Genomic DNA, 61,249 nt, shown 5'->3' on the forward strand with positions numbered 1-61,249 from the left:
GGCAGAGGTGGGATCCACGCAACCAAAAGGTATCAAAATGAATCCATCCATAAAGTGGATGTCTATATTGTTTAAGCTGCAAAGTAAGTAGGTTATAAAACTACATGAGTTGTATTTGGATTTGTGGATTTGTGTGCAGCTTTGAAGTCAGTGAGTGGTCAAGAGAATACCATTCCAAAGGTAAATAACAATGGTAACCGTAGAGTCTGTTCCAGACTTTAAGAGAAAGAAAAACCTAACCTTTATGAGCTTGTTTTTTTTTTTTTAGCTTTGGCTATTAAATCGCATGATTAGGAGGTAATTTATTAAAAATTAGACGAAAACCTTTTTCTTTAAAAAATAACAGTAAACTTTGATTGGATTAGGTCCTTACAAGCAAACCGAGTAATGTCACATGAAATTCCATACAAAAAAACATCAACGATTAAAAAGGTGCTCTGTTCTTTTCCCCATCAAAGTAACTGTCGAGTTCAACAGGTCGGTAGATTTTTCCGAGAACTTGAAGTCGAAGAATGTATTGTCTCTCTGTGCAGGGATTGTCAATAGTCAGCCTCCAAAGTGCGAGTAGGGTCAGTAAAGTGGAGTCTCCTTGTGTCTGAAGAGAACAAAGCCGTAGATTCTTGTCCAGTTGGCCAAAAGGTGCCCAGGAAAACTCTTAAGACCTAAATGGAATTTATAAGCTGCTGCATCTACAGCTCAACATTTTCTTGGTCATGGAAAAGTTTTGGCTGTGAACAACGCAGGCCAGCAGGATCAAACACTTTACCCCAATAGTAGACAAGACTCAAACGTTTGCCAAGAAGAACTATTTCTTGGGTGCAGCTCCTCCGGTGGCGCTGGTAGGTTTGCTCCCAGAACGTCGAACTGGCACCTTTGACACAGGGATTCTAGTGCGGGCTGGTTGAGGAGCTTGGGTCTTTGGCGGAGGGGTTTCTGCCTCCAGCACAGAGGACAGAGCAGACTGGCTTACAGAGTGGGGAGGTGAGGTTTGTCTGGTGCTTACTGGGATCTTGGATTCTCGAGGAAGGCTGGTGCTGCCTTTCAATGATTGGAAGGAGGAGGAAGAGGAGGTCGAAAGGGGACTTTTTTGGGAGGTGGGACTCATTTTGAATTCTGCAGATGGAGAGGGGGTACTGTTTAGATCATCGTCTCCCCTCTGATTATCTCCGTCCTCCTCGGGATCATTGTACAAGTCATAAAGGTGGTCCCCGGAGCAGCTGTCGCGTGATAGAGCAATCTTCTGGTTACGCTGCAAGCCACTCTCATCGGGTGTTGCCGTGGGTGTTGCTGAGGGAGTTTCCCAATATCCTTCATCGCTGAGTAGTTCCTTTTCACCGGGCGACACAGGATGACGGCCATGTGCATGAGGAAGAGGGGGCTTGGCTGCCCGGCTTCCTGCACCCCCAACAACAGGGATCTTACTGAGGCCAAGCGCCTTTACCTGGGGGGATTTTCTGTCCGCACTTCTTTGAGCTGAGGGACGATGTGCGCTGGGAGAGCTGGAGCGAGGAGGGTAAGTGGAATTAAGGGTACTGGAAGACGGCTGGTACTGCCGGGATAGCGCAGGGGAGCTCTCCCCTGCAGACGGCAACATGTGCCAGAGCCCCTGCATGTCTGCATCATCCACTCCTTCCGGGCTCGCCATTTCCTCCCCTCCTCCCATGTAGGCCACCACGCCGCTACCAGCAGGGTGCTGCTGTGGTGGGGGAGGCACTCGGGTCCGAGCAGGGAGGCAGACAGGTGCTGAACTTTGGGCAACCGAGAACATGGGCTGGGCGACCTGGGAAGGCAGTGAAGGTTTGGTTGGGGAGGAATGAGTTGTTGCACTGGATATACCAACAGCTCTGCCAATACTTGCACCCAGACTCCCACCTCCACCTCCGCTACTACTACTACTGGTACCACTGCCACCGTTACCCCCCGGCCCTTCCTCATCTGCATCAGCAATTATATCGCCACAGCCAGTCAGCGAGTCAAAGCTCTTCAGAGATGTGACATCCGTGAAAAGGATGGAGCACAGCCGGTCTACGGAGGGCTCTGAGGGCTGGTCGCCCATGCTGCAACGATCCAAGGGGGGCGTCGTAAGGGAGGGGTTGAGGCTAGATATTGAAGCTTTGGCTTTTTGGATGGATGGGCGCACTGGCGATTCGGTGGGTGTGTAAGGAAAAGGGGAGTCTGGCTCACCAGATGGTCCTGGCATGGCAACACAGTGTGTGGGTGTCATGGTAACACTAGTGGTGGGAGTGTCTGATGCTTGGAGGTTAGATCCTGTCTCTGCATTTTCACAGTCCTCCTGGTGATGATGGGGTGGCGGTTCAAGGGTGAGAGTAATGTCCTTCGCATGTTCGGGTTCTGCGGCATCTGTGTCCCTTCTTTTCTTCCCTTCCGCCTCTTCCCCCTCAGCCTCGTTTGTTTTCTCTTTACGCCTCCATCGCATGCTGCTGAAAAAGCCCTTCAGGCCCCTCCCTCTTCTCACAATTCCTGCCCCACCATTTTCACTTGTCCTAAAACTCCCACGTCGGAGAAAGGAAAAGAAACTCAACGATTTGCTGAGCGACCTCACCGGCCCTGCCTCCAGGCTAGCAAGGCCCTCCCCTCTCGGTGCCACAGCATCGGTGTTGGAGCCTGTTAGCCCGTCATGTGTTTTGCTCCTCACAAGCTCCGCTGATGCAGCTGAGCCGTTTCCATTCAAAGAATTCCCGTTGTCAGAATTCCCATTGCTTCCGCTGTTGGCAGCACCTTTGTTCCTGAAGGAGAAGAAGCTGGCCATGCCAGAGCCAGTGCGTCGCTTTCCAAAGAGTTTAAAGGCAGCTTTGTTGATCTTGCCTGCAGGCTGGGTGTCACACTGTGGAGCCACAGGAGGCTCCACACAGTCCGACTGCACCTCCATTATCCAACACTCTGTTGCTCCCAAAGGGTTCTTTCCCTCTAGTTTCTCTGTCTGCCTTTATGTCCTTTCCCCTTCTGACACACACACTCTCTCTTCTACCCTCCACTCTGCTTTCTGGTGGTCCTTCACTCCCACTCTGGCTTGCCTTAACGCCTGCCTGCTGGTTTTCTCAGCCTCCCTCCCTCCCTCCCTCCCTTCCTCACATCTCTCTCTCTCTCTCTCTCTCTCTCTCTCTCTCTCCTAGGCAAGCACACACATGCATGGAGGGTGCTGCTCCTCGATGTAGCCATGGCAACAGGGTGGGCTAAGCAGCTTTCGTCAGCGTTGGTAGGGCGCCAGCGTCTGTCCTCCACTCCCTCCCCCATTCCTTTCCTACCCTCCTCCTCCTCCACCTTGCTTGTTACCAATCAACTGTTTGAACATTTATTTTTTTTAAAAACAGATCGCTGGTTCAAATTCCTGCAGTTGTGCTGTTCGTGTTTCATTTACATGGATGTTTTAATTGGATAATACTGTTGTCGTTTTTTTCCTTGTTCCTACTGATTCACGGATACGGCTGAATAATGCTCATACATTCAGTAGGTTTTATTAGTTGAAGTGTACAATAAGTGTCACTGAGGAAAGAAAACATGAGTGGAAACACAGAGCAATCTTGGTATATTACCATTTTTGAAAAATGTTTTCGTCTAATGAATTTCAAAATTCACAAATTAGCAAAATGTAAATTTCTGACCATACATGCTGCTAATTTACCATCCAAACAATTTATTATAAATATTTATTCATAAAAAAAATGATGCCTGTCACAAATCTTCAATTGTGATGTTCTAAGCAACAATGTAAGTGTATTTGAGCTATGATTTGGCCTTTAAAAAGCTAAAAATAAAAAAACGTGCAGACGTGCGTTGTTGATATTCCAGTGTACTTTCAATTTAATTGATTAACAGTGTCTTGCAAAGGTATTCTTAAAACTTAAACCTTTTCGCATTGTGCAATGCAACAGTGACAATCATCCTTTTCATTGAGATTTTATATGTTAAACAAGGGCAAAACTGAAAGGAAACAGATGACTTTATTTTTTTTTTCTCCAATTGAAATTTAAAAGTACAGCAAGCAATGGCATTTATCCCGTTTTATTCTGACAGTGCAAAGTAAAATACTGCTCAGCCAACCCGTCTTCAGAATTTACCTAATTATTTAAACTCATAAACTATAAATAGAGCTGTTATTTGAATAAAAGCCACAGGAAAACAACATCACACAAAGGAACAAAAAACACAGATGTTTAGAAGAAAGTAAAAAGGGGTTTCATTACAACATCCCAATCTCTGGAAACTTCATTGAGAACTGTTTCCACTGTTAGATGGTCGTCTTCCAAAAGTGGGAAAAGTATGAAACAAGTGTAAAACGACTAATGAAATGAACCGATTAACAAGAGAAAGAGCGAGGAGGTTGGTGGTAACTTGAGGAGCTACAGAGATCCACAGCTTAGGTGGGAGAATCTGTTGACAGAACAACTCTCACTTATGGACGCCACTCTACAACAACAACAAAAAATGTCACCTGTAAACAAAAACAACAAAAACATGTACAATTTTACTAATGCACATTACGTTGGTTAATAACTTTAAAGGTTCAAGCTGTGTAGAAAGGCTTGCACAATACAGTAAACTAGTCTTTAGAGGAAAACCTTGGTTGCTCTACTGGCACAAGTATCACTGGTGGTCCTTGAGCTGTCCTTTGTGGAAATGTTTCTATCAATGATTACTTCAAATAAAAACTACTCAAAAGAGAAGGGCTATTTGAAGAGGTCCACATCAGAACAGAAGGTGAAAGCAGTGGAGAAGGAATGAATTATGTCTACTTCTGTTCAGCTTCATTTACCTATGAATTCACAACTAGTGTCTGGTAAAAAGAAAAAAGAAAAAAAGACTGAACTTAACTATATCCCAGTCAACAGTTTAAAAATCAGTAGGATTTACTATTAAATATGTTCAATAACCAGACAAACTACTATTAGCAATACAAGCTAATAATGAATCAGCACTGGGATAACAAGTTCACTCTGTGAAAGGTTTAACGAGATACAAATGGTCAGAAGAACCAAATAATCTGGATATATTGTGACTATAACTGTATCATATGAGGGACAGCCATTTTTGGATTTTAGATATTTGGGTTGGTGAGAAACCTCCACTTCTTCCAACTTTAAATTTGGACATTTCCACATTTTAATTAAAAGATTAAACAAAATTACTAATGGACAACATTCAACTAATCGTGCAGCGCCACGAAATATTGCTGTTATTGTTTTGGAATAACAAAACGAGTAAAGCAAAGTCTGCATCCTGCTACAATACTGCTTTAAAATAGCTCTCAAATTTGTGTCATTTACTGAGGTGGCACTTGCTCCTCAGAGTTTGAGAAACACTGGTTTTCTAAAATGTAACAAGTCACATTGTGATGGCTCGGGTTTCCACATTTTAACTACATAAACACATTTTAGACCCCCCCCCTACTCACCACACACACACACACACACAAGAACAGTTTGGGCACGCCATGTAAGCCATATGGCCTCTGGTCCTCCATATGGACACACAGGGCCAGGTGTCTGAAGCTATGGCAACGCATTTAACTGCCCCCCTGTCATCCTAAATCAAGGTTTGTGTTACTAGCCACGCCGCCATATTGATTGTATTGTTAGCACGTAGCCTGACAACCAGCGGAGTTTCAGTGGGCATGCACAACAATCAGCTGCTCAGGGGAACATAACTTTCAAGCTCAACTCCTTGACTTTTGATCCTGCCTTCCTGGTCACCCAGCTGACACTACAGAAATATCCTCCGTTGAATGAGGCGTGTTAATGACGTGTTAATTTTATGAGTTTTATTTTATATTATCTTTATTGTCCAAAGGAAACGTGTCTTGCATACAAGCGCTGGTTATTCCTTGAAAGGAAGCCCTTAAAATCACAAAGCCTTCACACTTACATCCACGTCTCACCACATACTTTACGTTGCCCAAATTAAGTTATAAAATCAATAAACTTGATCAAATCAAAGAATCTATAGCATTTAAATATTATTGAATGAATTCACCTTAACACTAATATAGATTTTTTTTAAACCTTATTGAAAAATTACAGACAAAAAAAAAAAAAAAAAAGCTCAGTTTACATACAGTAGTGACTCTTTGTGGTTTCTCTTTTAACTCCCGGTTTCATTCTCCCAACCCCCCATGAATCTCCCCGATATCCCGACCTACTTATATACCTTCTCTCCCATCCCATCCCTCCCTCCACTCTTCCTCCTCCTCCTCCTCCTCTCCCTCCTGCTCTCAGGCGTCTGCAGGCCCAGGCTCTCGTCTTCCAGCCCACCGCTACCAAACAATGTCTGCATTCATGAGCCCAAGACAACACACACACCTACACAGGCACGTTTTGAGGGCTTCCCCGGAGCGAAGCGCTGAAGCGCGCCTCGCCTTCGCTTTCATCCTCAAAAAAGGCAGACAACCTGTCTGCTCACCCTGGTTTGCAGCAGGTACAGCAGACACTCTGACAGAATGTGTTGTGCGGACTTGTCTGTAAGTCCGCCGGCTAATGGATGGACCTGGAAGCGAGTCCGAGGAGCAGCAGATGGCCGGTGGGCTGACGAGCAGAGACTGACAAGTGGTTTTTAGCTTTTACGCCGTGAGACGGAGGATTCCGATCAGCTTTTAGGACGGAAATTGTGCGCCACTTATACTGCCTAAATGCAAGTAAATTATTAAAGAAAACAGTGATACAAGTGCACCACCAAGCTCAAGACCATTATCATAAAGATATGATCCGGAAATGCAACTGCTGTGAAACGAACTGGGTTTAATGAGCAGCTATTAGATCGTGAGGAAGGTGCATCTCTGTGCAGCGTCCGCCGAGAAACACAGCTCTGGGCCCAGAACAGGGTTTGGCAGTTTGGTGCTGGGGGGAAAATACAACATGTGTCCTCTTCTGATGTGCAGTTCACTGCTTATCTGGTGTAAAAAAAAAAAAAAAACTGAGAGAAGGCCAGATGCATGCAGCACAAAAAGCACACACACCCTGTTGCCCCCACCCACACTGTCTAACCAGGGTTCCCATTTCAGCCCCTTGAGTGAAGCCTAGCACTAAGTGGGACAGTTAGAGGACGTTTTTCTGTCCTTCTCTCTCTCTCTCTGCTTTTCTTTGTCTGTAGAGCTTGCTTTCAACGCTCTTTGGATGCACGTTTATTTACACTAAAAAGTATACATTTGTAACTGTGCGCGCAATATGTGCAAGATATGCGTGCCTATGACAAAGGACGACAGTTAAAGGAAAAGGAAACCGATGGCTTCAAGCGTTTGGATGAGAAAACAAAGCACTAAAACACTCATTCTCGCCAAAGGAAAAGACTGCAAGTGATTTATTTGCTCAGCCCTCTTATTCACAATGAAAATGATAGGAGCGAACGCTCAGACGATTTCCTTTTGTCCTCACCCTCACAAAGCCAAGGTTTGCTCCGTTTGAAAGGTATTCCACGTTCTTGCCATCACGATGTAATCTTCATGATTTATTTAGAGGCTTTGTCCTTATCGTCCAGCTTTAATGAACTGATTTCCATGATAGTGCCAGTTACTATAGCCACTGGTAGCAATAGTAAACAACATTATGCCTCAGCTGTCCGATCTTTTGTCCGTTCAATCCACTTTAGTCCTCTCATGTTGGTTAAAAAGATTAAAGTTGGACAAACGGCCTCTCTAAACGCGCCCTGCCTTTCTCAGGGATGACCTTTGACCTGATATTATTGTTTTTTTCCCTGTTTTTTTGTGCCATATTGTTTAATCTCATAGATTTTCAAGAAAAACCAGAGCAACGGTGCGTTTATATGTGTCGGACGTTAAACGCCTGTGGAGAGATTCACCTGAACTAAAACTGAGAGAAAGTCTTAATGTGAGGTGTGTGCCGTGCCCTCGCCTTGTCTCTGCGTGACACGTTTACTTCAAAGCGGTGTTGATTTTCCCCCTTGGGAAAACGTATCTTTGAGAAAATGAATTTATTTCTTTTTTTTTTTAAGTGAATACATTATTGATGTCAGGTTAACTTTTTCGCAGCTTTTACGCATCAGTAGGACTAATGTGACAGACCTGACAAAGACGGAGAGGCGAACAAAGCACGGGTGTGGCTGGGTACTCCTGAGTGAGCCAACACCGTATATAAACAAGTTGGCTTTGGCGTCGTTCCACGAGGCACAGATTAAAACAGGCATGCAAAAATCACCTCACACATTTTTCATCATCATCATCATCACCAACGTCCTGTAGGGCAGGTTTCCGGACAGAGGGTCTTCCAGCTCTGGATTAAACTAAGCTAGAGCGTGTGTGTGTGTGAGTGTGTGTGTGTGTGTGCGCGCGTTTCCTCTCACATTCACATACGTGTGCAATATTAACCCCCCGGATTACTGCCTGAGGTCTTTTGTTACTTAAGGAAACAACAGGGGGGTGGTGCAAACTGTTATTAAGCTGTCTAAGACCGGGCTTCTCACACACGTCTGAGTCCCAAAGACTCCGGGGCTTCTGTTAGTGCCGTTTAATAATTCATTTCAACCTTTCTTTCATTAGGTCACATTAGGAACTCTATCCAACGCAATCATTTGGCAAACTAGTTTGAAACGCCAATGGGAACTCAAACCTTTCTAGGGTTGTATGAGTGCCACCTGTAGGAGGGAGCGCAATGCGCCGTATTCACACCACTTCAACTGTGTCACACGTGGTGACATTACGACCACAAACTTCAATGTCATTTATAGGAGCTTTGTGGGAATGGCCAGATCCATAATATTGTGTAATTGTGATGTGAAAGGGAATGGATACTTGGGTTTCAAAATCTTTTTTTAGAACTAAAAATCGGTGAAGTTCAGTGGGCATTCGTACCCAGCCTACTTGTACTGATACTGCCCTGTGCAACTAATTGCCTTCAGAGGCAACCTCCATCTATTCAACCATCCATTGTCTTCCGCTTAGACAAGATCAGGCTGCTGCTGCAACAGGTCCAGGAAACATAGCTCCTCACCCTACCTTCTATTCAATTCAATTCAATTCAATTTTATTTATATAGCGCCAAATCATGAAACATGTCATCTCAAGGCACTTTACAAAGTCAAGTTCAATCATATTATACAGATTGGGTCAGATTATACAGATTGGTCAAAAATTTCCTATATAAGGGAACCAGTTGATTGCATCAAAGTCCAGACAAGCAGCATTCACTCCTGGGGAACCGTAGAGCCACAGGAAGAGTCGTCTGCATTGTCCATGGCTTTGCTGCAATCCCTCATACTGAGCAAGCATGAAGCGACAGTGGGAAGAAAAACTCCCCATTAACGGGAAGGAAAAACTTCCAGCAGAAACGGGCTCAGTATGAACGGTCATCTGCCTCGACCGACTGGGGGGTACAGAAGACAGAGCAGAGACACAACAAGAGAGCCAAAAAAGCACAGAAGCACACATTAACCTTCTAAAGCTGAGCCTGACTACACTCCGCCAACAGAGCCGCAACTTCTGCACAAAAACAAAGAGGAGATCCTGAGGTTCCCGAACCAAACACCCTCCTAGCGACGGCTGCACCTTTAGACCCTGTCCATGAACACCACAGACACAGGATCGGTGACGATGAGCAGCCCTGGCGGAGAAGTAGAACGCGGGCGCAGCTCAAAAACAACTAAAAGCTTACAGAACAAAACAAGAGCAGTGCTTGGTGGTCAGTTCAGATAATCACAAAAGTTTAAAACCATCCAAACGCCCGCCTGGTTCAAATCGCCACACACCGCCGCAGCTCCATGGCAATCAGACGAAATTAAGCCTAATCACATTAGTTCTGGACGCCCCTGATTATTCCTGTTCAAAATTAAATCAGAACAGGGAGGGTGGAAATGAGCTTGAAGGAGGTTTTAATGAGACGCCAAGGACAGGAGCCGGCATAAAATCCCGCAGTGTTTTGTGTACGGGGTAAAGAAATGTTTTTCCAAGCACGTTGGGTCCGCTTTGTGTTCACGGCGAGGACAACGCTCTGGCCTTGTAGTAAGGAGTGCATGGCGTGCAGCATTCGTCTGAATGATTCAGGACCTTGGAGAAGCCCTCAACAGCTTGTCGCTGGAAGAGGCTTCTCAATATTTCATGTACAGTAATACGCACAAGAAGACTGCAGGAAAGGAGCACATGATGCTAGAGGTATTACAGACATTTCCGTGGCAAACTATTGTTCTAGTATTGGCAAAGTATTGTAAATGTAATATATAGTTAAGTAAGGCTGTACTAAGTAACTATTAACCAAGGCATAACTGGTGATTATTCTCAAAGACTTAATATTTTTATATAGAGTTCAGAAACTATATCTTAGAGCAGGAAAATGGCAGCTATATATGTATAGCTATGTTTGTATATATATGTGTTTTCAGCAAATCTTATTTTTTTCCCTAATTTGTCATTCTATGTGTGAATATCACACTTGCTGGTGTTTCCTTTCTCAGTTGTTGATTGCATGAAGCATTTATAGAGCTGAAACAACATCTCCACACATCATAACACGGTGCACTGCCAGCCTATCTTTATTCCAAGATCTTATTCATGAACAACGACGGCCTTATTTGCCAATAGGCAGTGAATTGTCTCATGCTAAATGTCACTCTGTGCGGTGGCTGTGCGATAGCACAGATCTCTGTTCATTCGAACGGCGTGCGGAGGCGGAATTAAGCAAGAGGTGAGGAGCGAGCGAGGGCCGCTGCCAATGCTGCTTTGCACAAATTCCATAAAGTATTTAAAGGCACAGCGACCAAAAGTAGCACAGCCGAGGCTTATATCGCCCGGCACCTCTGTGCAACTGGCATTTTTCAAGTTTTAAGTTGTTTTGGCAAAAAACAAAATATCAAAAGGAGTCGTCTTTTTTTTTTTTTTTTTTTTTTTTGAACGGCAGATCTAATCCAGAGATTTAATCCTTTCTGAGCTCCAACATGTAGCAAAGTTACATTGGTCTGGAATTAACACAGAACTCCTTTCAAATGAGGCCATTTTGAGTCGAGCCAAAGCACACAATTTACTGGGGCTTCCTGGGTAAAAACATCACTAATAGTAAATGACTGCTCCAAAATTTGGCCTTTTGTCATTTAGATCAAGTGAATACCTAAATCTAGGATGCGTAAATGTTAGGTTCTTCTTGCTTATCTGACGTAATGTAAGTTTAAAGTATTTTAGGACACAGTTTGTCCCGTTTTTATATTCCAATTAGTGAATATGAATAAAGTTGCGGTTCCTTACGGTTTTCAAACATTTTTCCTGCCTATTCCAAGCTTTTCCAAACTGAAATCTCCAGTTTTTAAGTCTTTTTCTTCTAAAAAAAATATAAATACCAAGTTTTGCCCTGATTGATGGCAGATATTTCTGTAAGGTTCCGATTTTAAATCTGGAACCTACAAATATATGAATGAAAAAAAACAGATGGAAAAAAGAGATGAACAGATTGATAGATATTTGACAGTGAAGGGCTGTAGGGATGGATGGGTGAACAGAATGAGGGAGGATGAATGGATGGATGATGATGAGGTGGATTGATGTTTGTTAATGAATTCATGGATGGATGCGACTTCGAGACAATACGATACGGATGAAAAGTCTGTTTTCTTCTTAAATACTAAACCAGACTTGGAAAACTTTAAAAAGTTGGCTAAAAACAAATGAAAGAGCTATTTAAAAAGGGGGGTGGGACACACACACACATGCTCAAATTACGTAATTTAACTTAAAACGTTTTTAATGCATCATAGAAATTATCTAAAAGCAAACAGCATCTGACAAACAGTTGAGCAAAGCATGGGGTAATAAAGCCAGAGGAAGTGCGTATCTGGTGCCTGATATGTTGTGACATCTTTCATCTTCTGCCATGTTCTCATTTTTATATCTCCCTGTCAGATCAGAGCAAATTCGGATCAACAGCAGCAGATTAATTTGGCCCCTTGCCTTCAAATGAAATTAAATATTGCCAGAGCCAAAAACTTGGATCTTTTTTTTTTTTTTTAAACCAGGATAAACAGCTGTTTAAAACATCTAGGCCATGTCTTTAAAAAAATGTGTCTTACATAACTGAACAAATTACAAGTGTTGGTTTTGAATGAATTTATTTTCTCTTTTTTTAATACCATGGGGCTTTACAACATTCTTAAAAAAAGAACAAGCTTTTCAATGGTAGGTGCAGTATGTGACATATTTATGACGCCTTCCACTGAGATTTAAACTGTACAGATAGATAACACCGGCCGCTCGGCCCTTTCAGGACCACTGCGTAATCACTATAGAATGACAGCTTCCTGTCCGCACACACACACACACACACACGCACACACACACACACACACAACCCCCTGTCACTCATCCACACCAGTGTCCCCCGTCCAGAAACGCTCCTGCTTTGGATTCAGCAGGTCATTCGTGCCACGCCGAGCTCCAGGCTGACGACGGCCGGCTCCTCTTTGGAAAGTTCCCCGTTGCATGTCCCCTCCAGCTCGCCGTAGCTCTGCTTCCTGCTCTCGGTGCCGCTGCTGCCCTCTACTGTCCGCTCGGTGTCCGTGCTCTCCGTGGCCTCCTCGGCCACTTCGTCCTGCTCGTCCTCCTCTTCCTCGCGGCGCTGCACCTCTTTGTGGTCGACGGGGGCGCCTAGAATGAGCGAGTCGGGCCGCGGCGGCAGGGGGTGGGCGCGCTGATCTCTGGTTGGAGGAGGTGCAGGGGGGTCAGAGGTCGCAATGGGGGTCACGCCAAGCTGCTGGAGCCTCTGAATGCATAGGGTGGGACATAGATACAATTTATTCACCCTAGATGGATGCAAGATGTATTTTTAACCCTTATGTCTGATTTTAGCAGTGAACAGATACAAAGTCATATTGCCCTAAATACATGCATAAAAGTATATATTTTTATCTGCTCTAAAGTTTATATATCTACATTGAAATGTGTGTATATGGACTGAATCTATGTAGCGCTTCTCTAGTCACCCAAACCACTTGGAGTGCTTTACATTATCGGATCCAATCGCTCTCACTAATCCCCCAATATGTAGGCAACTTGGTGTTAAGTGCCTTGCCCAGAGGGACATCGACGCATTACGGGGGGGGAGATGGAATCAAACCGACAACCTTCCGATTGCAAGACGACTTCTCCACCGACTGAGCCCCAGTTTCCCCAGCGAGTAAGCTAATATTTCACTGCAGTAACAGAATGCAACACAAAATAACAGGACTAGCTGACTAATTTGAGGACATTAATTCAAATACCAATATGTCACTACCGGCAAACAATTCATTTGAAATAAATGTGAATAAAGCATTGTTTCTTATCTTTACAAGACTTTTTTTTTTTTTTAGGTTCATCAGAACTTCAAGGAAATTCGATTAGTCATTCACGGCTTCCTGTTTCGCTTGGGTAGAAAAATGACACGGAGGCCTGTTCCTTTCAGCCTCCGGCCACAGCGCTGGATGGGGTCCGTACGCATGCTGCCTCCATGAACGGAGCGGAGGATGGAAATGAAGGTAAATAAAGCTCCAACCCTTACTGATTAAAAGGACGCAGCGATGAGTGCCGCCATAAGCCCTTCTGTCAATTACGGTGGAAGATCAGGGATGCTTTTGGCCCGTTTCTTTTCCGAACACCCGAAGAACCTTGTTCAGGTACATGGCATCATCCATTTTTTTTTTAAAACACCAACAGATTATGAATAAAAAATGCTTTGGATTAGATAAAGATCTAAAACATTTGGCCAAATGGGCATAGAAGTGGTTCGCCAGACACAAAACCCAGCTTGAGCCGTGCCCGTGTCTGTCTTCAGACCTAAATCCTGCAGAAAGCGTCTGGCTGAGCTAAACAGAAGTGCATCAGAGATCTGGAGACATTTTTCAAAGGAGATGGCTCCAATATTCCTCTCTCTGTATGCTCCAACCTTGGAAATGTTATAGGAGAAAACTAAGCTGTCAAGTTGGCAAAAATTGTTGAAAGCAGAGACCCCAACCAGAGGCGCTTTTGTTAAATATAAACTTTTTTTTTTCTCCCCAAGGCTGGATTTTCCCAACCCATCAATAAACGGTAGTCAAACTAAACATGGATTTCCCCTGTGGAGAAATAAGAACCTATTTATCCATCTGTTACACAACTGTAAACAAAAACTACTAGATTTAGGGCTGTTTATTCATCTTTGACCAGGAGATCCAACAAGAGTGCCAATGTCTGCACGTACGGCAACACAATACACAACGCGGCACTGCAAATAGTCACTTTGCATGTAAAAATGAACCGATCCCTAAAGAGACTAAAGTTAAAGGATCTACGTCACCTTTTTTAGAATCTGAGCGTTGCTTTTCAGAACTTTAAAACGGAACAGCAGACGTATGTGTAAAGCTTAGGAGATTAGAGCTGTGAAAAGCTCAGAACGACACGTTAAAAGCTCAAAGTAATGTGGTTCACGTTTACCTATGATGCAAAGTGATGCAAAACAGAGGCCAGAACAACGTTGGCTTCCTCCCAGCCATGTTCTGGGTGGGCAAAACTTGCCAAGGGCTTACTGTTTTATTCCCTACAGAAAGCAGCCCTTAAAAAAGGGTTTTAAATGATTATCTAAAGCAACATAAATTGGAGTTAAACTTTAAACATAATCCAAACTAGAGTTAATTAGTTAACTTACACATTGTGACATTTGTTTCACTTGCAGAAGAAAAGAAGATAATCTAAACCTTTTCTCAGATTTTTTTGTTACAAACAGATACAAAATTATATATTAGTTGGTGATGTTTGTTTTGTCATCACAGGCGTTTATCAGACTTCTTAGTCATGGCTGTAAACCCAAATAATAATTGTGGGAGGTCACTAGTGTCTTACAGTGTTATTTTAGGGTTTGTTATAGAAAAACTGGGGAAAGCAGCGCTTTGAACCACACCTATCACCTCTCCGTGTGTGAGCTAATGCACATAAGGGGAGTTCCACTCACAGCCTCTAGCGCCTGCAGCGTGCCCTCCGCTTTGCTGCTGCTCTCCTTGAGAGTCAGAATGGTTTTGAGGATCGACTGCCGCGGATGCATGGAGCGATCGAACTGGTGGTACATGTTCCTCCAGAACCTGGGGAGCACGGGCAGGTTTACAAAAAGAATGCGGGCGACATATACAAACGCAGCTCGCCTGATACTGTTGGTGTGCGGCAGCAGGCGTTCCTGTACTTACTTGAAATGGTACGGCAAGGTGGAGGGCTCCAGCACAGGGTGCGCTTCAGAGTAGGAAGGCTTGTAGAACGGGTTCAAGTAGTTCTGCTTTTCACTCATCAGGAAGGCCCAGAGGGAGTGGGTGCGCTCTCTGAGCCTAAAATCACAGAGCGACGATTGACAAACGCATTAACATCCAATCAACACGGCTTAAGGCAGTTCTGCTTAAACGGCTCAGGTGGTTTCCCCCCGTAAGGTATGTAGGGCAAACGATGGGAGTCAGGACGTGAAAGTCCTATTTTAAAGCAATTCTCGTTCAGTTTACGCAAACATAAGTAAATAAATCATACACTGACAATAATCACATCTTTTAAACAACGAGTAATCTAATTATTACACTGTTACGAGAATGTTATCGTACAGTTCGGACCATAACCCCTTAAATTTTACCGACCAGTTAACCCAAAAACATCCGATCTCATGTGCCATCGCACCTCCAGTAGGAGTAAAAAACGAGCTGCATCCCCGTTACCTGGTCGTTAAGGTTATTTTAATACGTGTATCGAGTTGAAACAAAAGTAATGGAGCGGAAAACGTTTGTGAAGCTTTTTATTTATCATCTTTGAACTTCTTTCCAACACATTTGCATTAATGAATCTGGCTTGAAAGGTTCTAGGTCCATGTCACGAGGAACCACCCAGAAAACATGGCTGCGTCAGTTTGTTTGCTACCGTGTGTCTTTTTAAAAGCAGAAAAACTATTTCATGCATCTCTCCTGGGGGGGGGGGGATAACATGAACCACAAAGATTAGACAACAGAGCTGATTTAATATCCTGAGCACGTGGCAAACTTACTGCATCTCCTCTCTCTGCCTCTGATTGTTCCCTAGGAAGTTTCCATACTGGCAGGAGTGCACGTGTTCGTGGATCTGCAGCAGGAACCACTCGCTGTACTCAAAAGCCTATAGAGAGCGGCGGCGTTAGCAGGAAGACGTGCAAGCACGGTAAAAAAAATAAATAAATAAATAGGAAGCTTAGTGCGAGTCTGTTATGCTAAACGCCTTGGCGCATACCTGGGGGAACTGCTCAGTCAGCTGCCAAACACACTCCAGAAACTGAGTGAAGATAGGAGACACTTCCTTTGGATCTCCGTCCAGCTGGTCGCACCTTCAAACACAGAATCAGATGTAGAGTCAGATAATGGCACCTGTTTCTGTCCGGTAACCGAAAAATCGATTCAATCGATTAATTCGAATTTACAATTTTTATGGTTACATTTTTGGAAAAATATGGATTTTATTTAGCCAGTGCACTCATTGGGCTTCCATCAAGAGACTTGAAATGCTGAATATATGTAGAAATATATTCCCAAAATATTATAAAGAGCAACCATTTTTTTAAACCATAATACGAGGTACTTGAATTTACTCATTTACTTTTTTAAGCTATTTTGAAGTTACACAAGTGAAGTGAAGGTTGTTCTTAGCTCATTATTGCATTCAAAGGTTGCATTTATTTGCAATTTGAATTCAAGTCAACTGCCAGACAAAGTGCTTGACATGAAAGGAAGTTTTTAAACATAATTTCCTTATATTTTGGTTAAATGAAAAAGGTGAAAAAAATTTAATAATCAGATTTGGTAAAGTCAAATCGGAGGTTTTATTTTTAAGCCATATCGCCCAGCCCTAGTGTCCATGTTAACCTCTCTCATGAAGAAAGGTCAACATGAATGAGTTTTTTTTTGTTTTTTTTTCACCATTTCCCCTTTATTCTGATTTTATATGCGGATTTAAAAGGTTTACTACTGGGTTTGATTTCCAAATAATCACCGGGATGCTTGGAAAGCATTACTGGCGCACACAGACAGCCTGCATGTCACTGCTGCAGACGGGCCGTCTCCTAGATGCCTGAATAGTGTGATATCATGAAAAGTCTTAAAAGGTATTGGATGCATTTTACGGTGAGTGAAAGGCAACAGCACTTAGAAAGCCAAAGGATCCATTACTGTGCACCGTAACGCTGGAGAGCTCACACTGAGAGAGCCAGGAGTGAGTTGGACAGCACCGGCTCAGAGATGAAGCAAGGTGGGACTATTTTTTTATGCTTTTTCTTTTCAACTGTTTGTTAAAAAAAAAGTACAAATTTGTCTAAGTGCAATCAGCGATCTGATGTTTTAGTTAAGAAAACTTAGCTACAGCTCCACCTTCCTAACCGAGGAGTCTGGTAATACACTTAAGGAAACACTGAAATATGAATAAGAAAGTTAGAAAATGCTGCGAGTTTGTTTCGAAAGATAAAACCGATTAGATTAAATGAATCTTCACCTGTCTGCAAACTTGTGACCAAAGGAGATCCAGTCTTTCTCTATCAGTACCTGAAACACACATAAGTAAAAAAATGAAAAAAGAAAAGACAGGTAAGCTTGAAACAAGAGCAGTTCACTGGCAAAGAAGAAATTTAGAGCGATACTCCCAGCGTTACCATAAAGCCCTTGATGGTGCGATAGTAAGGGTCCATGAGCAGTGACCCCAGGGCACAAACTTGGGCTGTTCTGTCCCATCCGTCTGAGCAATGGACCAACACACTGGCCCCTTCTGTTGCAACTGCCTGAGGAGCGGAAACTGCCTTTAACATCACGGCCCGCTAGAAACCGTGCGACGCTCGCGAAAAGACTAATGTTACCTTTGTGAGAAACACGGCTGCGTCTACTACAGCCTTGATATGTCGCAGCCAGCCGCTGCTTTCTAGCCCCTCCAGGTAGTCGCTCATGGTCAGAGAGCGCGTCCCAATAACTGAGAGAGAGAGAGAGAGAGAGAGAGGACGGCGGTGAAATCTTCAGTCGGCACGTTAAAGCAATGCGGTGTCCTGGAGGGTTCGACAACGGTTCTCCGACCTTCCAGTAATTTCTGCAGGCTCGCCCTCATTACGTGGATATTTTCAATCCCGACGAACTTGAAGCGGATGTTGGAGTAGTTGTCCTCGTTCTCGTAGCCTTTGCCTGCGGCGCGGTTGGCCAGCGCGTTCAGCTGCAAGAAGGCACGGACACAACAGCGTGAGTCGATCTGAATTCCCCGCTGTTAATTTACTCTTTAAAAGCCGCATGAGCCCTTCCTGCGTAAAAAAAACGCTAAAAAGGTTAAGATTCAAACACAGCGCCTCACCTTCGGCCTCGTGTCCATGACGTAAACAAAGCGACTGTTGTGGTTGGCCCTGCTGATGGCCTGCAGCAGGCCCTCGTCTTCCAGGCATCGCGCGCTGAACCCGGAGAGCGGCTGACTGCAGCGACACACCGCCGCCTGTCGCACAGTTCACACGTCAGAGGGGTGGAGAAAAAAAACAAAAAACAAACACTGACAGCACCAACTACATTTTTTAAGTAAGTTATTTATTCTCAGTCCTAGCTTGATTTCAGAGAGTTTCTGTCTACGTTCCCTCCTAGATGTCGTGAAAGGTGACCAGATGTATTTCTGTAACATGGATCTACAAAAGACATGCATTTAAAAAAAAAAAAATTTTTTTTTTTTTTTAAAGAATTTACTTATAAAAACAAACATCCCAACCTCCACTGGGATCTGAGAGGATCTGCAGAAAACTTGGCTTGCACAACGATTGGGGATGCACTGATCAATTCTCTTAATTAAATGCGATCGAGGCTCAGCAGCCAAAAACGAGCTACCACCATTTTAGGTCTATAAACTCATTATCCAACAGCATGTACTTGAATTTAAAATTTTTTTTTTAGTATCTTCATTCAATCAATCTTTATAAGAAGATAGAAAACTCCTTTATTTTTCCACAATGGGGAAATTTGGGTGTGAAATTCAGGAGATTGCCGTTGATTTAAAAAAAAAAAAAAATCTCCATTTTTCTATATATAACAAAAAGCAAGTTCACGCGTCAAATTCTCTTTTTTCTCCACCTCTGCAGTTTTAACTCTGCTGTTAAATGTCTGTTAACGTGTTAATCCAGTGGATTACTGTCGGTGGCGTCGCTTGCTTTGAAGTGCTTTTATAAACTGTGATGGAGATCACAAAAAAAAAAATGCACGATTAAACGACTAATTGAAAAAAAATTATCTATAGATATAGTCAACTGTTAAAATAAACGTTAGCCCCAGCCCAAAAGGACAACAAGAAACCAGCTGGTTAAATCAACTGGCCATTCACCAGCAAAGCATAACTGTCATCAGCAGCTTTTATTTCTATATTTAAAATGGACCATATTTGACAGGCAATCCAATCTAAGAAGTCTCTGTAGCTCACACCAGGACGGGGCTGATACTTTAAAGGCATTTCCAACCAAAGCACATACTGTTCATGACATTCCCAGTTTGTCTTTCTGATCGACGGTTAGAGCGCCTGCTGTCTTTAGGAACAAAGAAGAAATATAACCAACTAAGTGAATTGCCAAAAATGACCTTGTAAAGAAATATGAACCAATTTTCTATGTTTTGATACATAAAACGGGAATATTTATATAACTGGGGGAAATGTATGATGCAAAGTTAAGATGATTATCATTATTTCGTCCTTTACAAGAATCCCTGGTCACTTCCCCGATGAAAGAACCTGCAGCACCTGTTTTTCCTGGTATTATGTGCCTAAGTTAAAAGAAATCAGAGCCTGCAGGTCAAGCCTTCGAAGAAACCGGAGATTGGTTTCGGATGATCGGTGTTTCTTAACTCATGTGACCAACGACACTTTTGTCCTTACCAAATCGGTGCTTCTAACGCAGCTTAATAATATTCTGGTAAAAATATTAAATAAAAGCCTCCTTAATTTAAAGGAGGCTTTTCCCTCTTGTTCTCCTGTATAAGCATTTTGGCCAAACTAGGCTTTCTAACATTGACGCAGTTAAACATACAGGTCAGAGCTCTGAAAACAAGAGCCGCGCCCAAACACAAAGTACCTTTTTCTCTTGGTAGAAGTATGTGAGCACAGGAAAGCGTCCTTTGCTTCGGAACTTGGAGCTGCCGACGATGATGGGCTTACTGGCTGTGATGGGAACGTACAGGTCGCGTGGATACGTCTCACACACCTAGAAAACCCAACGGCAAAATGTGCATGTCAAAAAAAACAGAAACTAAACTCTGATTTTCTTTTTTTTTTTCCCCAGATATCCCAGTTAAACTATTTATTTTGTTGCATTAGGAGAAACAGGAGCAAACATGTGGGATGAACGACATTCTGGTCTGTGTCCTTGAAAGTCTTAGGCCGTGGGCCAGAATCTGTACGGTGACTTTTCGTATGAACTGTCAGGGGGCAACTTTCTTGCACCGGGATAAGTTGCTACACATAGCAGTGATCTCAAAACACCAATGTTCCCACGTTTTCACTTGCACATTAAGAAGTTATAGCCGATAAAAAATCTAAACTGTGGCGCTCCGGTCCAAGAGGTCACGTGATTCGATTTTTGCTGCTCAGCCAATCCGATCGCTGTATTGTCAGCTGAGCGAGTTTACCACGTCATCATGGCTGCGCCCGTAAGATGGTTGTTTCTGTTGTGTCTGTTTCCAGACGAAGAAAGCCCAATAATAGCATTTTGTGGCGCCACCTGGCAGAGATCTTGATGGCAAGAAAAAAATAAATAGCCCAGACCATCCATCCATTCATCCATCCATCCATCCATTCATCCATCCATCCATCCATTCATTTTCTAACACGCTTATCCCTGCGTTCGCGAGGTGCCGGTCCCTATCTCCAGCTGTCAATGGGCGAGAGGCGTTGTATAAACTGGACAGGTCACCAGTCCATCGCAGGGCAGAAATAGTCCAGACTTTTGCCCAATTTACTGTGATATCACCAAGACCTGCTGCGCTAGGATAGCACAGGTGTCGTTGTGCCAAACGACTTATCCCCGCCAGAATTTGTATTCCCTGCGCCAAGAGCGCATTCAGCTGGAAGAATGAATCTAGTCAACTCCGCCTCATTTCCAACCTATTAGGCGTGGAAATGAGGATGTTTTACTTTTCTTAACGAAATATAGCAATGGTGTCGTTACATTATCGTTCATCCATCCATCCAGTATAATACGTTATGAGAAAGAAAACGGTCATTTCCAGATGTGTCACGAAAATATTAGCTTTATGTTATTAGATTGTCGAATGTCTGTCTGCTGAAACCAAAATCCACCTTCCTAAGTCCATCACAGCTGTCTGCTGGTTCTCTTTTTTTCTTTTTTGGTAGCTAAACCCGCATGAATAGATTATATAAAGCGGATTTCACGTGTGATCAAATGAACACTGAATAAAGGCACAGCCAAAATTATCAGATTTAATAAGATTTTAATTCAACCAAGAACCTTATCGAGATATTAACCGTATTAAGAAAACGAGATATGTCTCTTTTAAAAATAGAACAACGTATTAGGAGTTTAAAAAAAATAAATTTCATTTTACTAGAATGTGATGTTTAAAATATTTAGACTTCACAAAGCTGGAGGTTAAAACTTTTATTGATTTCAAAAATACAATACAAAATTCTACAAATTCCGAAGGGGATAACTCGTTTGGCACAACGAGTTTATACAACGCGTCTCACCCATTGACAGCTGGAGCTCGGCACCAGCACCTCGCAAACCCAGCGGGGATAAGCCTGTTAGAAAATGGATGGATGGATGGATGGATGGACAGATGGTCTGGGCTATTTATTTTTTTCTTGCCATCAAGATCTCTGCCAGCTGGCGCCAGAAAATGCTATTATTGGGCTTTCTTCATCTGGAAACAAATGCATACAAACATCTTACGAGCGCAGCCATGATGAACTGATGAACGCGCACAGCTGACAATACAGCGATCTGATTGGCTGAGCAGCAAAAATCGAATCACGTGACCTCTTGGACCGGAGCGCCACAGTTTAGATTTTTTATCGGCTATAACTTATTAATGTGCAAGCGAAAACGTGGGAACATTGGTGTTTTGAGATCACTGCTATGTGTAGCAACTTATCCTGGTGGAAGAAAGTTGCCCCCTGACAGTTCATACGAAACTTCTTAAGGAAGCGTCCTACAGATTCTGGCCCACGGCCTATCTGTGCGTTTGCCACATTGCTACAGAAGCTCTAAAAGTGAAGTGTCGGCGCCCTCTAGTGGACAACTAAAGTAATTGCTTCCAAATGTACAATGGGTCGGTGCCAGGTTACAAATCATGACTGTCACACCCAACCTTGTAACAAATGTTCCCAGAAGATTAAAAAAAATAAAAAAAAATATCTGACTCGTACATTGTGTCAAATATAAAGCAACGCTGCCAGCCTTGGCTACAATGTAGAGTTAGTTTTCCTCCATAATAATGAGCCCTGCATAGGCTGGACCGCAGACAAATCACATGGCGTGTTTAGAAGCTGTGTTTCAGGCATAAAGGCTTAAATGATCAAGTCTTAAGCTTGACCTTCCAAAGACTCAGTGTTATCAAGGCAGAAGGCACACAGTGGAAACAATAAAATATGCACTAGTTGCTGCCAAGGCTGCAGTATCAGTAAATATAAGACGCAACAAAAGGCGTGACAGTGTGTCGAGTTAAGCTATCCTAACTGCTGTGAAAGATAAGGAAAGGAGGTTTTATCACGTCGGTCAATGGTTTACCTTGTACTCTCTGTTGACGTCGGTGTGCTGCCATTGGTCGTTGGGGACGCCCATTCTCTCGAACTCCGCCCCCAGGTCGATGAGCTGCCAGCCTTCCTCCCTCTGCTGGTCGTTTTGCTGGGGGTTGTAGGAGAACGCGTAGAGTTCCTCGTAGTGCACTGAGACGAGAAGAGAAGCGAGGAGTGACGTCGTGAAGCTGCAGTCGGCGTGCACAGTTGACGCGCACATCCACTGCAGCAACCTTTTCCAGGGCTAATTCTTTTTACTCCCATCATTTTCCCCAACAAGAGCCGGTGCCATCAGATAACCAGGAAGAATCTACTCCAAAAAAAAAAAAAAAAAAAAAAAAAAAAAAAAGGCCTGGAAGGGAGGTAGTAACTTAAGTACCTCCCTTGAATTTACTGCACTTAGCTACAGTTTTATTATGGGAGGGTGCTAAAGCTTTCTTGCTGGTTTATTACTCCCAGCATTTTGTTTCTGTCCTCTCCTAATTTAAACTCCATGACTTTAGCAATAAAAAACTGTGAAAGTTACAATCCTCCTCCGACTTGCCGGGGGCAATAAAGAATTATCTGGCACCTCGCAGATTTCGTCTGTTTTTGCGTGTTTTCGTCGCTCTAAAATTTGTTTTGCATTTCTAACCATTCACAGCTGGACTTGCTGTTATGCTCTCATTATACTGTCGCAAAAACCCCAAGTTGCTTTAAGCCCATCATCACAAACCGAGTCGGTGTTTCCAGATTTGCTCTGGAAAGCTCTCCAGTTGCTGAAACAGCAAAGCAACCTGGCTTTAGCCAGTGAAACTGGACCAAAAACCATGTGGTTAAACCACAGTTAATTCAGGATTTAACAACTGGAGCAAATATACTGTCACACAGGGCCAGGTAGGCCTGGAAACCAAACAGGAGGCGGAAACGGTGGAGATCACCTGGCCGCAGCAGACGCAGCAGCGAACTGTAGATGTCGTGGCAGTCTCTCTCCCTCTGCACCACAAAATGAACCACCCTGAAGTTCCGACACTGGATGCGCAGCGGGCAGCCTGAGGTGGTCAGGCTCTGCTTCTCCACCGAGGCTATGTGGTGGTGCAAAATCTGCCAAGAGAGAGAGAGAGAGAGGGAGGAAGAGAGGTGGGATTATTTTCAGCGGCTGTCTGGAAGAACCCTCAAAGGATCCCCTGGTGTCAGGCGTCGGGTATATCCACAGGAGCGCATCTCGAGTTATCGTTAAACGTCCATCGCAGGGCTGGGCGATGATTCAACAACAATATATATTGATCGATAGACGTGTACCGAATAGAAAAAAAAGGGTCAATAAAAAGTTCAATAGAATGAACATTTTCCTTCCTTACGCATTTTAGCCATGTAGGTTAATATTTTAGTCGTTACATCCTCCCAACCAATCACAACCGCAGACCCAGGAACGAGCATCATCAAGCCACGCCCCCTTTAAAGGTTTCAGAGAGCACGTGTGTTTTTTTTCTTTTTTGGTAAAAAGTTGGTTGAATAAAGGGTTGAGTCTGAATTCAGTGTTTGTGTGTGTTCTGTATTTAAAACGGTCGCTAAGCAACAGCATAAAACAGCCAGGGCTGCACTTAAAATACATGTTTTCAATTTGTTGATAATTATCGATATCGATCAATATGATTTCTATTCTATCGATGTGCTTTTTTACTGTATCGTCCAGCCCTAGTCCATGGGAAATATTTGTATTGCAGACTCACGGGCGTTGGGTAATGATAAACAGAAAAACACACACAGTGTGAACGCCGAGGGCACCAGCTGCTGAGCTATTCCCTCACATGGTGTTTAATAGTTTACGAGGCCCCGGTTAAACTCTGATCTCTCTACACCCAACAGACAGAGCACAAAAACGCGCACCGTGCACATTTCACATCCAAAAAAACCAAATAAAAAAAAACACACACACACAGGAAGCTCTAGACATGGAAGGACAGATGTGCTCAGCTGTGTAAAAACCAAAGCACGTTTCCTTTTCTCAGCACAAAGAGCAGGAAAGAGGGCGAGAACGAGGTCAGAGCTGGGATGTTGCTGCGCAGAGAAAACGCCGGACCACAGAAACCTTCCCGGCCACGCGTTCAGATATCATATGACAAGCTAGGAGCCAAGAGCAGAACAAAAAGCTTAACATAATAGAGGACAGGCATTTCAATAAGACTGGTGACATTTAGGAAAAGATTGAAAATCGGCATTGGGCAAAAGAAATTAAGCAAACAACGTATTAAAAGGCAATTAAAATTTGACAAAACTCCCACATATAGCTTCCCGTTTTAGATAATTGCTCCCGGCTCATTAAAGCTCTGATGATTTCCTTCCTAAAGTGTTTCACTTCCGCTGTGCTTCTTTCTAAGCTCCCGCTGCAGCACGAAAACAGCCGATTGTGAGAAGATCGTGCCGGAGTCTTGCTGCAACGGACACCGAATCCGGATCACTCAGCTCTGCAGCCGCAGCCTTCCTTTAGACGAGCCCGCGCAGCTTTGCCTCATTTTCCCCCTTTCCCCGACACAGCACTGCAGCTGAAACGCAAGCTTACCTTCCTCGGGCTGCGGGCCGGCTTCGTAATGTCACCGTCATGGACGCCGACGCCCCCCGATTCAGTAAAACAGTTATTTGGGGTCTTGGATCTCAACTGATCCGTTGACAACTTGGTCGCTCTATAGGTCACTGTGGCATTTGGCTCCGCTAGAAGAGTTGCAATTACCTTTCCCTGCCTGCCAATTGTACATTAAACCAGTCCTTCCATCCGGAGAGGGCATCAATAATATATTAGGAAGCGATCAAAGATAATTATTGGGCTGTTAGGAGAGAGGCTTCCTAATTATCTCATGAGTGACTTCCTTATTATTTGTCTTAATGTTGTTAAACTAAAACCCAGCATAAAAAAAAAAGCCATGGCCCTTTTCACCTCCTGCTTTTCAAGCCGTGTTTTTATGTGGTTCTTCTGTGTAGAGGAGAGGATTAAAGCTGAGCTACTGCTGATCCCTCATTCATGCAGCTGTAAAAACGGCACGTGGAAGTGTTTCACTCTCCGTCTATCCCCAGTTAAGCCCAAACCACGGACCCATACCCTGATACCGATACCGAGTGGAAAAACAAAAAAAGTAAAACAAGCCAAGCAAGACGCCTAACCGCTCGACCCACTCACCCAGATCTCCTGTCCAGCGGAGGCCGAGTTGTTGTTGGAGCTGCTTTCCACAAAAATGAGATGCGTGGCCGTGAGGTAGAGCGTGCCACTCGTGGATTTGTTGCTGAAGCGATCCACCAGCCGCACCTGCTCCACCTGCCGAGACACAGACGGGGGAGAAAGTGACCGACGGGCCGTTAGCAGCCAAGACTGCGGCTTCCGCTCTGCGCCGGAACGTCCCACGTTAGAACGTCTATTAAAGACAAAAAAGATGAACCGTGGCAAGGACATAAAAAAAAAAAAACGTTGGAGGTAGCGGTTGGCACTGGTTCTAGCGGGCATGTTACATAACATTGACCACCTGGCATTTTGCTTTTTGGCTGCCAGATCTTTTATAACAGGAGTCAAACACATGGAAGAAAACCGTAACCAATAATTTATTCTATAGGAAAATGGCTGATTTAATTTTTCCCAATAGAAAACCCCTTAACCAAAAAAAAAAAACACGCCTTATTTATTCTTATTCATAATTAACACGTGTATTATGTTAAAATGGCCAAAAGTCACATTCTTTAAAGAGAATACATGATCCAGCGCCGGACCACCGGTAAAATAAGCTCTGTGGTCGTTGCGTGACAAAAAGTGAGGCAGTTGAGGAGGCATCGGCATTTTTTTTGGCACTGTGTGAGAGATTCTTGCTGCTAAATGTCCAAACCTATGATAAAAAAAAACCCACATTAACTCTGCTAGTGTTGAGTCAGACATCCGCTTCCTTCCTGCTGTTACGCTGCTGTTCCCTGATACGATGTTGTAACGCAGACCGTCTGTCTCCCAGCAACCCGGGCCGCAGAGTTTTGTCACAAATAAGCCTTTCAGAAAACACAGGAAGTCGAGGTAAAGATATACATTTGTTTTTTTTTTTTCTTTTTCAAAGGGGAAGCTGAGAGAAAACGTCATTGACTGCTTACACCGTTTTTTTTTTTTTTTTTTGAGAGCCAATTACTCACGAGCACAACCCTTCGTGGACACCTTCGCAACCAACGCATGATGCTAGCACAGCGGTTTCTCAACAATTCGTCAAGACTCACTGGCTTTTCTGGATCAACGAACAAACGGAGAGAACAAGTCGCAGCCGGGGCACGCCTCGTCTGCGGGGGGAATCACGCCCTCTTAATCCCAGCACATCTATTTTGCAGCGCCCTCCTTCCTCGGCTGGGTTTACGTTTTTAGAGGAACAAACGGTCAGACTATAACCTCCTTGATGAAGCATCTAAAAAGTCCTCACCCTTATGAGCGCACGGAAACTAAGACAATCAATTCTCCCTTAGCCGACGTGCCAAGAAATCCTTCACTGGGTAGAAATATAGATCCACGGATTAATCAGACCGAAGTCAGGACAGTCGCCTGGCTGGTTCTGATGGGTGATGGATTACTTTATCATTCACCGTTATCACTCATTAGACGGATCAAAAGCAACAACTTAGCCCCACTTCCATTCTAGAAACGTGCCGACTAATAGGATTTAAGTGGACGCACTTTAAATTAAATAAAAGAATAGCCTCAACTAACAAAGAAAAATGTGAGAAAAGTTGGGGGTGGGGCATTTTTTTGATCCATAAAATGATGAATCTTGTAGCTCCTTCATTCTCTGTAGCAATCAGAGCTACTTACCTTCATTAAACAACACAGAGCACCTTTTTTCCTCTCTCATGAATTAGGGTGATTTGAAACACACACACACACACACACACACACACACACACACACACACACACACTGGAATCAGCTGAGCTCAGAAATGGCAGATCACCCCCCTCCTCCTCCAATACGATTGGAGCATCTCTAGTAAAAGCTGCCATTTTTTCTTCCACTTGGAAGTACTTCCAGATCCGTTTTGCGTTGCTTTTAAACTTAGTTGCTGTTGCAAAGCAATCTGGATCCATTACTAGGAAGAAAAGGGGAAAAAACAAAACAAGTTAATGTGTTTTTTTTTTCTTTACAAAGGATTTAAACCTGAAACCCAAAATGCACCACCTGCTATATTATTGTCAGCACCTGTTCAGCTGCCCGGACCAGCCAAGGCTTCTTGAGCTAAAATGTTTTATAAGCTGTTTATCAGCCACATATGTGATATATAACTCTGCTAAGCTTGACGTGTATAGAAAAAATAAAGCTCCAGACCTACATCACGGTCAGCTGCTTGTCAAAAAGGCCCATCGGCCACTGCGTCTCCGTGCAACTTCGTTTCCCTCCTCGCGCTACAGAACCACGGAGAGACTTCAGCTAAATCGGCGATAAAGCGGCTAACTCGCAATGTTCCGGAGACTCACTGACAGTCTGTCTGTCTCGCTGTCTGTCTGTCTGCCTGTCTGTCAGTCACACGGAGAGAAAGCTCAGCTAACCGATGCTCGTCACGTCTGCCAGCTGGAGCTGCAGAGCGGAACCTGCTAGCCATCGCTCTGAAAGCTCCATCCAGACACGTTCAGTCCAACGCGAACACACAGGCTAGACGCGGAGACAGCAGAGCTCTGCAAACAAGCCCAAAAAAAAAACAAACAAAAAAAAGACAGGGCCTGGTTTGCTGGCTGGCATGTCTCCCACCCCAGCGCAAGAAGTAGCAAGAAATGTTAGCTACCTTGGGCGTTCGGATATGTTCCATTTCTTCGAGTTCGGACGCGCTGTCAGCGACGGCAAGGGGTTCACACGACGCCCTCTGGAGAGAAGTCTACCATTGATTATTGGCGGCTTCGGCGGTGGAATTGTCGCCTTTTTTTCCGGGGGGGTACCCTGATATGAGTTTATTGTCAATTATTTCGCTCCTCCATCCGCGTAAAGCCCCCTGCCGTTGCGTCAAGAAGACATGGGATGTGGGGGAATTTTCAAAATAAGAGCATCCGGGGGGGCGGAGAGACGCCTCGTTGGGCGGGTTCTGCCTATGCTGCGGATGCGTCAGAGCGTCCGCCATGTTGAATGTGGCAAATCTGCAATTAGTCTGAGTCACTTACACAGTATCAGAGGGAGTTTAATCTCAGAACATACTTTATATTCGTAATATTTAAACTTTTTCAATTTACAAGTTTATTTTTGTATCCCTTTGGCTTCATTCTCCTGACTTTATTCTCGTAAAGAATAAAAATAATCAAAAGAATCTAACCTGGCCCTATTACTCCAGGACTGAAATAGCTCTGCAAACTGTGACTATTCTGGAAATGAATAGTCACAGAAAAATTTATTTTCATAATATGACGTTCTTCTCATAATATTAATAAAAGACAATATTACTTTTGTCTTTTTTTACTTTATTGTCCTACTTTTTTTCTCATATTAGTAATTTTCTATTTAATACTCCCCCAAAACGTCTGCTCCTAATCTGTGACTATACCTGAACTTATAAGGTTCACATGTGACATGGTTTTATGAAATAATGAAGACCACAATGTTTAGATTTAAACAATTGACTTTTATATTTTAATAACACCAACACATGCACACATACACACACACACACACACACACACACACACACACACACACTGCTAGTGTTGTGTCAGACATCCACTTCCTTGACTTCCTGTTACGCTGCTGTTCCCTGATACACACACACACACACACACACACACACACACACACACACACAAACATGTCTATCTATCTATCTATCTATCTATATATATATATATATATATATATATATATATATATATATATATATATATGTGGTTATGTGGAATTTAACAAAGTGGAGGAAACGCTTCAATGAGCTGAGGCGTTTATTTATTTGCTCATTTATTAATGTTGTTTATTTGACTTTTTTTATCATCTATACCAAGATATGAAGGAGGTTCAAAACAATTCTCTAAGGCGGTGTGTATGCCTTCAAGTCACTGTTTTGAAAAAAATCCAGAGGCGATTTACAAAAAACAAAATAACACTCAAGGCAGAAAAAGATCAGGAAGAGGAACTAGAGCTATAGAGTTTAAACATGGTAATGGGTAGAATTAAACTCAACTGGCTTCCTAAATATCTAACCTAGTATTACATCCTTACATTAATTAGCATTTACATCCTAAAAAGCAAACAGGCTTAAATCTGAGGCAACCAGATTTTTGCTCAGTTCTTGCAAAGGTGTCGAAACATTTTCAGAAAAAACTGAGCAAAAGTCCAGTTGCCCCAGGTTTAAGCCTGTTTGTTGTTGCAATGACCCGGATAACTGAGAATTTACACAGGCACATCCTAAATGCAATATTTGTGAAACTATTTGCCATTAATTTGTTCTTAGATGTAAATATAAATAGAAAATGTTAACAATGGAATTTTATTAGCTTCTTCTGCCAGCAAGATTATAATAGCCAAATCCTTCTCTGCCCTTTGCAAAAGTGTTGAATAATTTTGTATAACCTAACTGATGTTGTTTCGGCTATATGGTTACTTGTGTCACAAAGAGTTTTGTATTGTTTAATGTATTTTTCTTAACCACCTGTGCTTTCTTAACCAGTTAAACCAAATTTCTGAAGACCTGAATTGAAGTGACTGAACTGCTGTTGCAAGACAGGTTACCTGTATAATTTATGACCGCACAATGTTCCTTTTGGAACTGCACATATGGGACCTCAATAAAGAAATCAATATTTTATCCAAATTAGCCAGAAGAAAAGCTATATGGTCTGTTTTAAATATGTTCTACATACAGGAAACCTCTAAATCTACCCCTCAAAACTTTGTCTAAATGTTTAAAAAACAAAGTTGTAAAAGCAATTCCACAGCATATTCTGATACTTTCTTATAATTGAGACCAGAATAGTATAATTCCATCATTTCCCTAATAAGAAATCATCCATGAACGCCTTTACTGAATAATTTCACCAACAAAGCCTAGCATCTCCTTCCTAAGGATGTGTGAATTCTCAATCTCTTAAAAGTTAACTTTTTTCGGTTTAAGATGTTTAACTTGTCAGAATTCTACAGGCAGATTTGCATTATAGGTTGTCCTGTCGAAAACCTTCTGTGCCAGAGTTTACTTACAAATTCTGTATTGTTTGGCTGCTTCTGGAAAGATAAGATAAGATAAGATAAGATAGTCTTTATTGATCTCACAATGGAGAAATTCACTCGTCACATCGGCTTATACAAGAAGGTGCAGAGTAGGAAAGGTGCATTCAGTTATATACAGTGAATCTTCATATATACAATGGATCAAAAAGAATACCAAAAAATACAAAAAAGGAAATAGGAATGGGCATATGATGTCTTATTTACATTCTTAGTGGTCTATATATATATATATATATATATATATATATATATATATATATATATATATATATATATATATATATATATAAACATATCTATATACTTAAATATATACATATATCTATGCACCTACAGACATACGTACCTACGCGTATATTTGTGCATATACATTGTATACATTAAGATTGATGACATCAAAATTATCTCTAATATCATCCTTGCCAGGGCTTTCATTTGTAAAATTCATTACTTAAAATGCTGTCCAGTTGGATTGCTCTTTTACACTTACAAGTTAAGGAAAGGACAACAGGTCAATTTGTGTAAACTTACTAAAACATCTCATTTTATTTATTTATTTGTTTGCCTGTTTGATCGTTGGTTGGTTTCATGTGTATGTTTCTTCTTATTGATTACACTGCATGTTCTGCCTTAGAGATTCATATTACTTTAGGTACGTAACAAAATAATAATAATACATTTTTAAAAATCTACAAGCTAGTAAAATCCTCCATAAATCAACAGGCAAAAAGAACCAGAGGCCTTGAGACACGTCTGTGGAGTTTCAAATACAATTCATGATGTATATAACTTTAATGAATTCCACAAATAAGTAGTAAATAAATATTGTGCAGACATAACATTTTTGATCTGACATTAAAGACATGACCAGATTGACCTAGCCTCGTGAGACCATCCTGATCTCGCGAGGTTTCAAGGTTTCACTCGCAGATCAGTCTGGATACTCTCCGTTAAAGAAAATTTGGAGCCGTTCACGAAACGAACGTCCAATCAGCGTTGGCTTTGAGGCGGGTTGCGGTGTGACGCAACGGGAAGCGCGTCAGTTCAGTCTAAAGAACATGGCGGCTTCAGCCGATGAAACTAGCGTTAGCGTGGCTATCGAGCAAGTTTTATCGGAATTACAGAGTATTTCTCTGCTGAGCTAACGAGCCTTTACCTGCAGCAGCAAGAGTAGCTTGGCTTGTGGTTGTGTTTTCGTCGTCGCTCGTAACAGAGCGACGACGAATCTGATTGGTTTATTTGGCCCGTCTATCACCAACATAGGCCAATCAGCTAACCAGTATTTTCGCCCCTTCCCAAAATTACTTCAACGGAAGGTTTCCAGATGGATATGCGGAGCAAATCTATCTGGCGGAGTCAGGTTAAGATTGACCGCCTTAGTTTAGCAAAGTTGTGCTTTTTATGTGAAAGGTAAAGCCGGATTAAGATTTGTAAAATTTGTTTTAGCTACACATTGTCATGCGCATGCGCAATCTTTCACACGGACATTGGGAACGATGGGCAGTTAAAAAAAAAAAAAAAAAGATTACCCAAAATGCACTTGCATTCGGGAAATACCAGGCGCGCAATAGAAAAAGTCATACCATGCGCAAAGTACGATGTCTAGAGCTTTTAAACGCTGAAGAATAATACCGTATGGATTGAGGGGTCGATAATTATCGGCGGAACAGCTCCGGACGCAGTGGGAAGATAAAACATCCCCCTTTGAACATGTTTCTGAGCAAAGACGACACCGCGGATTGGGCTCTCACGCGGGCATGGCGGGCTAACTGACTGCGTGCTAACAGTTTATCACTTTCCGCTCGCTGTCCAAAAGCTTATTGGTGTACATTGTTTTACCGCTTAAAGCAACATGTCTGGGTTTAACTTCGGCTCCGGGGCTCTTGGCTCCGCCAACACCGGCGGAGGGTTCTCTTTCGGCGCCGCCACAAGGTAATATGCGTTCAGACAGCACGAGCCGGCTAACGTTAGCATGGTCCGATTCCTGCAGCGCAGAAGAGCCCGGGTTACTTTTTAAATCTGCCTTTAAAGCATGTTCCGTTTGAGGACGCTGCTCCGCACAGGGTTTCCTTCAGGCATGTTATTAGCTGTATATGTTGACTACCTGCACTGTGTGCTAAGTTTTAGGTTTCAATAAATAAATAAATGTTTATTATAACAAAGGACTTGTCACGACTGGCTGATCCTTTGTTTTGATCTAACTGTTCTGTGGGATTTGTCTCAATGTTTCTCAGGGCTTACTCTCTAAAACAGCTCCAATCTGCAGGCTATAATGTTTCCTAACCTTCCTGATGACTGATTGTGTTTTATCGTGATTGAGGAAAGAGGGTCATTGACTAAACTTGCAACTTTTTTCTGTTTTTATTTTCGAAGTGCCCCTGCGGCCAGTACCGGGGGCCTTTCCTTTGGGACTCCTCTGGGGACAGCAGCTGCCACCCCTGCTTCCACCGCCAGTACCACCGCCTCTCTGGGGCTGGGAGCCACTCTTTTCGCTCAGAAGCCAGCTGGAGGCTTCTCTTTCAACACGCCTGCCTCAAGTAAGCCTTAAAGTTCAATTAGATTTATACGGCTGATGATCACGAGAAATCCTTGACCTGGTGATTAAAAGTCATCCTGTCGTCTTTCAGCTTCCTCTGCACCCGCCACAGGGCTTACATTAGGTATGTTTGTTGTTTCTGATACTCTTTGTCACAACATATTGAAGTTAAGGCATTTAAGCGTCTCCCCTCCTCCTCCTCTCTCTTTCAGGTGCCCCGGCTGCTACGTCTGCAGCCACCGGCTTTAGTTTGGCCTTCAACAAGCCCACTGCATCGGCAACGCCCTTCTCCCTCACCGCCACCACCACCTCCTCTACAGCCGGGGCCGGCTTAACTTTCGGCTCCATCCTGACGTCGACGGCTGCGCAGCAGCAGCAGCAGCCGGCGGCCAGCGGGTTCACCCTCAGCCTCGGTGGGCCGACGACCTCCACGTCGGCCTCAGCGGTGCCGTCGCTCGGGGCTGGTCTGTTCTCCAGCACTGGAATGGCGGGTGGGCGGAAAATATAGACGGAGGCAGCTGTCGTAGTGATCTCCTTAAACGGCAGCGAACAGCATAATGTTTAAGGTTTTTATCTACTTGGTGGTGCAGGTTTGGGTCAGAGCACCCTTGGAGGCGGAGGCGGGTTAACCTTGGGTTCCCTGCTGGCCACCTCCACGGCGGCGTCGGCTGCTCCGGCCCCCAGTGTTGGCCTGGGTGGAGTTGACTTCAGCACTTCCTCTGAGAACAAAAGTGACGCCTCGTCTGGCACCAACGCACAGTACGTCCTCTGTTTCATACAACTAATCGTATAAAATCACTTGTACTTGAATGTAAAACATGAGTTAAGCACTAAAGAGAGGCGCTCAGCCATGTTTTTTATGATGGTGTTTACCTTGGCAATAGTATTTTAATTACAAAGTTAACATTCTTGCCTTCAGGGACAGCAAGGCTTTGAAGGACGAGAATCTGCCGGCATTTATTTGCCAAGACGTTGAAAGTTTTCAGTGAGTACTCGACACGCGAACGTCGGAACGGTTAAACGTGGACCTGGTTCATTTGGTCTGAGCGTCGGCTGTTTTCATTTCCTTTCGCAGAAAATTCGTAAAGGAACAGAAGCAGGTTCAGGAGGACATAAGCAGGATGTCGTCGAAGACCATCGCTAAAGTCCAGGACGACATCAAGAACCTCAAACAGCTTCTTTCTGTGTGTGCCAGCGGACTGCAGCGCCAGGCTCTGGCTATTGACAAACTCAAGTTGGAGACAGCACAGGTAAAAAAAAAAAACAACTGCATAAATCAAAGTTTCACACACTGTTTTAAAGAGTAACTATTCACTTTAGAATAATTCTGTTCTTTTAGATTTTGGACTAAAGCTAAGCAAGGGTAAAATAGCTCGTTTAGTTCTGTGCCGGGTAACATCTTAAGGCTCATTCAGAAAGTTGGGAATAAGACGCCACTTCCTAACCTGCTGAAAATGAAAGGCTTAGCACATCTGCTGTTTTTGGCACATCTGGAGGGGAACAAGGCTCTGTTAAAGTTGACCCACACAAAGAATATCTAGCTATGCACTACTGCAGTTTAGGTGCCCACAGATTCTGAAAAGAGAATCAACCAACCGACTCAAAGCTAAAGCTCATCTATCTGTTTGCTATCGTCGTTCTCTATCAACCTTCAGAACATGCCGAATGTGCATCAGGTTTGACCTCAATGAAACGTACCCATCCAGAGGTGGCATACAGCTCAGAAGTAGGGCTGGATGTTATAGGAAAAAAGCATATAGATAAAATAGAAGTCATATTGATAGATAATTATCCAAAAATTCAAAACATACATTTTAAGTGCAGCCCTGGCTGCACTTAAATTGTTATGCTGTTGCTTGATAACCTAAAGAACACACACAAACATTGAATTCAAATTCAATCATTTTTTCAAGTAACTTTTTATTTAAACTGCAAGTTTAAGTGACATGCACCTTTGCTGCATGTCTCTCCCCCTCTTCCACCTCCTTCCTGTCAGCCTACTGTCATAAAAAGTGAGCCACCAGAACCGCGAAAAATCCCTAAAAAAAAAACTGCAAGTTTAAAAGAGGAAAAAGAAGAACATGTGCTCTCTGAACTCCATGAAGGGGCGGAGCTTGCTGAGAGAGCGTTCCATGCTCTGCGGTTGTGATTGGTTGGGAAGAAGTAATAACTGTAGTATCAACCTACATGATAGGCTAGAACGCAAAAGTAATAAAAACTTCTTCTATTGAACTTTTTATGGACCTTATTTTTCTATCGCACTTCGATCAACATATATTGTCATTGAATTATCGTCTGGGCCTCGTCAGAGATGCTCATGTACTGCTGTAATGCTACCACAGAAGAAGAGCTCTGCTGTTAGCTTGCTAGCAGAACCTTTGAGACAACACTGTTCGCACACCTACCGTTAGTGTATTGTTGTTTTAAAAACAACACTGAGGGCGGATCTACAAGCGGCTCGACAATTTTATTTTTTTTCCTAGTTGCCCTCAACGATTACATTAACTCGTTGTTGTTCCCCCAGTGCAGTTTCATTTGTTTATATGACAGCAACTAAGTGACGTTACAAAAAAGTTAAGTGATTGTTTCACCCAGACACATTCTACGTCAATTACATCTATTCCAATCAAACCCTGTTATCAGACAGTGGCGTAAAGTTCTGGTTATAATTCAAATCGTTTAAAACGTTCTTCCTCTAGGGCAGGGGTGTCAAACTCATTTTGGTTGAGGGGCCGCATACAGCTTAATTTGATCTCAAGAGGGCCACACGAGTAAACTCATTGCAAGATTAAATAGAACTAATAAATGTGGACTTGTTGTTGATTTTTATATTAAATTAATTTCACTTTTACACAATATATTATGAATAACCTCAGCGTTTTTAAGAAAAGTATGTGCAATTTCAACAATACTTTTACTCAGTTAAACATTTACTTGTGCATTATGCATAAGAACTGATCACAGTGATTATACAATGTTGAAAAACATTTATTCACATTTTTTGGAACTTAAAAACACTGTCCTGCATAACAAAATACATCAAACAGATAAAAATTAAGAAATGATTTGAATTTTTCCACACCTGAAGCTTAATCTGCTAATTAAAACCGCGCCCCTCGTGGACAATATAGGAACTGCATATTTTCAATTAAACGAAGTACATGTTTTTTTAAATAATTGTCTTATCATTCTCTTCCTTTTATCTTGTCCACTTGTGAAAGTCAAATCTGATGAGCTCTTTGTGGCATCTTACTGCCACATTGCCAGACAGGACACTGGAGAAAAAAAATGTTTGACACCCCTGCTCTAAGGAAACCCAGCAGGTCGGCGAGTCACTGACTCGCGGCGTTCACTCCTGGATCAGCGCAGAGCGAAGGTGGATGGTCGCCTGCATTTTGTTGTTGACTTTTCAGCAATCCCTCATGCCGAGCACGCACGTGGGGACAGTGGAGAAAAAAACTCCCCTTCTGCAGGAATGCAGAGCCGAGCTTGGTGTGTTGGTCCGCTTAACTGACTGGGAGATTTAGCCCTAAGATTATGAATCATCTTTTTCCCCCAATTATCCTTTATTTTTCAAGTGTCAGTAGTTAGTTTTGCTTCTTCCCCTCTGGACAGTGAAGGCTGGCTGATAATTAAAAGCTGTTCACTTGTTCTTAATTTGTTTGTTAGGAGCTGAAAAACGCGGACATAGCACTGCGCACGCAAAAGACGCCGCCTGGACTTCAGCATGAGAACACAGCTCCCTCAGAGTGAGTTATTGGCTAAAATCAGAATTATGCCCCACAGCCAAAATGATTCAAAGCTCTGTTACTTGGAGCATTAAACCCTCGCTGCTGTTGTTTTGTTTTTTTCTTCTGTAGTTATTTTCGAAGCCTGGTGGACCAGTTCGAGGTGCAGTTGCAGCAGTTCCGGCAGCAGATCGAGGAGCTGGAGAATCACCTGACCACGCAGAGCAGCGGCTCACACATCACCCCTCAAGGTAAGGAGAACGTCTGGAGAGAGCTGCGAGTTGTAAACGTTTTGGTTCTGATTCACGTTGATTAATTTTGTTTCTCTCCTTTCGTCGTTCCTGCAGATCTGACTCTGGCCATGCAGAAGTTATACCAAACCTTTGTTGCTCAGGCGGCTCAGCTTCAGTCGGTCCATGAGAACGTTAAGGTCAGTCTCTTTTGCAGCGTTCCATAAGGTCTGGGAATTGACCGCTTTTTGCTTTAAACGTAGACTATTTTCATCTGTTTTAAGACGGTAGTATTCTTTTCTTTTTTCTGTTATTATTCTACACAATAGATCTTGAAACACCAGTACCTTTCCTACCGAAGAGCCTTCCTCGAAGACTCCACCGACATCTTTGAGTCCAAGCGAGCGTCCGACAGGAAGTGGCAGAGCGCGCCGCGGGTCACCACCGGACCCGCCCCCTTCTCCAGTGTCCCCAATGCTGCAGCTGTTGCCATGGCAGCCACGTTGACCCAGCAACAGCAGCCAACTCCAGGTCTGACTGCCTTCAAGTTTTAGAAAGTTCTCCTCCCCTTCACCTGGTTTAGGGACGCTCAGTGAGGCGAGGCAGACTGTTAGGTTCGAGAGCATTGTAGACGCGATGATTGTGCGCTTTTGTTTTTTTGATTATTTATAAATATTCGGGAGCAAAGTGTTCAGAAGATCGCAGACCGAATCACTCAAAACAACTGGACTAAAACATATGTAGCTGGTGCCAAAATGTGTTTGATCGTCGGAAGAAAATCAAAAAAAAAAAAAAAAAGCTCTGCTTCAGAGTAGTGAAAGGATACCTTTGTGCTGCCTTAATATCCTGTCGCTAATTTAAAGGACAAAGAGGGTTATAAACACTGATTGTATGCACCTTACAGAAGTAAAGTAAGGCAGACTCTGTGAACATTTTTGTTTTTATTCCAACCCCTAAAGATCCCATTAGGACCCTGACAGCACAGTTTCTAAATAATTTTATTCAAACGACCCAAAGCAGCCTGACGTGCGAATGTTAAGATTATCAGACTTCTGCTGTGATTTATATCTGACCGATCCTTCTAAATGTTGTGCAGATCTGTAGATCTTTGTTCCATTAGGTGAGCTGTTGATGCTGTTTAAACATTTTTTTTTATTTATTTATTTTTTTTTTTTGTTTACGGGGGCTCGGGTTGATCAGAGGCCAAATGTGACGTAAGCTTTCTTACTCAGACGTTTTCAGTAGAAAGCAGAAGTCAGCTCTGTTGTTTAGAGAAACCCTCACTCCTCGTGGTGAGTTTAAATCCTTATATCACCTTAAATGGAAACTAGAAAGCCCCAAATATCCATTTATGGTACTGTTATTTATTAAACGCAAATTAAAAATACAATCTAGTATTTAAAACGTATGTAGGAATAAATAACCTTGCATATTTAGGGTCCAGCACAGGCAGACAGGGTTTATTGTGCCGATTTAGTAAAATACCCCACGTATTTACATCAGCTCTGGTTTCTTTTCTTTGAATGAAATAGTTTACAAGTCAAATAATCTTCCGTTATGCGTTCGCAGTCATATCTCCGGGGGGGGGGGCGTTTTGGTGTCACCTGTGGAGAATAAACGGGCATATCAGGGCGTATGACCAACAGACTAACCTCTGATGGGGATTTGGGAAGTCCGGGGGAGTTTTAGGAGTCGTTTTCTTTTACAGAACGACGTTGAGCTGCTCTCAGACCGTTTGTGAATCCTCACTTTGCTTTAAACTTTAAACTTTAGCGTAAATTGCCTTGACAATTCAGCCACACTTGATCACGCAGCAGAACACGGCGGAAACTATTTTAAGTTGTGATCGGACTTATTCTCAACGTGCCAAGGAAGAATCCATTGCTTTTTTTTTTTTTTTCTTTCCACGATATACACAAAGAAGCACTTCAGCCTGTAACAGCAGCAGCATGTGGGGGCGTGTCTTGGTGGTCGGGAGTAAAGCGCCTCCTGGTTGGCTGCAGCCAGGGAAAGCTGTGGTCTGTGTGTTCTCGCTGCCCCGTGGGGATTCATGCAGTTTTAAACGCGCTTCAGGTTGTTTCTCACGTAGTCGTTGCATCCTTGTAAAATGATTTAACTTAATTTTTTTTTTTTCGTCTTTTCTCGTTGAATATTTATTCTCTGAAAAGCAACAAAAAAAAGACTTGGATAAACTAATCCTAATCACACGTGGTATTTATTCAACTATTTAAACTTTCTCTCTATCTTTTTTTTTTTTTGTGTGCAAGTTAGAAAATGCTATTTGAAAGGCGACACTAAACGTGCCGCTGGCTGGCACTTACCTCCGAAACGTGGATTTTACATAAATACTTGACCGTGTCCCGGCGGCTGTGCTTGATCCGCCGTTGCTTGGACTGGCATCTAGTTCAGGCAGGGGGGGGTGGGGGGAACACGGCGAAAGACTCAGGACTAGAACACAAACCGCTGACTTGCCTGAACTGGAAATCCTGATCGACACTCGACAACGATGTTGTCTTCATCTCAGCTGAATCCATTGGGTGGAGGCCATAGCACTGTTACCGGAGAAAGGTTATCTGACCTAAGGGCTACCGTCGGCTAAACAGGGCCGGTCCATTTTATTTAAAAAAAATGACTCATTTAAGTAAAGGGGGTCGGGTGTATTTATTTATTTTTTTGTTACGTAGGAGTAATCCCTACGGATCGAACAAAACTGAGTCATATTTGTGTATTTTGCTGGTCGGAGGAAAGTATTTGCTGCTCACGCTGGTCCTCAGCAGCCAGCGGTCTATATCGGTGCCAAATGAAGCAGAGCTCACCTCGCTTCAACGTATTCCCAGATCGCCAAGAGGTTTCATCGCAGCATGTCGGGTTCTGTTTCCGACCCGACGTCCGTAGTGGGTGAGCATAACATTAAGAAAAACTACTTTTTAAGTTTTTTTAAGCCGACGAACACAATAGTATTGCTGCTGCTAGTCGTAGTGGTGATCGGTGAGCAGCCCGTTCCGTTTGAGTCGAGAACAAAGCAACTTAGAACGTTTCATTCCTCATTCCTGAACACTAACCATTCGTCGTGATTCGGATGTCGTCTTGAAACCGCGTCACTGCTTTCAGCGCACTCGTCTATTCAGCGCGTCGTCTTCCACAGTCCCAGCTGGCGCAGCGACTCTGAAATTACAGAACCAGAACTTATCGGAGGTCCGAGGACTTCCGGGTTAATAGCGGCGTCTCTGCTGGCCTTATGTCGGGTGTCTGACGCTTCTGTCTTATTTGACTGCTCTGTTGTTTTGAATGTCTTCGGCAAAGGCAGGTGTAAATCCCATGTACCTCCTTCTTTTTTTTTTTTACGATAAAGGGGGGAATAAATGTGAACTTGTTTTCTAGATTCCCAGCATTTGTTCTGTTTAACTCTGCTTAATTAGTTACAAATTCGCCTCAGATTTCCTTTTTTTTTTTGTTCAGGTTTGGCACAACAGTACACAAAACTGAGCCTCAGAACATTTTTGTGTGTTTTTAAATTTCATTTCCTTTTTTTCATTCTTGGTGTGATATTTTTATTTGATTTTTATCGGCAACATTTCTGGCGCTGAGCAATCGCATGTAGATTTAAGGTGCATTTGATTTTATCTGAGCTTCAGCCACCAACACTACCCGTGTGAATATATCCAGGAACCGCCTGAATGCTGTACATTGATTTTTTATTTTTTTTCCCCCCACAGTATTCTTTCCAGTGAGTTTTCTTTCTGCGCAGTTGACACTGGAGCTAAATCACAAATGATTCAGATTCTGTTTGAGCGTTCTCTCCGGTTCTTGTGATGGTGTGTTTAAGCCTATATCCTATGCCTGTTAATAACGATACATTAATATATGATATGGTGTGCCTTTTTTGAGATATATACTCTAACTGTGTGGTCCTTCTGCTAGTTCATTCACTCTCAGAAATCTGAAAAGATTCTGGAAACTTGTCAAACGCAGTAGCAGTTAGCCAATAATAGCCAATTCTGTTCCGAAATGTTTGTGTTTTTATGTAAGTGGAATTGCATTTTCAAATTGACAATAAATCCGTTTTTAAACAAAGAAACGCTTTGTCCTTGTTTCTTTTTGCCTGAAGTTGTTTTAGCGGTGCAGGCTAACGAGACAGTGCCTAAAGAAACAACTGCATAAAAAAGGGAAAAAGGACAAGTTTCTGAGTGAAAGAACTAGCAATTTGTTCCTAGTCATGTTCTCCCTAGTTGTGTCAGGAACCGCAGCGTTCTGATTGGGTGGAATTGATGTTTATCTCTAGATCACAGAGCAGGAGCAACACCACATTGAGTTTTCTTATTGATTATACATCCCCCCCCCACACCCCTCCATAGTACCTCATAAAACTGTAAAAAGTAGCAATTAAGGCTTTTCAGTGTTCATGAAGTAAAAAAAACCTGTTAAATTACAATATGCTCACACTTCTCTACGGCTGTTTGCAGAACTAAATTCTAGCGATGCTCAGCAGTCAATTGGCCAAACATTGGCATCGATTCTTTTTCGCTCGTTAATCCGTATCCTGCAGGTCGCCCTGAAAAATCGGGTGAATTTGTTCTTTTTTTTTTTATCCTCCGTTCATTAAATGGAGCAAAGCTGAGACCTACCATTCTTCCGCCGACGGGGACATCAACCACCAGCGTCTACTTTGATTCACTTTGCAGTCTAATGTAAAACCAGATAAAGGGAAGGGACAGCATGAACCTAGATAAAACTTGTAATTCCTTCTCCGACAGACTCACACCTGCTACGTCTGTCGGAGAAGCTGTGGCCCATGTTTTCTGTTATGGTCCTTGATTTAAAATTTAAATATATATTATTAAAAAAAGCAGAATTTGTCAGATTCCTGCATCTTTGCTCTGTTTCAAAGGAAAAAAGATGCATTTTTCCAAATTGGGAACTTTTAAAAGAACAGTTTTCGTCAAAATGGTGGCTGTGCAAATCACAACATATACTGTTAGTGTTTTTTTTTTTTTTTTGTTTACTTGCACTCTAAAGGCGCATTCAGAAAAGTGAAACAAATCCTGTCTTTTTGTACCTCAGGCACCCAGGCACCCTTGGGGGCAGGGTTTGGAAACCCCTTTGCCTCAGCAGTAGGCACTAGTTTGGGCTCTTCAACACTTGGAGGTACCACCTCTGCCTGTCATCAGTTGAATATCCTCCCCTCTGTTCTCCTTCCATCCTGCATAGTCTGTAATTTCCCGTATGCCAGATGTGTTTTGTTTGTTTGACTTCTTAAAATTACGTAAGTGTGTGTGTGTGTGTGTGTGAGAGAGAGAGAGAGCACGGCCCCTATTCTTCCTCCTTGGTGGTAATGTGCGTTCACACCACAGGACGACTCGACAAACTGCATCGTTTTTGCTCGGACGTGCAGTATGTCGGTTTAAAAGAAAACGTTTTGAGGGGTTTGGCTCAGTTGTGTCACCGATTTGTCATTCTGCAAAAGGAATTCATCACCTTTTTTTTTTTTTTTTTTATTGAAAGAAAAAAAAGACACCCGTTTGGGGGCAGGTGGTATGAGCGCACAGTGTCGTCGCATTTGCCTTGTGTGTTTGGTGAAACGTTGCCATTTGTTCGTTGCTTCGCTGTGCAGCGCAACACGTTGCTTTGTAACCTGCAGTCGGAACGCCGAGCTGCACACGCGAAGCTCGATGACCCGTACTGTTGTGTTTGCATATACTCGCTTGTGGCTGTCAGTGCGTGAGCACCGTACCCCCCTCCCCCCCGAGGCGCCTTTCCTCTTGTGTTTGGCTCCCGGTGTGGGCGGCAGGCCGAGCCCAGTCTGACCTCCTTGTCCTTCTCCCGCAGGGTTTGGTGGCGGGCCAGGATTCGGCGGCGTTGGAGCTGGGGGCTCCTCCTTTGGGTTCTCCTCTGCCAATAAGCCTGCAGGGGGCAGTCTGAGTGCAGGTACATGTAACAAAAAAAAAACTTTAAAGAGAAGAAATGTATCTAAGATCTGTTAATCCTGTTATTTTTTTTTTTATTATGTTCTCTTGTCTGGTGAACATTTGTAGAATGAAGACAAAAGTGTTTCTAAATACACATTTGTCTTAACATCTACCTCTCCGGTAGACCTGCTATTAAATTCTGAGGTTAAACACTATCTGTAAGGGTGGGTGGGTGGGGGATCAAAATTGGTCTTTTGGTGCATACCTTTTTTTATAATGTCTTAAAGTATCACCTAAAACCTGAGCATTCGTCTGACCCTTCGTATTGCATTCTTTTCCTTCCCAGGTTTTGGCGGCACCAGCAGCTCTGGCTTCAACTTCAGCAACCCTGGCATCAACCAGTCCGCAGGCCTGACGTTTGGCATTTCCAACCAACAAGCCACTGCCTTTGGCACGCCCCTCCTGCAGCTAAAGAAGCCCCCCGCTGGCAACAAACGCGGAAAAAGATAGAAACCGACGAAGACGGGGGGAATATTGCCGAGCATCTGACCCGACTGGGGCTCGTAGCAAAGACGAGCCCGGCCTCTTAAAAGCATAGCAGCGGATTCTATCATGCAACACGTTTATTTGGAGTTCTGTTACTTCAACCCGGAAAGAAAAATCCTGTGGACAATCTGTTTTGTTTACTATTTCTTCTGTTATTTTCCTGCAAAGAGGCAACAGATCGCATCAGATGACGAGACGATGTCAGAGACAAGGATTTGGGGAAATGCTAAAGCCAGAACAGTTGGTTCGACAACAAATTGCTCAGTTATTTTGAGTGTTTTCTGTCTAAATATTGTACAAGATAAATTCTTTTTTTTTTCTTCTTGCTTTCAGATTGACTGTACTTTTCTTTCCGTTGCATCAAAAACTCTTTCAAAACAGAGCTGCAGCGCTAAGGACTTTGCTGAAGTTGCGTCCGTAGAGGATAAAAGAATGAGAGATAAAGGGATAAGGAGCTTGTGATAATAGTGAGGAACAGTATAGCCATATTCCACCAGTGTCAGTGAGTATCAGATCCTAGATAGAGGCTGTCCAAGGTGTCTCTAGGGAGACGCCGTTTTATTTTTCTATCAAGTAAAGGCCGTTCAGAAGAAAGCGTATGAACACAAACGTCGTCTGGGTTTTCAATGTTGCCGGGATCCATTCTGATTGCGTGAGATCATTTCTTTGTGGACATGATTTATTTCCGTCTGTGCAACAATGTATTGTAAAGACCGTGGGGGGAAAAAAATTATTTTGCTCTTTTGTCCTCCGTCGCCTATAAAATGTGAGTTTCTTCTAACAGTTTCTCAAGCATCTTCTGCTAGCCCAGTTTCTACATGTGCTAGATAAAGTTTGCACTATCCAGTGTTTGTGATCTGACCGTGATTGTGTGAATCTGTCACTCAGCTATCATGCTTCTGTCAAGTGTTGGGTTAAGAACCACAGCTTTTTTTTTTTTCTTCTTTTTGTCTATGTCACTTTGGTTTATCCCAAATAATTGTAGTTCTTTTGTTTTCTATTCAGTCTGTGGAGATCTGTATTTTTGAGATGCAGTTTATTAATAAAATCTTTTGCCTGTTTGTGGTTTCACTTCGTTCATCACCTTGTTTGCTGCCACAGAACAATTTCTGTCGATGGTTTCTCCTAACGTGTTAAATAGTAGGGGTGTATTAAAAGATTTAGCATGCAAGATATAACAGTCTGTATTTGATGTATTGTCAAGACCCTGCAGAAAGTGTTTTGGATTTCGATTTACTATTTATTTTTGGTGAGGAAACCAAATTGTACAGTAATTCCTTCCTATGTAATTACAGGTTTGAATCAGTTTTCTAAATTACATTTTATATTTTATGTGTCGCTCTTGACTATTTTATTATTCTATTTATTATTTTGTTGTTTCCAGTGTGCTTGATAAGGTTTTGGCGCAAAAAAAAAAAAAAATCAATTTGCATCTAAGGTGTTAATTCAGGTAGCAATTACAACTTTATTTTTTTATTTTTAAATCAACAGCAATTTGAGTAAAAAGGTTGTTTTTGAAGCCTGGCATGAAAATACGAACTCCCCATTTAGAATATAAGTTAGATGGAATCTATTACCGAATCAAGACGAATAAACGTGCCTAATAGTTATGATATGTTTTATTCATTTGGTTTCCATTAGTAAACGAGCGGATTGACAGTAGAGTGCGTGTTCACCAAAGTAATCGACGGCTGCTCACATCGGTGGCTCATTAAAAAAATTATTTTAATTGGAGAAAATGGGAACTAATAGTCTTAATTTTGGCACCAAAACCGCGCCATTTATATTACTTGAAAGTGTTTCTAACTTGCACCCAGCACGATTTACTGTCGGAAGGAAGGGGGCGACACGACCGCATCTCTGATTCGAAGAAGAACGTTGTTGCTAAGCAACGAATACGCTACAAAACTCAACTGCATCAAACAGCAGCATTCTCTTTCCCTGGCTCGCTAAACTGCACTTTATTAAAGAATATTACTTTTTTTTATTTTTTGTCCACAGCCTTCGTTCTTCAGGTCAGGTAACTAAACAGTTTTAGTCAACATGTTAACAGACGTCCGCTCGGAACTGAAAGAACAAAAAAGTGTTTGACATGCACGCCTGCGCTGCTTAAAGCAAATAAGAATTTATCAGAAATCTGTGTTATTTTTATTTTTAATCGAATCTGTTGTGTTATTCTCTTTAGATAAAATAGATTTCTTATTTTACAATGGGGGAAACAAAAACACAACGCAAATATCGCGAGATGCTTAGACTTGATAAAAGTCTAGAGTCTAGACTTTTGTAAGTCTAGAGACTCTAGACAAATATGAAGTGCCTGATGTCTATGTCAAGCATTATTTTTCTCGGTGGAACTGACAGTAGTAGATTATTATAAGACACACTTCAAAATGTTTTAATTTTTTTTTTTTTTTTTTTTTTTTTGTTTTGTTTTGTTTGACCTGAAACTTCCTTAGAGAGAACAGCCTTGGTTGATACCAGATTCCATTATTATTATCCATGTATATTGCAGACAGGGTTTACTGTGCTTTGCAAATCTACTCACCGTGCCCCAATTTTCCCCATTTTCTATATAGTCACACACTTGGATTTTTTTTTTTTTTTACTGGCCTTTATACATTTGCCCACACCACAAGGTAGTTCATAAGCTTAATGTTAAGTCAATGGAAAATGATAAATGATTTTAAATTTGGGTGAATATAAAAGTGTGGGGTGCATTTTTGTTCCGATAGCTTTGTGTACAGCGGGTGGCCATTTCAGATACAAGCTTTGCACGTTTATTTAAGTGGGAACTATTGTCTATAGATTGTAAAACTATAGACAATATGTTCTTCTGTAAAAATATGTTCTTCTCTTTGAACAGATTTTCCCACTTGAGCTGGTGATTTCTGTAGCTCCCCCAGAGTTGGTTCTGGTTCTGATAATTGCTCTCCTTGTACACCTTTTTTAGTTTAGGTTAACCACTGTGTCTTAGTACGTTTGCTGTCATGTCTCACTCCTTTCCGTTCTGAAATCATGGGCTGCACAGGTGCTCTGTGAGACGTGTAAAGCATGGAATATTATTTATTCATATATATATAAACCTTACTCTTAATTTCTTCACAACTTTATCCCTGACATGTCTACTGTGTTTCTTGATCTTGAAGCAATCATGAAACCATTTGTTCCTTAACCCTCAAGCCAAAGTACTCATAGGTTACTCTCTTATATCCAGAGGGGAATTGGCTGAACTGCATTTTATTTAGTTTTATGAGTAAAGAGGGCGAAATACAAATGCACATTACACCGTTGGGATTTTCATTTGTAAGAAACAAAAGAAGACTTTGCATCTTCTTCCTTTCATTTCACGGCTATGCACCACTTTATATATCACCTAAAATCCCAGACTGATATATATTGAATTGTGTGGTAATGTAACATATGATGTGAAAAAGTTTCAGGAGTGACGGACACTTTTTCAGAGCACTGCACTTGTCAGAGGTTCATCATATTATCTTCTATTGGTTCTGTTTGTTTTCTGCTAACCCGACCGTACTGCTGTGTATGTTTACTACAGTCATGCCTGTTCCGGACACGTTCTACTGTGCCCAGCAGATCAACATCCCTCCCAAGCTGCCAGACATCCTCAAAGACTTCACGAAGGCAGCCATCCGAACCCAGCCGAAGGATCTGCTGCAGTGGTGTTCGGCGTAAGTGTGAACTGTCATCAACATAGGTCAAGTCAAGCTTATTTGTATAGCACATTTCAGCAACAAGGCGATTCATAAGTGCTTCACATCATGAAACCATAAATACACCCTAAACACATCGAAACAGTCACCGGTTGTGAGACCAGGAACAAACGTTAAAAATTGTATGAGGTGGAAACATCAACACACAAAATCAACTCTTAACAGGAGGGGTTTTTAGTCTGGATTTTACAGGAACTCAGTGTTTGGTCTGTTTTGCAGTTTTCTGGAAGTTTGTTCCAGATTTGTGGAGCATAGGAACTAAATGCTGCTTCTCCATGTTTGGTTCTGCGTATACAGAGTAGACCAGAACCAGAAGATCTGAGTGCTCTGGAGGGTTGATACAGTAACAACAGGTCTTTAATGTGTTTTGGTGCTAAGCCGTTCAGTGACTTATAGACTAACAGAAGTATTTTAAAGCCTATTCTCTGAGCTACAGGGAGCCAGTGTAAGGACTTCAGAACTGGGCTGATGTGCTCTATCTTCCTGGTTTTAGTGGGAATGCGAGCAGCAACGTTCTGGATCAGCTGCAGTTGTCTGATTGGTTTTCTGGGCAGACTGTGAAGACACCGTTGCAGTAATCAATGCGACTAAAGATAAACGCACAGATGAGTTTCCCTAGATCTTGTTGGGACAGCAGTCCTTCAATCCTGGAAATGTTCTTCAGGTGGTAGAAGGCTAACTTTGTGACTGTCTTTATGTGTCCTTGTAGGTTCAGGTGTGAGTCCATCACTACACCAGGATTTCAGGCCCGATCACCAGTTTGTAGTTGTAGTAACTGAAGCTGCGTGCCGACTCTAGTTTGTCTTCTTTAGCATGCTTCTTTAACATGATGACGTCAGTTTTGTTTCTGTTCAGCCGGAGAAAGTTTTGGCACATCCAATGCATTGATTTCTTCTAAGCATCCGTTCAGTGCATGGATGGGTTCAGAGTCACCTGGTGAAATGTGTGACTTAGCTGCGGTTTTTGTCTAATATTTATCCATCAGATAATTCCACGAATAGTGTCTCCAGGCAACATCACAGCCTCCTTTCACCTGTGCGTGTCGTTTTCTTAGCACTGACAGGCTGTAATTAGCTCCCAGAGGCTTCCATGCACTTGCTGTGGTTAAGCTAACTGACTTCCCTTAATAACAGAAACAAGATGTTGAACACAGTGGGTGAAACTGTAGCATTCAGGATGTTTTTTTTCCTCTAACATAAGGATTGTTACGTCCGCTATTGAATTAACCTGCACAGTTTCCAGGAAAAAAAAAATTAAAAATTAAATAACAATTAGAAAATGTTCTTTGTGGAGAAAAGAACTGAGGTAAAACAAGGCTCAGATTTTTTTCGAGTGACATCGAAAGTCATCCTGATGGTTCGGTTCGCATCAAAAATATTGTGAAATATAATAATAAATATGAAGACTGGACTTCTCATGAACGATACAAGAACACAACTTAATCTATTTATCAATTGTCAGGTTTGTTGTCTGTTGCGTTGACCAAAATGCAGATCAGAGTTTGGGAGTCGCATGTTGAAGATAGTGATAATTTATTAAAGGAAACAGAAACACTGCATGGACCGACCAGAACAGGACAGCATAGATGGATGAAGACGGAGGATCTGACAGTCGGTAATGGCTGGGCTGACAATATATATGTAGGAAGGGAGACGGGAGCAGTAGCAGGTGGCGCTAATACACCAGTTGAGACGAGTAAGCTCTAATTCACAGAGGGAAAGCGGAGCGGAAAACTGGCAGGAGCAGAGGGAGAACTGAATCTAACAGGGAAGCATGAGAATGGCCTGATCGGAGGGGGGGGGGCAAAACTAAACTGAGGAAGAGCAAAACTACTAAAACAAAGAACACAAGCTAACTAAAACAGGAACCGAATCAAACAATCACAAGAATGCAAAATAAACATAAATGCTAAACAGAAAACTAAACCAATGGCAGAAACCAGGGTCTAAAGATGAATTATACAAAAGTGCAAAAAAAGGAGCAACAATAAGTAATCAAACCCCTGATTGAGGACTAGAAACTCAGCTTAACCGTCTCACATTTGACACGATTGACTTGTGGATACACCATGACCGGCTCCTGTCCCAGATACTTCAACGCGCTGGCCAAAGGAGAGTGTCTGCCGGTGAAGGAGAGGCTGGAGATGAATGTTGCCACCCAGAAGACCGACACAGGATTGACTCCAGGCCTGCTGAAGATCCTCCATAAGCAAGTAAGAATGGTTTACTCAAAATAAAATAAAATACAATATTATAAACAGCTAGACTGAGGCTGCACCAGGGCCCGAAGTAGAATTCGATCGAAGGAACCTGTTTCCATCAACGACCACCGTCCTATTCTAAAGAGCCTAGTCTATATTCATGTTTGACTGTTTTTTAGCAGCATTTCTTATTAAGGTTACTAGTACGCCCACAACTAATTACTTCAATCACCCTCTGACAGGATATGATTTACTTGATCACATTAGTTCTAACAGTCCATTATTTATGTACAAACATAACGCAAGTAATGAATCCCATTACATATGAATAAACATAAATAATAAGATATAAATCCTATTATTTATGAATCAACACCAGGCACTATCCTGAACATGTTTTCACTATCCGATGAATCGCCTCTGATCTACAGATCACTTCTAGACATTGTAGATACAGAAAGCAAAATGATCTTAACGAGCTTTTTCAAAACCTTTGCATGACAAAAGACTAGATTGTCTTTTAAAAAGGGTGACCGCTTTGAATGAACAGTGACTTATTTTGTACTCATTTGGTCTGATGAAGCAGCTTCTGTGTAGGCGGGGCCCGAGTTCAGCGTCGGGTTCACATGCCACAGTGTAAAAGTGATGTTTCCCCCACACCCATAATTGGGATCTGAGCTCGTTAGTTCAGCCGGAAAGATTACATTTAAGGCGTTTAATTATGTCTGCACACTTATCAATTTGAAGAGTTTTATGTCTCCAGTTTGTAGATCTGTTAAGTGCTCACGGGGACCCCGGGGCCTACGCAGCCTATTCTGCTTCATTTGGGTTCCCAAACTTTTCGGTCTGTGACCCCTAAAATAACGGTGCCAGAGACTGGTGACCCCCTTTTAGCAGGTGGGATTTTTTTTTTTCTTACTTGGGGAGGAAATTATGAGAATAAAGTCATAACGCTATGAGAATTAAGCATAATTTTTAATGGAACCTTTACAAAAAGTCGCATCCTTCCCCCTGCTTCGAGATGAGGAACGTTGAGCATCTTGTACTTCAGTATCAGTTTCACAAATGAGGAAATACTAAATCTTTTTTAGCACGTCAGCGTCAAATCATCCCGACCCCCACTGTGGGAACCCGTGATTTAGCGTGTTTGCACATTCTGTACACGTCGTGCCACATTTGTTTATTTCCTCAGTACGGTTGGCTTTCCATGTTTAGTGTAAGCATTACATATTAATAAAAACTTGCTATATTTCACCCATGGTATTAATTAGAATCTCTTGGAGGTGTTGTTGTTTTTCCTGAAAGAGCTTCATTATTAAATAATTTAGTAAATCTTAATGCAAATCCTTCTGTTTGTGTTGGGATTTCATTTATTCTAACCTTACAGCTACAGGTCTGTTGTCGGGACTATTGTTCGGGATATTGCTGCAAGCACAGAAGCGAACTCCCCGGTTTCCACCTTCATGGCTGCGTCTCTTTTCTTTCCCCCACCCAACCGCAGCTGTCTCCAAGGCCAGCGTGCAGCAAAGAGGAGCTGCAGATGAAATGGAAGGGTCTCTGTCTTCCCGTGGCTCAACTGGAGACCCTGCTGTCGCTGGGCAGCTTTGATTCAGAAGTCGCCTGGATGGAGTTTTTTGCCCTGGGCTGCAGTGCTCTTGGAGGGGTGAGATCTTACGCGAGCAGAGATCTAAATTCTAATCTTGCTTCATGCCCCTTACGTTGAAACGGTAAGCACAGCAGGAGAACAGGTGAGCGGTGTCGTGTTTGTTCATCTCCCAGTCTGGCCGTCTCGTGGAACAGACCGGATCCAGACACCTTTGGTCTTTTGACAGCACACACCTCTCCCTTACATTATGAATCTTGGCTCTGCAGCTAAGCCAGTGATTTACGAATCGAACCAAGAAAGAGGAGCACCGGAGACAGATCAGAGACCGTTTGAGCAAAATGAATTTCCTAAAAGATGTCTTTGTGTCTGCAAAAGACAGTACAGCTCAGAATTAGGAAAGCATTGTAGGCAGTTTAAGAATGAATGCATTCAAGGCTGTTGGTTATTAAGCCACACGAGGGCACTCTTGATCTACAACCCTTCATTGTGTTTTGTGTTTACTATCACTGAGCTCTCATCTATTTCTTTATACACTAAGTGTATTTTTTTTTCAATGATGGTAGCATGCGGCATGTAATTGCTTTCCAAGGCTAAACGCACATTAGTTTTCTTGCATATTTTACATTTTCCTCTTGCATAGCAGATCTGTCTGCTCTTCCTTCCTTGGCACTTCCCAGACTCTCATGAGCTCCCTGAAACACGCCTGTGAGATTCTGACAAACGACGAGGAGGGCGGCCCCGCCAGGATCCCGTTCGACACCTTCGCCCAGCTCTACGCCTACCTGGCTCGCCTAGATGGGGACGTGCGGCAGGACCACATCGACAACTTCCTCAACAGCCTGCAGCCACAAGTGTAGGTGCCGTTTCTGTTGCGGGTCAGCATGTGTTTGCACCAGTTAGGAAAGCAAAGCCCCCTATATGCGTCACAGTCCTTTTGCTTTCTTCACTTTCTTATAGTCTCCATATGTTCAGTTTGCATTATTAAACCCTAAATAATTGGAAAATAAACATTGCTTGACATCGATGTATACACAATTCTCCATTATTGCAAATCTGAAAGGCAATATCATATCAATTAATGACATTTAATAGATTTATTTGAACCTTACTTTTTTTTCCGTTGAATTATACAACAAACAACTTCAATGGACTTTAAAGACTACAAGTAATCAGTTTAATGTCCACAAAGACTTAAAATCAGTCATCCTCATTCAAATATCCAGTCACAGCCACTAATATTTGGATAAATGTCTTTTAAGAGGTTGCAGAGAAAGCGCACGTTATTTGGGCGGCTTCCTGCCTCTGATGCAGCTTTCAAGCTAAATCCATACATTTCTTGTAGTTTTAAGCTTAGGGGCTTTTCAGAAGCTAAACGCTGGTCTACTTGATCAATTCCAAAATCAGTTTTGATATGTGTTAGTGATCGTTGTCCTTATTTCACTGTGGACAATAAAGTCAGTTGAAAATCAACATGGTGCTCAAAATTAGCACATTTAGGCTTAACCGATTTTTTTTTTCAGCTGTGCACACATCTTAGATTCCCTCAGGAGAAAAAGTTGCACAGACAGAAGAGACAAAGGTTTGAGTTATTTGGCCACAAATACGTACGTTATGTATGGAAGAGTCAAGGTGCAGCTTTTAAACCTAAGAACACCATGCATGGTGGTGGCAGCCTCATTCTCATGCTGTGTTCAGACGGAATCCGATTGGAGCGGGGAAAAAAGCCGTCCAGCTCCTCAACTTGGCCGCTTATGCAGAGCGTTTTTGACGCTCCGAGCAAGTGTGAACAGACTCATCTGATGCGCATCTGGATGAGCTACCCTGTTATTTTCCTCAGATGCGGACAAATATTTACAGTGGTAAACGTTCTGATGTCTTACTTGAGATCCCAACTTCCTCGCTAAGCCCCTTCCAGGCAAGGTCCTTTCTGTTACTGTCTCTGCAGCGATAGCTTGGCTGACGATACATAACGGGATGGGCACAAACAGCAACCATACGTTTGTCCTCCATTGTCGGTTCCCGGCTTTTCATGGCCCTTCAGTCCAGTTGGAAAATGCGGCACTACGTCACATATCGGAGTCTCTCTGATTGGTTGACGGGCTGCGTCCAGCTGCAAAAGTTTAGATTTTCCATCTCTAGTGCCTGCCGCTTTGGACGCTCAGACGCTTGAATCTCCCACCGGACACGTGCTACGCGCCACAGGACCTCTGGACGTTCCTAGATGCGCGCCCAGCATAGACTTCGCATATAAACCTGATGCTCAAAACGCGTTCGGTCTGAACGCAGCTTCATAGTCTGTTTCATAAACTCATGCACTGCACACAGTGGATGCAATACTGAGGGAGGAGAACTTTTTCCACCTAAATAAAAAACCCAGAAGGTTGATGCAAAAAAACAAAACAAAAAAATATATATATTTTCAATAAATCCTGAAATATCAAATGGTCAAATATCTAAACAGAATTATCCCAGCAGCTTGCTGAAAGCTGCAAATGTCTGCAACATGTTAAGAGGCATGCTAATATTAGTGAGGGTGTATGTAAGCATGTGTTTGTGCCCGCATGCATAATTCTTGCTTTGTGTAGATCAGAAATACAGTAGCAGATTAAAAGTTGTACATCCTGCTCTACTTTTTTTTTTTTTTTTTTTAAAAAGCATTGAAGCTGTTTGTTGCGATATTATTCCACCCTGGCAAGAAAACTGCTATATTTAAGGATATTTAAACTTCTCACGTTGAATCCTTCCATGCTGGTGTGTTTCACCCACGACAGAAGTAGGATAACCTCAAGGTCTCGTCACAAGGGGTGTGAGACGTTAGATAAAAAGGTATTTGCCCTCCATTTAACTTTTAACATGCTGTAGCCAAAGCACATCTAAAACGGGAATCTACTTTGCTATTATGGAGAGTTGTGTATAGATCGGTGGCATTCATGCTGAAATGAACTCAGTATGTTGGAGAAAAAAAAAAGAAAAAAAAAGGCGTTGCATTTAGGGAAAAACGCTGAGAGAGCGCTGCCTGCCGGTGTGTTTTTTTCTTTCCTGCGCAGTCTTGACAGGGCTGAAAACACACCGCTGCGGCTCGGTCCACCATTTGTGACAGTCAGTGTCAGCTGGCTGAGAAGCACAGGCGGTTTATGAGCCGAGGCCTCGGACCATGTTGGGAGACTGTGATTTTCTCTGTCTCCAAAACTCTTATGGTGCTGGCTGGGTGGAAGCGTTGCCTTAATGCTCCGGTGTCTCTGCCCGACAGCGACAAGCAGAACGGCATGATTCAAGTCTCCAACTTCTACTCCAGCAGGATGTTTGGGAAGGTCAGATAGAAAGCTTTGGAAGACTAAGAGAAGACCCAAAGAAGGAAGAAAGTCACGGTGTTGAATCATTAAAAGAGCCCCTGAGAACTAAAACTCGTCCCCATTAATTGTCAGAAACAGTCGTTCTATGTAGTGTTGCACCGATACCAGTACAAGCTATCGGCGAGTACCAACAAATAGGGCACCGATACCATTTTAATGTTTGTATGTCACTTGAACACAGCCTTCTCTCTCCCCACTAGTATTATACATGTTATATAAGTTCATGAAAGTTGCACTATTTTGGCTTTTGAGAGCCAAAACTCAGGGTTTAAAAGAGATTGTTCAATTATTAATGTAAATTTACTGTCTTATTGTTGCACTACTATTATACATGTTATAATTTCACAAATGTTGCACTATTTTGGCCTTTGAGAGCCAAAAGTTTATTCAACTATTGTCACCCATTCCAGGTAGGCAAGGAAAAGTTCTACTACCCTAAGTAGTATGCAGTTCTTCATATATACACACACACATCAATTTCAAACAGATGGTATCGGTATCGGCTAATACTGCACAGCCAGGTATCGGGGCCTAAAAATGGCATCGGCACAACACTAGTTCTATGTATGCATTTACGGTGAACCAGCGGATGTCTGCGCTAATGGGTTTGCTTCTACTGTGCATGAATAAGGAGCACAAAACTGCCTCGCTGCCTGTATTTCATTCCCCATTAACTTATGTCTGGATTAGCCCGAGTTCATTCATCATCCACGCAGCCCACCGGCGTGCAGCTCCACCAACTGCTGGCCTTTCCTCCTCCGTGTGCATCCTTCCTGAGCAAACGAACAAGAAGACAGGTAAAGAGATTAGAATTAGGGCAACGATTTCCAGTGCAGTTAAGAGGCTTGCGCGCGTTCGCCTTCCCAAGCGAGCAAGACAACGCACAGCAAGGTGGTTTGTCAGGCAAGGCTTCCCACAGCAAAAAGCGTTTAATGAGGAAACTGAGACAGTCTTCTCTCCTTATGGAGAGAAGACTTATGGAGGCGCTCCTCCCTTCTCGCAACGCATGCGCCGAACATCACCCCTCGCAGGACTGCGGCTGCGATCAATTCGAGGGGACTGAAGGGCAGATGGAACGACGGATAGCTTAATAACAGCGGGCTCTCCACCCGTGTGACACAGCGCAGAAGGAATGTTGTCAGGTCTTAAAACAGCCATGTTCAAAATGACCCCGGAGAAATAACATGACAGTGTCTTGACAACAGCAACAACAAAAAAAGAAAGAAACATTTTTTTTATAATTGAGCCCAAGCACCGATCAGTTTGGTAAATATAAAATAGATTCAATACATTCATTTAAAGAAAACTTAGTCACACACATCATTCAAGCAATTATGCCAGACTGATATATAATTTATGGATTATATTTGCGATGCAAGAGTATTTATTCGCTGTCAAAGGTTTCCACATTCTGTCACATTACAACGGCAAACAGCGTTGTTTTTAATTGGGATTTAACTGATACATCAACACAACATAATACAGAGTTGTGAAGTGGAAAATAAATATTTAAGGATGTCTGAAAAGTTTGATGCATGCTGCAGCGGGACTCTATTTACTAATTAGCTGAAAGCAGTTGGTTGTATTGGATTTTATTTAGGGGGCATCAGAGTAAAGGGAGTTGAATACTCCTCAATATAAATACAGCTGTTCTCTGAACGCCTCGTGCTCCCACTGACCCTGAACTCACCATCCCCACGGTGAAACGCGGTGGTTTCAGCGTCGGGCTGTGGCAGTCGGCTGTAGTGACTTTTTTTGTGCAAGGTCAGGGAACCTGTTCAGAGTTGATGGATCAGAATCAGCTTTATTCGCCAGGTTTGTGCATCTAATAAGGGATTGGACATCAGATCCCCTTTGCTTTCAATAAAGGCATCTTAAAAATGAACACATAAGAAGAGAAATAGATTTTTGTTTTATTTTTTTGGTAAATATGTTTGCACGCTGTGTTTTTACAGATGAGGAAGACATGGTTGAATTAGTGCAAATATGCACGGTATCGATCTGGGCACTCAGACTGCCAAGTGTTCATCACAGTGACAGCCTGGGGACAGAAACATCTCTGCTGGGGCTGTCTTCTTTTTTTTTTTTTTTTGCAAATAGCGCTCTGATGCACAGACATGAAGGTAAAAGTGTGAACAGTCTGTGTCGCAGAGGTGCAGAGTCTGCAGAGATGATCGCTGAACCTTTCCTGAACCTAGGCCTGTACAAGTCCTGGATGGAGGGAAGGTCCGCCTTAATGATCCTCTCAGCAGAACTAATTGTTCATTGCACTCTGGACCCGTCCTGTTTTGCGGAGGAGCCAATCCACACAGAGATGGACGAACAGGGCGGGCTGAATAAAGGTGAAGGAGAAGGTGACCAACAGCTCATGCAGAAGGTTTTTCTTGTTGAGTTGTTTTTTTTTATGAGGGACTTCTTCCATACTATGTCCTAGGAACTGTAGGTGACCCACAGTAGAAGAATCAAGTTTATTGCCAAGTAGGCTTGCACTTACAAGAAAATTTGACATGGTGTTGATGGTGCAGACACCATCAGAACACAACATGGTGTTCCCTACACGGTGTTGTTGAGGATGGCGAGGAGAGGCAGCGTTGGGCAAGTTCTCCGAATGTCCACCGTCATCTCCACTATCTGGAGTGGGTTAAGCTCCAGCTTCCGACCCCACCAGAAGAATCGCTGGTCCTGTTGCTGCCGATCAGTCAGGAAGAAATAAGTATCAATAATAATTTAGTTAAAAAAAATAAATAAAAACTATTCAGGACTAGAGACTTGGACTTGCAAACTACTATTTGCTGTAGCAAACGTACAACACAGCAACCCAGAGGTGTATAATGATACAAAAGAAGGTATTTAAACTTTAGCTTTTACATAATATTTGGAAAAATACCTATCTGAAAACATGTTATCTGTCATTATGAGCTATCTTGTGTAGATTTTTTTTGTTAATACTTCCTTTTTGGCATTGTACAAGTGAAGAAGGAGAAAGAAACTTAGGTTATCTGTTCTAAGTGTATATAAGGCTTCTTCAGGGAGCCTTGGTTTGTTTTGTTGCATAGCAAGGAGACAGTGGGTGTTATTGGACCGCGGCTCTGGGGTATATGAAGGAAATGAAAAATAATTAAAAAAATAAATGATCACAATTTCACAACGGCGGACTTCAAACAGAGGCTGTGTTGGCTCTGTCTGTAACTCTAAAACAAGCCAAGTGTGCAGGCTTACAGCGAGAGTTTGCGCCAGAGAGACCCGCCTTGTCAGGTAAGACCTCTGCTTGTTGCTCGTCCCGCTACCGTCGATTGTGCTCTGTTTCATGAATAATTCACCCGAAAACGGTCCCACGGGAACGCGTTGTCTTAGCTTGACGACGTAGTCCTCCATTCAGTGAGATGTTGACGTCCCGGTACCCTTCAGCATGCTATTTGCGGCACATTTGTTTCCGTAGCCTTAAATGTTTAGGCAACTCATCCTGTGTTTTCAGGATACATCCCAGGGAACAATGGTCCCATTTACAGCTCCAGTCCTGTAAGGCCCATTGTTTTTAAAGGTGTTGGGACGTGGAAAGAATATGATGTCATTGCAAATATGTCAGCGCCTCAGGAATCTCTGCTGCGGGGTGGACCTCGTTGCACAATTTTCACTGTTTTCTTATTGTTTTGTTTTTCCAAAAGCTTTGCCTATAACATCACAACCTCCAGGGACTCAGGGAAAGTTGCAGAACAGTGTGACACAGGCAAGAGAAGATAAAGTGGACACACCCCACCCCTGTTAGTGTTCCTGTGTGTAGCTGTTGTGTAACCATTTTCAGGGTAAGAAGAGGGGAAAACATGATTCATGTTATGTTCTGATGCCGCTCAGCATATCTTTTTCCTAATTATGTCGGGAGCATGTCTGCTCTCGTGGGTGACTGAATGATACTCGGCTAGATAACACACGTCATGACAAACAGAGTTGTGAGATAACTGATTTGTTTAAGTTAAGCGCGCGACGTGTTTGTGTTCACTGAATGGGTGTGAATTTGCCTTTTTTTATTATTATTAGTGGTTAACACGACTCGAATATGTGCTTTGCAGGGCGATCCAGGATGGGATGATAAAACCTGTGAACTTTATCCACATGGACGACATGGATTCAACTCCATCTAGCTCCTCCGTTTTCTCCAGAACAACCCCAGCAGCTGAACAGGACTAAACTCGGCACACCTGATGCTAGGAGTCCGGTTTATGTTTGAGACTCGGCCTGCTGTTGTTATATTATTATTTTTCTAAAGTCACTATGATCTGACACCACTTTAGACATGTGAGCACTGTATACACGAGAACTGCACATCAGCTCTACTATCCGCTGACTGCCAAGGTCAATGTTGGCCTATTTGCTGTGCGGGATAATGAATAGGATATGGCTGTCTTGGAGTTCAGTTATAGTTCGACTTTCCTACCACACCTGCCCATCATGACAGAAACCCAAAAACATATCCAACTGAGGAGAATCATGATCTTTTACTGCTAAACTCTTTCTTTTCTCTTTCCAAATATTAGTTTAGTTTGTTTATAAATGGGGCTATAGGGGTAATCATCCTTGGTTTGATCACAGAACACATGTCCCCCCGATCTGGAGTTTAGGTTGGCCTTTGCAGCGTTCAACCTTTACATATTAGTGTCTTTTGTTTCATATTAAACAAAATGTTTGGTTTTTTTTCTCCACATAATGGTAAAACAACTTTGTGTTATGGACGGTGTCTTACTAATAAAAACTCATCCTATTAAACTTGCTTACATTCCTTTCTTATGCAACAAGCAGAAACTAGTTATGACGCATCGTTTTTAAGTCATAATTTGAGGAAAGATCTGAAAAGTGTGGCTCGTGTTTGCGTTTAGAATAGAATAAAATTGAATAGAAATACCTTTATTGTCCCAAAATGGGGAAATTTTGTGTATAGCCCCCATCCATCTCATCAATTCTGACCAACTCCTCTTTTGCCTGTTTTTTGCAAGTAGGCCTATTGAAACTAGTCCGATTTTGGTCCCTCCTGACAGGAGCAATTTATTCTGCATGTATGGTGCCGCAGATGATACTTCGTACGGCTTTCTTTCGACAATAGCCTTTCCTCTTGCTGCTCTGTCATAAAGGCCAGCATCGTGGCGTGCATAACAGCCGTCATTTTAAGCTGTGGATCCCCGCCGTAGGAACCCAGCCTTTCTGTTTAAGTGGGTGGCCATGTTTCGCTAGCTCTGTAGTTGTGCTCGTCTCTTTCCCATTTTGGGTGGGAAACAGGAGCACATCAGATGGCCAAAGCCCACGTTAAAGTGTTTTGCAACATTTCTTCTGACCTTTCGTGTGTTCCTCAGTCTTCATGATGCTGTTTCTTCGCTGCTTTTTTTTCCTCTTAATCTCTGAGACCTATGAAGAACAGATTAAATTAGACACAGTTGGACGCTATGCTAATTAGGTGGCTGCTGAAGACAATTGTTAGGACTGGGTTTTATTTAGGGACATAAAGTCCCTAGAGTAACGAGGGGTGAGACGCCCTTACCTTACATAATTGTATTTGTAGAAAATGTATTTTAACAAAGTGTGATATTTATCCCACTTCACATTGTTTACAACTCTGGGTTGATCAATCACATGTCATCCCAAGAAAACAGCTTCAAGATTTTAGTTGTAACATGACAAAAAGTTAAGCTGGGGTGAATATTTTTTACAAGACACTATACAAAGTGACTTCATTAGACAGTGACATTAATAATAACATGTAGACAGTAATAGTCCCAGGCGTAGCCAGACCTCGTTTATTAATCCAAAGTCGGAACATTAAATATGAGAAGGAATACAATCTGCTGATGAGGATACTGCTCTTTTTTTCCCCTGTTTATATATTTCATTGTTGAAAAAAAAAATTTGCAAATTTTACTGCTGACTATTTACAGTGGAGGAGACTTCTGCCTGCTTCTCTAAATGAGGTCCTTCCCAGCAGCGTTCTATTATAAGTGGCTGACAGTGTGTGTGTGTGTGTGTGTGTGTGTGTGTGTGTGAAAGCACCTCATTCAAACCCACTTTAAATAAACAAATACTTCCTTAAAAGCAGACGGGGAAAGCGAAAGTAAAAACCACCTCAGCTGTGTATGAAAGTGGCCTTTAAATCAAGAAAACAACCTCATTTTCTTATCTCCCAGGCTAATAATTCTTGTAAGAAGAGTAATAAAAAAAAATCCATAATGTGATACCCATGTGCAAATAAAAACTGCTCTCTGGACCTTAAATGAGAAAAAAAAAAGTCTATATTGTTGTTAGATTTCCAGACTGAAGCAGGGGGCTCTTTCACAGCTTTCATCACTTTTTGGGATTTCTCTAAACCGCATTCCAGCAGTCATTAGCATTTACAATCCGTCTGCAGATCCTTTCCCTGCCTCAGTCTCTCATTTGCAACGATTTTATGTACCGGGCTGAGTCTAAGACTGTGTAAGCTTTAGTGCCTCTTCCAGAGGACTTGGATTCTCTCTCTCGGTCTCATTTTGGGGTACTATCCTGTAAT

At 42.6% G+C, this 61,249-nt stretch overlaps 4 protein-coding genes across 7 annotated transcripts in view; 2 read left to right on the forward strand and 2 right to left on the reverse strand.

The window, feature by feature from the left end:
- amer2 (APC membrane recruitment protein 2) overlaps positions 1 to 3,049 on the reverse strand; it is a 4,033-nt gene extending 984 nt beyond the window's left edge. The window contains exon 1 of the mRNA XM_012863935.3: positions 1 to 3,049. This exon is cut by the window's left edge and continues 984 nt beyond it. Within this exon, the coding sequence (XP_012719389.2) occupies positions 806 to 2,890 (2,085 nt within the window). The 5' untranslated portion in view covers positions 2,891 to 3,049 and the 3' untranslated portion in view covers positions 1 to 805.
- Positions 3,050 to 12,037: 8,988 nt separating this feature from the next.
- Positions 12,038 to 28,698, reverse strand: mtmr6 (myotubularin related protein 6). Its single transcript, XM_012863932.3, has 15 exons — positions 28,471 to 28,698; positions 25,857 to 25,991; positions 23,623 to 23,785; positions 22,695 to 22,852; positions 20,022 to 20,150; positions 18,275 to 18,409; positions 18,007 to 18,139; positions 17,796 to 17,905; positions 17,595 to 17,720; positions 17,438 to 17,487; positions 16,187 to 16,280; positions 15,969 to 16,075; positions 15,136 to 15,270; positions 14,907 to 15,033; positions 12,038 to 12,704 (listed from the first exon to the last, which is right to left on the reverse strand). The coding sequence occupies exons 1-15, from the start codon at positions 28,492 to 28,494 to the stop codon at positions 12,351 to 12,353; spliced, it is 1,980 nt and encodes a 659-aa protein (XP_012719386.1). The 5' UTR covers positions 28,495 to 28,698; the 3' UTR covers positions 12,038 to 12,350.
- Positions 28,699 to 32,408: 3,710 nt separating this feature from the next.
- Positions 32,409 to 44,894, forward strand: nup58 (nucleoporin 58). 2 transcript variants are annotated; one of them, XM_012863890.3, is made up of 14 exons: positions 32,409 to 32,819; positions 33,261 to 33,424; positions 33,515 to 33,547; positions 33,636 to 33,914; positions 34,014 to 34,182; positions 34,343 to 34,408; positions 34,499 to 34,673; positions 37,093 to 37,172; positions 37,284 to 37,402; positions 37,499 to 37,581; positions 37,711 to 37,912; positions 42,443 to 42,526; positions 43,208 to 43,306; positions 43,634 to 44,894. In XM_012863890.3, the coding sequence occupies exons 1-14, from the start codon at positions 32,740 to 32,742 to the stop codon at positions 43,795 to 43,797; spliced, it is 1,797 nt and encodes a 598-aa protein (XP_012719344.2). In that variant the 5' UTR covers positions 32,409 to 32,739; the 3' UTR covers positions 43,798 to 44,894. The 2 variants fall into 2 exon arrangements, with proteins under 2 accessions (XP_012719344.2, XP_012719346.2); XM_012863892.3 differs by lacking the exon at positions 42,443 to 42,526.
- Positions 44,895 to 45,712: 818 nt separating this feature from the next.
- On the forward strand, positions 45,713 to 59,183 carry ropn1l (rhophilin associated tail protein 1-like). 3 transcript variants are annotated; one of them, XM_012863895.3, is made up of 6 exons: positions 45,713 to 45,853; positions 47,390 to 47,522; positions 49,653 to 49,776; positions 51,266 to 51,427; positions 52,048 to 52,223; positions 58,791 to 59,182. In XM_012863895.3, the coding sequence occupies exons 2-6, from the start codon at positions 47,392 to 47,394 to the stop codon at positions 58,906 to 58,908; spliced, it is 711 nt and encodes a 236-aa protein (XP_012719349.1). In that variant the 5' UTR covers positions 45,713 to 45,853; positions 47,390 to 47,391; the 3' UTR covers positions 58,909 to 59,182. The 3 variants fall into 3 exon arrangements, with proteins under 3 accessions (XP_012719349.1, XP_012719351.1, XP_021172842.1); XM_012863897.3 differs by lacking the exon at positions 58,791 to 59,182 and adding an exon at positions 54,621 to 54,810; XM_021317167.2 differs by having other exon boundaries at positions 45,720 to 45,848; positions 58,791 to 59,183.
- Positions 59,184 to 61,249: the final 2,066 nt, after the last annotated feature.

This window comes from Fundulus heteroclitus, chromosome 21 (genome assembly GCF_011125445.2).
Source record: "Fundulus heteroclitus isolate FHET01 chromosome 21, MU-UCD_Fhet_4.1, whole genome shotgun sequence".
Taxonomy (NCBI): domain Eukaryota; kingdom Metazoa; phylum Chordata; class Actinopteri; order Cyprinodontiformes; family Fundulidae; genus Fundulus; species Fundulus heteroclitus.

What these genes read in the sequence shown, in the direction of transcription:
- mtmr6 (XM_012863932.3), bottom strand. Translation starts at nt 28,494, where the DNA reads ATGGAACATATCCGAACGCCCAAG. An exon ending in CCTGCAGAAATTACTGGAAG is followed by an intron (nt 17,906 to 18,006) that starts GTCGGAGAACCG and finishes TCTCTCTCTCAG; the next exon opens with TTATTGGGACGCGCTCTCTG. An exon ending in GCACCATCAAGGGCTTTATG is followed by an intron (nt 17,488 to 17,594) that starts GTAACGCTGGGA and finishes TGTGTGTTTCAG; the next exon opens with GTACTGATAGAGAAAGACTG.
- nup58 (XM_012863890.3), top strand. Translation starts at nt 32,740, where the DNA reads ATGTCTGGGTTTAACTTCGGCTCCGGGGCTCTTGGCTCCGCCAACACC. An exon ending in GAGAACACAGCTCCCTCAGA is followed by an intron (nt 37,173 to 37,283) that starts GTGAGTTATTGG and finishes TTTCTTCTGTAG; the next exon opens with TTATTTTCGAAGCCTGGTGG. An exon ending in GGGCTCTTCAACACTTGGAG is followed by an intron (nt 42,527 to 43,207) that starts GTACCACCTCTG and finishes CTTCTCCCGCAG; the next exon opens with GGTTTGGTGGCGGGCCAGGA.
- ropn1l (XM_012863895.3), top strand. Translation starts at nt 47,392, where the DNA reads ATGCCTGTTCCGGACACGTTCTACTGTGCCCAGCAGATCAACATCCCT. An exon ending in GCTGCAGTGCTCTTGGAGGG is followed by an intron (nt 51,428 to 52,047) that starts GTGAGATCTTAC and finishes GGCACTTCCCAG; the next exon opens with ACTCTCATGAGCTCCCTGAA. An exon ending in AACAGCCTGCAGCCACAAGT is followed by an intron (nt 52,224 to 58,790) that starts GTAGGTGCCGTT and finishes TGTGCTTTGCAG; the next exon opens with GGCGATCCAGGATGGGATGA.